The sequence below is a fragment of the Euprymna scolopes genome, chromosome 46 (assembly GCF_053919585.1).
Source record: "Euprymna scolopes isolate OS-2025 chromosome 46, ASM5391958v1, whole genome shotgun sequence".
In the NCBI taxonomy this organism is placed as follows: Eukaryota; Metazoa; Mollusca; class Cephalopoda; order Sepiida; family Sepiolidae; genus Euprymna; species Euprymna scolopes.
Genome location: NC_136527.1, coordinates 143,679,549 through 143,751,637, shown reverse-complemented (window position 1 = coordinate 143,751,637; position 72,089 = coordinate 143,679,549).

The following is a 72,089-nucleotide window of genomic DNA, read 5'->3' as shown; positions in this document are numbered from 1 at the left end:
AATAATAAAATAAATAAATCAATACATAAATAAATGAAAAGTCGATAGATTAATAACTAAATCAAGCAGTAAATAATGAAATAAATAAATCAATACATAAATAAATGAAAAGTCGATAGATTAATAACTAAATCAAGCAGTAAATAATAAAATAAATAAATCAATACATAAATAAAGAAAAAGTCGATGGATTAATAACTAAATAAAGAAGTAAATAATGAAATAAATAAATCAATACATAAATAAATGAAAAGTCGATAGATTAATAACTAAATAAAGCAGTAAATAATAAAATAAATCAATACATAAATAAATGAAAAGTCGATAGATTTAGAACATAATAAAGCAGTAAATAATAAAATAAATCAATACATAAATAAATGAAAAGTTTATAGGTCAGTAACTAAATAAAGCAGTAAATAATAAAATAAATCAATACATAAATAAATGAAAAGTCGATAGAATAATAACTAAATAAAGCAGTAAATAATAAAATAAATAAATCAATAGATAAATAAATGAAAAGTCGATAGATTAATAACTAAATAAAGCAGTAAATAATAAAATAAATAAATCAATACATAAATAAATGAAAAGTCGATAGATTAATAACTAAATAAAGCAGTAAATAATAAAATAAATCAATACATAAATAAATGAAAAGTCGATAGATTAATAACTAAATAAAGCAGTAAATAATAAAATAAATAAATCAATACATAAATAAATGAAAAGTCGATAGATTAATAACTAAATAAAGCAGTAAATAATGAAATAAATAAATCAATACATCAATAAATGAAACGTCGATAGATTAATAACTAAATAAAGCAGTAAATAATGAAATAAATAAATCAATACATAAATAAAGAAAAAGTCGATGGATTAATAACTAAATAAAGAAGTAAATAATGAAATAAATAAATCAATACATAAATAAATGAAAAGTCGATAGATTAATAACTAAATAAAGCAGTAAATAATAAAATAAATCAATACATAAATAAATGAAAAGTCGATAGATTTAGAACTAAATAAAGCAGTAAATAATAAAATAAATCAATACATAAATAAATGAAAAGTTTATAGGTCAGTAACTAAATAAAGCAGTAAATAATAAAATAAATCAATACATAAATAAATGAAAAGTCGATAGATTAATAACTAAATAAAGCAGTAAATAATAAAATAAATAAATCAATACATAAATAAATGAAAAGTCGATAGATTAATAACTAAATAAAGCAGTAAATAATAAAATAAATCAATACATAAATAAATGAAAAGTCGATAGATTAATAACTAAATAAAGCAGTAAATAATAAAAAAAATCAATACATAAATAAATGAAAAGTCGATAGATTAATTACTAAATAAAGCAGTAAATAATAAAATAAATAAATCAATACATAAATAAATGAAAACTCGATAGATTAATAACTAAATAAAGCAGTAAATAATAAAATTAATAAATCAATAGATAAATAAATGAAAAGTCGATAGATTAATAACTAAATAAAGCAGTAAATTGTGAAATACATAAATCAATAGATAAATAAATGAAAAGTCGATAGATTAATAACTAAATAAAGCAGTAAATAATAAAATAAATAAATGATTACATAAATAAATGAAAAGTCGATAGATTAATAACTAAATAAAGCAGTAAATAATGAAATAAATAAATCAATACATAAATAAATGAAAACTCGATAGATTAATAACTAAATAAAGCAGTAAATAATAAAATAAATAAATCAATACATAAATAAATGAAAAGTCGATAGATTAATAACTAAATAAAGCAGTAAATAATAAAATAAATCAATACATAAATAAATGAAAAGTCGATTGAGTAATAACTAAATAAAGCAGTAAATAATGAAATAAATAAATCAATACATAAATAAATGAAAAGGCGATAGATTAATAACTAAATAAAGCAGTAAATAATTAAATAAATTAATCAATAGATAAATAAATGAAAAGTCGATAGATTAATAACTAAATAAAGCAGTAAATAATGAAATAAATAAATCAATAGAAAAATAAATGAAAAGTCGATAGATTAAAAACTAAATAAAGCAGTAAATAATAAAATAAATAAATCAATACATAAATAAATGAAAAGTCGATAGATTAATAACTAAATCAAGCAGTAAATAATAAAATAAATAAATCAATACATAAATAAATGAAAAGGCGATAGATTAATAACTAAATATAGCAGTAAATAATGAAATAAATAAATCAATACATAAATAAATGAAAAGTCGATAGATTAATAACTAAATAAAGCAGTAAATAATTAAATAAATAAATCAATACATAAATAAATGAAAAGTCGATAGATTAATAACTAAATAAAGCAGTAAATAATGAAATAAATAAATCAATACATAAATAAATGAAAAGTCGATAGATTAATAACTAAATAAAGAAGTAAATAATGAAATAAATAAAACAATACATAAATAAATGAAAAGTCGATAGATTAATAACTAAATAAAGCAGTAAATAATAAAATAAATCAATACATAAATAAATGAAAAGTCGATAGATTTAGAACTAAATAAAGCAGTAAATAATAAAATAAATCAATACATAAATAAATGAAAAGTTTATAGGTCAGTAACTAAATAAAGCAGTAAATAATAAAATAAATCAATACATAAATAAATGAAAAGTCGATAGATTAATAACTAAATAAAGCAGTAAATAATAAAATAAATAAATCAATAGATAAATAAATGAAAAGTCGATAGATTAATAACTAAATAAAGCAGTAAATAATAAAATAAATAAATCAATACATAAATAAATGAAAAGTCGATAGATTAATAACTAAATAAAGCAGTTAATAATGAAATAAATCAATACATAAATAAATGAAAAGTCGATAGATTAATAACTAAATAAAGCAGTAAATAATAAAATAAATAAATCAATACATAAATAAATGAAAACTCGATAGATTAATAACTAAATAAAGCAGTAAATAATGAAATAAATAAATCAATACATCAATAAATGAAACGTCGATAGATTAATAACTAAATAAAGCAGTAAATAATGAAATAAATAAATCAATACATAAATAAAGAAAAAGTCGATGGATTAATAACTAAATAAAGAAGTAAATAATGAAATAAATAAATCAATACATAAATAAATGAAAAGTCGATAGATTAATAACTAAATAAAGCAGTAAATAATAAAATAAATCAATACATAAATAAATGAAAAGTCGATAGATTTAGAACTAAATAAAGCAGTAAATAATAAAATAAATCAATACATAAATAAATGAAAAGTTTATAGGTCAGTAACTAAATAAAGCAGTAAATAATAAAATAAATCAATACATAAATAAATGAAAAGTCGATAGATTAATAACTAAATAAAGCAGTAAATAATAAAATAAATAAATCAATAGATAAATAAATGAAAAGTCGATAGATTAATAACTAAATAAAGCAGTAAATAATAAAATAAATAAATCAATACATAAATAAATGAAAAGTCGATAGATTAATAACTAAATAAAGCAGTAAATAATAAAATAAATCAATACATAAATAAATGAAAAGTCGATAGATTAATAACTAAATAAAGCAGTAAATAATAAAATAAATAAATCAATACATAAATAAATGAAAAGTCGATAGATTAATAACTAAATAAAGCAGTAAATAATGAAATAAATAAATCAATACATAAATAAATGAAAAGTCGATAGATTAATAACTAAATAAAGCAGTAAATAATGAAATACATAAATCAATAGATAAATAAATGAAAAGTCGATAGATTAATAACTAAATAAAGCAGTAAATAATAAAATAAATCAATACATAAATAAATGAAAAGTCGATAGATTAATAACTAAATAAAGCAGTAAATAATAAAATAAATCAATACATAAATAAATGAAAAGTCGATAGATTAATTACTAAATAAAGCAGTAAATAATAAAATAAATAAATCAATACATAAATAAATGAAAACTCGATAGATTAATAACTAAATAAAGCAGTAAATAATAAAATTAATAAATCAATAGATAAATAAATGAAAAGTCGATAGATTAATAACAAAATAAAGCAGTAAATTGTGAAATACATAAATCAATAGATAAATAAATGAAAAGTCGATAGATTAATAACTAAATAAAGCAGTAAATAATAAAATAAATAAATGATTACATAAATAAATGAAAAGTCGATAGATTAATAACTAAATAAAGCAGTAAATAATGAAATAAATAAATCAATACATAAATAAATGAAAACTCGATAGATTAATAACTAAATAAAGCAGTAAATAATAAAATAAATAAATCAATACATAAATAAATGAAAAGTCGATAGATTAATAACTAAATAAAGCAGTAAATAATAAAATAAATCAATACATAAATAAATGAAAAGTCGATTGAGTAATAACTAAATAAAGCAGTAAATAATGAAATAAATAAATCAATACATAAATAAATGAAAAGGCGATAGATTAATAACTAAATAAAGCAGTAAATAATTAAATAAATTAATCAATAGATAAATAAATGAAAAGTCGATAGATTAATAACTAAATAAAGCAGTAAATAATGAAATAAATAAATCAATAGAAAAATAAATGAAAAGTCGATAGATTAAAAACTAAATAAAGCAGTAAATAATAAAATAAATAAATCAATACATAAATAAATGAAAAGTCGATAGATTAATAACTAAATCAAGCAGTAAATAATAAAATAAATAAATCAATACATAAATAAATGAAAAGGCGATAGATTAATAACTAAATAAAGCAGTAAATAATGAAATAAATAAATCAATACATAAATAAATGAAAAGTCGATAGATTAATAACTAAATAAAGCAGTAAATAATTAAATAAATAAATCAATACATAAATAAATGAAAAGTCGATAGATTAATAACTAAATAAAGCAGTAAATAATGAAATAAATAAATCAATACATAAATAAATGAAAAGTCGATAGATCAATAACTAAATAAAGAAGTAAATAATGAAATAAATAAAACAATACATAAATAAATGAAAAGTCGATAGATTAATAACTAAATAAAGCAGTAAATAATAAAATAAATCAATACATAAATAAATGAAAAGTCGATAGATTAATAACTAAATAAAGCAGTAAATAATGAAATAAATAAATCAATAGATAAATAAATGAAACGTCGATAGATTAATAACTAAATAAAGCAGTAAATAATGAAATAAATAAATCAATACATAAATAAATGAAAAGTCGATTGATTAATAACTAAATAAAGAAGTAAATAATGAAATAAATAAATCAATACATAAATAAATGAAAAGTCGATAGATTAATAACTAAATAAAGCAGTAAATAATAAAATAAATCAATACATAAATAAATGACAAGTCGATAGATTTATAACTAAATAAAGCAGTAAATAATAAAATAAATCAATACATAAATAAATGAAAAGTCGATAGGTCAGTAACTAAATAAAGCAGTAAATAATAAAATAAATCAATAAATAAATAAATGAAAAGTCGATAGATTAATAACTAAATAAAGCAGTAAATAATGAAATAAATAAATCAATACATAAATAAATGAAAAGTCGATAGATTAATAACTAAATAAAGCAGTAAATAATAAAATAAATAAATCAATACATAAATAAATGAAAAGTCGATAGATTAATAACTAAATAAAGCAGTAAATAATAAAATAAATCAATACATAAATAAATGAAAAGGCGATAGATTAATAACTAAATAAAGCAGTAAAGATTGAAATAAATAAATCAATACATAAATAAATGAAAAGGCGATAGATTAATAACTAAATAAAGCAGTAAATAATAAAATAAATAAATCAATAGATAAATAAATGAAAAGTCGATAGATTAATAACTAAATAAAGCAGTAAATAATGAAATAAATAAATCAATAGATAAATAAATGAAAAGTCGATAGATTAAAAACTAAATAAAGCAGTAAATAATAAAATAAATAAATCAATACATAAATAAATGAAAAGTCGATGGATTAATAACTAAATCAAGCAGTAAATAATGAAATAAATAAATCAATACATAAATAAATGAAAAGTCGATAGATTAATAACTAAATAAAGCAGTAAATAATAAAATAAATAAATCAATACATAAATAAAGAAAAAGTCGATGGATTAATAACTAAATAAAGAAGTAAATAATGAAATAAATAAATCAATACATAAATAAATGAAAAGTCGATAGATTAATAACTAAATAAAGCAGTAAATAATAAAATAAATCAATACATAAATAAATGAAAAGTCTATAGATTTAGAACTAAATAAAGCAGTAAATAATAAAATAAATCAATACATAAATAAATGAAAAGTTTATAGGTCAGTAACTAAATAAAGCAGTAAATAATAAAATAAATCAATACATAAATAAATGAAAAGTCGATAGATTAATAACTAAATAAAGCAGTAAATAATAAAATAAATAAATCAATAGATAAATAAATGAAAAGTCGATAGATTAATAACTAAATAAAGCAGTAAATAATAAAATAAATAAATCAATACATAAATAAATGAAAAGTCGATAGATTAATAACTAAATAAAGCAGTAAATAATAAAATAAATCAATACATAAATAAATGAAAAGTCGATAGATTAATAACTAAATAAAGCAGTAAATAATAAAATAAATAAATCAATACATAAATAAATGAAAAGTCGATAGATTAATAACTAAATAAAGCAGTAAATAATGAATTAAATAAATCAATACATCAATAAATGAAAAGTCGATGGATTAATAACTAAATAAAGCAGTAAATATTGAAATAAATAAATCAATGCATAAATAAATGAAAAGTCGATAGATTAATAACTAAATAAAGAAGTAAATAATAAAATAAATCAATACATAAATAAATGAAAAGGCGATAGATTAATAACTAAATAAAGCAGTAAATAATGAAATACATAAATCAATACATAAATAAATGAAAAGGCGATAGATTAATAACTAAATAAAGCAGTAAATAATGAAATAAGTAAATCAATACATAAATAAATGACAAGTCGATAGATTAATAACTAAATAAAGCAGTAAATAATCAAAAAAATCAATACATAAATAAATGAAAAGGCGATAGATTAATAACTAAATAAAGCAGTAAATAATGAAATAAATAAATCAATACATAAATAAATGAAAAGTCGATAGATTAATAACTAAATAAAGCAGTAAATAATGAAATACATAAATCAATACATCAATAAATGAAAAGTCGATAGATTAATAACTAAATAAAGCAGTAAATAATGAAATAAACAAATCAATACATAAATAAATGAAAAGTCGATAGATTAATTAGTAAATAAAGCAGTAAATAATAAAATAAATAAATCAATAGATAAATAAATGAAAAGTCGATAGAGTAATAACTAAATAAAGCAGTAAATAATTAAATAAATAAATCAATACATAAATAAATGAAAAGTCGATAGATTAATAACTAAATAAAGCAGTAAATAATGAAATAAATAAATCAATACATAAATAAATGAAAAGTCGATAGATTAATAAGTAAATAAAGCAGTAAATAATCAAATAAATCAATACATAAATAAATGAAAAGTCGATAGATTAATAACAAAATAAAGAAGTAAATAATAAAATAAATAAATCAATACATAAATAAATGAAAAGGCGATAGATTAATAACTAAATAAAGCAGTAAATAATGAAATAAATAAATCAATACATAAATAAATGAAAAGTCGATATATTAATAACTAAATAAAGCAGTAAATAATAAAATAAATCAATACATAAATAAACGAAAAGTCGATAGATTAATAACTAAATAAAGCAGTAAATAATGAAATAAATAAATCAATACATAAATAAATGAAAAGTCGATAGATTAATAACTAAATAAAGCAGTAAATAATGAAATAAATAAATCAATACATAAATAAATGAAAAGTCGATAGATTAATAACTAAATAAAGAAGTAAATAATGAAATAAATCAATACATAAATAAATGAAAAGTCGATAGATTAATAGCTAAATAAAGCAGTAACTAATGAAAAAAATCAATACATAAATAAATGAAAAGTCGATAGATTAATTACTAAATAAAGCAGTAAATAATGAAATAAATCAATACATAAATAAATGAAAAGTTGATAGATTAATAACTAAATAAAGCAGTAAATAATGAAATAAATCAATACATAAATAAATGAAAAGTCGATAGATTAATAACTAAATAAAGCAGTAAATAATGAAATAAATCAATACATAAATAAATGAAAAGTCGATAGATTAATAACTAAATAAAGCAGTAAATAATAAAATAAATAAATCAATACATAAATAAATGAAAAGTCGATAGATTAATAACTAAATAAAGCAGTAAATAATGAAATAAATAAATCAATACATAAATAAATGAAAAGTCGATAGATTAATAACTAAATCAGGCAGTAAATAATAAAATAAATAAATCAATACATAAATAAATGAAAAGGCGATAGATTAATAACTAAATAAAGCAGTAAATAATGAAATAAATAAATCAATACATAAATAAATGAAAAGTCGATAGATTAATAACTAAATAAAGAAGTAAATAATGAAATAAATAAAACAATACATAAATAAATGAAAAGTCGATAGATTAATAACTAAATACAGCAGTAAATAATAAAATAAATCAATACATAAATAAATGAAAAGTCGATAGATTAATAACTAAATAAAGCAGTAAATAATGAAATAAATAAATCTATAGATAAATAAATTAAACGTGTATAGATTAATAACTAAATAAAGCAGTAAATAATGAAATAAATAAATCAATACATAAATAAAGAAAAAGTCGATGGATCAATAACTAAATAAAGAAGTAAATAATGATATAAATAAATCAATACATAAATAAATGAAAAGTCGATAGATTAATAACTAAATAAAGCAGTAAATAATAAAATAAATCAATACATAAATAAATGAAAAGTCGATAGATTTAGAACTAAATAAAGCAGTAAATAATAAAATAAATCAATACATAAATAAATGAAAAGTTTATAGGTCAGTAACTAAATAAAGCAGTAAATAATAAAATAAATCAATACATAAATAAATGAAAAGTCGATAGATTAATAACTAAATAAAGCAGTAAATAATAAAATAAATAAATCAATAGATAAATAAATGAAAAGTCGATAGATTAATAACTAAATAAAGCAGTAAATAATAAAATAAATAAATCAATACATAAATAAATGAAAAGTCGATAGATTAATAACTAAATAAAGCAGTAAATAATAAAATAAATCAATACATAAATAAATGAAAAGTCGATAGATTAATAACTAAATAAAGCAGTAAATAATAAAATAAATAAATCAATACATAAATAAATGAAAAGTCGATAGATTAATAACTAAATAAAGCAGTAAATAATAAAATAAATAAATCAATTGATAAATAAATGAAAAGTCGATAGATTAATAACTAAATAAAGCAGTAAATAATGAAATACATAAATCAATAGATAAATAAATGAAAAGTCGATAGATGAATAACTAAATAAAGCAGTAAATAATAAAATAAATCAATACATAAATAAATGAAAAGTCGATAGATTAATAACTAAATAAAGCAGTAAATAATAAAATAAATCAATACATAAATAAATGAAAAGTCGATAGATTAATTACTAAATAATGCAGTAAATAATAAAATAAATAAATCAATACATAAATAAATGAAAACTCGATAGATTAATAACTAAATAAAGCAGTAAATAATAAAATTAATAAATCAATAGATAAATAAATGAAAAGTCGATAGATTAATAACTAAATAAAGCAGTAAATAATGAAATACATAAATCAATAGATAAATAAATGAAAAGTCGATAGATTAATAACTAAATAAAGCAGTAAATAATAAAATAAATAAATGATTACATAAATAAATGAAAACTCGATAGATTAATAACTAAATAAAGCAGTAAATAATGAAATAAATAAATCAATACATAAATAAATGAAAACTCGATAGATTAATAACTAAATAAAGCAGTAAATAATAAAATAAATAAATCAATACATAAATAAATGAAAAGTCGATAGATTAATAACTAAATAAAGCAGTAAATAATAAAATAAATCAATACATAAATAAATGAAAAGTCGATAGAGTAATAACTAAATAAAGCAGTAAATAATGAAATAAATAAATCAATACATAAATAAATGAAAAGGCGATAGATTAATAACTAAATAAAGCAGTAAATAATTAAATAAATTAATCAATAGATAAATAAATGAAAAGTCGATAGATTAATAACTAAATAAAGCAGTAAATAATGAAATACATAAATCAATACATAAATAAATGAAAAGTCGATAGATTAAAAACTAAATAAAGCAGTAAATAATAAAATAAATAAATCAATACATAAATAAATGAAAAGTCGATAGATTAATAACTAAATCAAGCAGTAAATAATAAAATAAATAAATCAATACATAAATAAATGAAAAGGCGATAGATTAATAACTAAATAAAGCAGTAAATAATGAATTAAATAAATCAATACATAAATAAATGAAAAGTCGATAGATTAATAACTAAATAAAGCAGTAAATAATTAAATAAATAAATCAATACATAAATAAATGAAAAGTCGATAGATTAATAACTAAATAAAGCAGTAAATAATGAAATAAATAAATCAATACATAAATAAATGAAAAGTCGATAGATCAATAACTAAATAAAGAAGTAAATAATGAAATAAATAAAACAATACATAAATAAATGAAAAGTCGATAGATTAATAACTAAATAAAGCAGTAAATAATAAAATAAATCAATACATAAATAAATGAAAAGTCGATAGATTAATAACTAAATAAAGCAGTAAATAATGAAATAAATAAATCAATAGATAAATAAATGAAACGTCGATAGATTAATAACTAAATAAAGCAGTAAATAATGAAATAAATAAATCAATACATAAATAAATGAAAAGTCGATTGATTAATAACTAAATAAAGAAGTAAATAATGAAATAAATAAATCAATACATAAATAAATGAAAAGTCGATAGATTAATAACTAAATAAAGCAGTAAATAATAAAATAAATCAATACATAAATAAAGGACAAGTCGATAGATTTATAACTAAATAAAGCAGTAAATAATAAAATAAATCAATACATAAATAAATGAAAAGTCGATAGGTCAGTAACTAAATAAAGCAGTAAATAATAAAAAAAATCCATACATAAATAAATGAAAAGTCGATAGATTAATAACTAAATAAAGCAGTAAATAATGAAATAAATAAATCAATACATAAATAAATGAAAAGTCGATAGATTAATAACTAAATAAAGCAGTAAATAATAAAATAAATAAATCAATACATAAATAAATGAAAAGTCGATAGATTAATAACTAAATAAAGCAGTAAATAATAAAATAAATCAATACATAAATAAATGAAAAGGCGATAGATTAATAACTAAATAAAGCAGTAAAGATTGAAATAAATAAATCAATACATAAATAAATGAAAAGGCGATAGATTAATAACTAAATAAAGCAGTAAATAATTAAATAAATAAATCAATAGATAAATAAATTAAAAGTCGATAGATTAATAACTAAATAAAGCAGTAAATAATGAAATAAATAAATCAATAGAAAAATAAATGAAAAGTCGATAGATTAAAAACTAAATAAAGCAGTAAATAATAAAATAAATAAATCAATACATAAATAAATGAAAAGTCGATAGATTAATAACTAAATCAAGCAGTAAATAATGAAATAAATAAATCAATACATAAATAAATGAAAAGTCGATAGATTAATAACTAAATAAAGCAGTTAATAATAAAATAAATAAATCAATACATAAATAAATGAAAAGTCGATAGATTAATAACTAAATAAAGCAGTAAACAATAAAATAAATCAATACATAAATAAATGAAAAGGCGATAGATTAATAACTAAATAAAGCAGTAAATAATGAAATAAATAAATCAATACATAAATAAATGAAAAGTCGATAGATTAATAACTAAATAAAGCAGTAAATATTGAAATAAATAAATCAATACATAAATAAATGAAAAGGCGATAGATTAATAACAAAATATAGCAGTAAATAATAAAATAAATAAATCAATACAAAAATAAATGAAAAGTCGATAGATTAATAACTAAATAAAGCAGTAAATAATGAAATAAATAAATCAATACATAAATAAATGAAAAGGCGATAGATTAATAACTGAATAAAGCAGTAAATAATGAAATAAATAAATCAATACATAAATAAATGAAAAGTCGATAGATTAATAACTAAACAAAGCAGTAAATAATAAAATAAATCAATACATAAATAAATGAAAAGGCGATAGATGAATAACTAAATAAAGCAGTAAATAATGAAATAAATAAATCAATACATAAATAAATGAAAAGTCGATAGATTAATAACTACATAAAGCAGTAAATAATAAAATAAATCAATACATAAATAAATGAAAAGTCGATAGATTAATAACTAAATAAAGCAGTAAATAATGAAATAAATAAATCAATAGATAAATAAATGAAAAGGCGATAGATTAATAACTAAATAAAGCAGTAAATAATGAAATAAATAAATCAATACATAAATAAATGAAAAGTCGATTGATTAATAACTAAATAAAGAAGTAAATAATGAAATAAATAAATCAATACATAAATAAATGAAAAGTCGATAGATTAATAACTAAATAAAGCAGTAAATAATAAAATAAATCAATACATAAATAAAGGACAAGTCGATAGATTTATAACTAAATAAAGCAGTAAATAATAAAATAAATCAATACATAAATAAATGAAAAGTCGATAGGTCAGTAACTAAATAAAGCAGTAAATAATAAAAAAAATCAATACATAAATAAATGAAAAGTCGATAGATTAATAACTAAATAAAGCAGTAAATAATGAAATAAATAAATCAATACATAAATAAATGAAAAGTCGATAGATTAATAACTAAATAAAGCAGTAAATAATAAAATAAATAAATCAATACATAAATAAATGAAAAGTCGATAGATTAATAACTAAATAAAGCAGTAAATAATAAAATAAATCAATACATAAATAAATGAAAAGGCGATAGATTAATAACTAAATAAAGCAGTAAAGATTGAAATAAATAAATCAATACATAAATAAATGAAAAGGCGATAGATTAATAACTAAATAAAGCAGTAAATAATTAAATAAATAAATCAATAGATAAATAAATTAAAAGTCGATAGATTAATAACTAAATAAAGCAGTAAATAATGAAATAAATAAATCAATAGAAAAATAAATGAAAAGTCGATAGATTAAAAACTAAATAAAGCAGTAAATAATAAAATAAATAAATCAATACATAAATAAATGAAAAGTCGATAGATTAATAACTAAATCAAGCAGTAAATAATGAAATAAATAAATCAATACATAAATAAATGAAAAGTCGATAGATTAATAACTAAATAAAGCAGTTAATAATAAAATAAATAAATCAATACATAAATAAATGAAAAGTCGATAGATTAATAACTAAATAAAGCAGTAAACAATAAAATAAATCAATACATAAATAAATGAAAAGGCGATAGATTAATAACTAAATAAAGCAGTAAATAATGAAATAAATAAATCAATACATAAATAAATGAAAAGGCGATAGATTAATAACTAAATAAAGCAGTAAATAATAAAATAAATAAATCAATACATAAATAAATGAAAAGGCGATAGATTAATAACAAAATATAGCAGTAAATAATAAAATAAATAAATCAATACATAAATAAATGAAAAGTCGATAGATTAATAACTAAATAAAGCAGTAAATAATGAAATAAATAAATCAATACATAAATAAATGAAAAGGCGATAGATTAATAACTGAATAAAGCAGTAAATAATGAAATAAATAAATCAATACATAAATAAATGAAAAGTCGATAGATTAATAACTAAACAAAGCAGTAAATAATAAAATAAATCAATACATAAATAAATGAAAAGGCGATAGATGAATAACTAAATAAAGCAGTAAATAATGAAATAAATAAATCAATACATAAATAAATGAAAAGTCGATAGATTAATAACTACATAAAGCAGTAAATAATAAAATAAATCAATACATAAATAAATGAAAAGTCGATAGATAAATAACTAAATAAAGCAGTAAATAAAAAAATAAATAAATCAATCCATAAATAAATGAAAAGGCGATAGATTAATAACTAAATAAGCAGTAAATAATGAAATAAATAAATCAATACATAAATAAATGAAAAGTCGATAGATTAATAGCTAAATAAAGCAGTAAGTAATAAAATAAATAAATCAATACATAAATACATTAAAAGTCGATAGATTAATAACTAAATCAAGCAGAAATTATGAAATAAATAAATCAATACATAAATAAATGAAAAGTCGATAGATTAATAACTAAATAAAGCAGTACATAATAAAATAAATAAATCAATACATAAATAAATGAAAAGTCGACAGATTAATAACTAAATAAAGCAGTAAATAATAAAATAAATCAATACATAAATAAATGAAAAGGCGATAGATTAAAAACTAAATAAAGCAGTAAAAAATGAAATAAATAAATCAATACATAAATAAATGAAAAGGCGATAGATTAATAACTAAATAAAGCAGTAAATAATAAAATAAATCAATACATAAATAAATGAAAAGGCGATAGATAAATAACTAAATAAAGAAGTAAATAATAAAATAAATAAATCAACACGTAAATAAATGAAAAGGCGATAGATTAATAACTAAATAAAGCAGTAAATAATAAAATAAATCAATACATAAATAAATGAAAAGGCGATAGATTAATAACTAAATAAAGCAGTAAATAATAAAATAAATAAATCAACACATAAATAAATGAAAAGTCGATAGATTAATAACTAAATAAAACAGTAAATAATGAAATAAATAAATCAATACATCAATAAATGAAAAGGCGATAGATTAATAACTAAATAAAGCAGTAAATAATAAAATAAATCAATACATAAATAAATGAAAAGGCGATAGATAAATAACTAAATAAAGCAGTAAATAATAAAATAAATAAATCAATACATAAATAAATGAAAAGGTTATAGATTAATAACTAAATAAAGCAGTAAATAATGAAATAAATAAATCAATACATAAATAAATGAAAAGTCGATATATTAATAACTAAATAAAGCAGTAAATAATAAAATAAATCAATACATAAATAAACGAAAAGTCGATAGATTAATAACTAAATAAAGCAGTAAATAATGAAATAAATAAATCAATACATAAATAAATGAAAAGTCGATAGATTAATAACTAAATAAAGCAGTAAATAATGAAATAAATAAATCAATACATAAATAAATGAAAAGTCGATAGATTAATAGCTAAATAAAGCAGTAAATAATAAAATAAATAAATCAATACATAAATAAATGAAAAGTCGATAGATTAATAACTAAATAAAGCAGTAAATAATGAAATGAATAAATCAATAGACAAATAAATGAAAAGTCGATAGATTTATAACTAAATAAAGCAGTAAATAATGAAATAAATAAATCAATGCATAAATAAATGAAAAGTCGATAGATTAATAACTAAATAAAGCAGTAAATAATAAAATAAATCAATACATAAATAAATTAAAAGGCGATAGATTAATAACTAAATAAAGCAGTAAATAATGAAATAAATAAATCAATACATAAATAAATGAAAAGGCGATAGATTAATAACTAAATAAAGCAGTAAATAATGAAATAAATTAATCAATACATAAATAAATGAAAAGTCGATAGATTAATAACTAAATAAAGCAGTAAATAATGACATAAATAAATCAATACATAAATAAATGAAAAGTCGATGGATTAATAACTAAATAAAGTAGTAAATAATAAAATAAATCAATACATAAATAAATGAAAAGGCGATAGATTAATAACTAAATAAAGCAGTAAATAATGAAATAAATAAATCAATACATAAATAAATGAAAAGTCGATAGATTAATAACTAAATAAAGCAGTAAATAATCAAAAAAATCAATACAGAAATAAATGAAAAGGCGATAGATTAATAACTAAATAAAGCAGTAAATAATGAAATCAATAAATCAATACATAAATAAATGAAAAGTAACTAGATTAATAACTAAATAAAGCAGTAAATAATGAAATAAATAAATCAATACATAAATAAATGAAAAGTCGATAGATTAATAACTAAATAAAGCAGTAAATAATGAAATAAATAAATCAATACATAAATAAATGAAAAGTCGATAGATTAATAACTAAATCAAGCAGTAAATAATAAAATAAATCAATACATAAATAAATGAAAAGTCGATAGATTAATAACAAAATAAAGCAGTAAATAATAAAATAAATAAATCAATACATAAATAAATGAAAAGGCGATAGATTAATAACTAAATAAAGCAGTAAATAATGAAATAAATAAATCAATACATAAATAAATGAAAAGTCGATAGATAAATAACTAAATAAAGCAGTAAATAATAAAATAAATCAATACATAAATAAACGAAAAGTCGATAGATTGATAACTAAATAAAGCAGTAAATAATGAAATAAATAAATCAATACATAAATAAATGAAAAGTCGATAGATTAATAACTAAATAAAGCAGTAAATAATGAAATAAATAAATCAATACATAAATAAATGAAAAGTCGATAGATTAATAACTAAATAAAGCAGTAAATAATAAAATAAATAAATCAATACATAAATAAATGAAAAGTCGATAGATTAATAACTAAATAAAGAAGTAAATAATGAAATAAATCAATACATAAATAAATGAAAAGTCGATAGATTAATAACTAAATAAAGCAGTAAATAATAAAATAAATAAATCAACACGTAAATAAATGAAAAGGCGATAGATTAATAACTAAATAAAGCAGTAAATAATTAAATAAATAAATCAATAGATAAATAAATTAAAAGTCGATAGATTAATAACTAAATAAAGCAGTAAATAATGAAATAAATAAATCAATAGAAAAATAAATGAAAAGTCGATAGATTAAAAACTAAATAAAGCAGTAAATAATAAAATAAATAAATCAATACATAAATAAATGAAAAGTCGATAGATTAATAACTAAATCAAGCAGTAAATAATGAAATAAATAAATCAATACATAAATAAATGAAAAGTCGATAGATTAATAACTAAATAAAGCAGTTAATAATAAAATAAATAAATCAATACATAAATAAATGAAAAGTCGATAGATTAATAACTAAATAAAGCAGTAAACAATAAATTAAATCAATACATAAATAAATGAAAAGGCGATAGATTAATAACTAAATAAAGCAGTAAATAATGAAATAAATAAATCAATACATAAATAAATGAAAAGGCGATAGATTAATAACTAAATAAAGCAGTAAATAATAAAATAAATAAATCAATACATAAATAAATGAAAAGGCGATAGATTAATAACAAAATATAGCAGTAAATAATAAAATAAATAAATCAATACATAAATAAATGAAAAGTCGATAGATTAATAACTAAATAAAGCAGTAAATAATGAAATAAATAAATCAATACATAAATAAATGAAAAGGCGATAGATTAATAACTGAATAAAGCAGTAAATAATGAAATAAATAAATCAATACATAAATAAATGAAAAGTCGATAGATTAATAACTAAACAAAGCAGTAAATAATAAAATAAATCAATACATAAATAAATGAAAAGGCGATAGATGAATAACTAAATAAAGCAGTAAATAATGAAATAAATAAATCAATACATAAATAAATGAAAAGTCGATAGATTAATAACTACATAAAGCAGTAAATAATAAAATAAATCAATACATAAATAAATGAAAAGTCGATAGATAAATAACTAAATAAAGCAGTAAATAAAAAAATAAATAAATCAATCCATAAATAAATGAAAAGGCGATAGATTAATAACTAAATAAGCAGTAAATAATGAAATAAATAAATCAATACATAAATAAATGAAAAGTCGATAGATTAATAGCTAAATAAAGCAGTAAGTAATAAAATAAATAAATCAATACATAAATACATTAAAAGTCGATAGATTAATAACTAAATCAAGCAGAAATTATGAAATAAATAAATCAATACATAAATAAATGAAAAGTCGATAGATTAATAACTAAATAAAGCAGTACATAATAAAATAAATAAATCAATACATAAATAAATGAAAAGTCGACAGATTAATAACTAAATAAAGCAGTAAATAATAAAATAAATCAATACATAAATAAATGAAAAGGCGATAGATTAAACACTAAATAAAGCAGTAAATAATGAAATAAATAAATCAATACATAAATAAATGAAAAGGCGATAGATTAATAACTAAATAAAGCAGTAAATAATAAAATAAATCAATACATAAATAAATGAAAAGGCGATAGATAAATAACTAAATAAAGCAGTAAATAATAAAATAAATAAATCAACACGTAAATAAATGAAAAGGCGATAGATTAATAACTAAATAAAGCAGTAAATAATTAAATAAATAAATACATAAATAAATGAAAAGGCGATAGATTAATAACTAAAAAAAACAGTAAATAATAAAATAAATAAATCAACACATAAATAAATGAAAAGTCGATAGATTAATAACTAAATAAAACAGTAAATAATGAAATAAATAAATCAATACATCAATAAATGAAAAGGCGATAGATTAATAACTAAATAAAGCAGTAAATAATAAAATAAATCAATACATAAATAAATGAAAAGGCGATAGATAAATAACTAAATAAAGCAGTAAATAATAAAATAAATAAATCAATACATAAATAAATGAAAAGGTTATAGATTAATAACTAAATAAAGCAGTAAATAATGAAATAAATAAATCAATACATAAATAAATGAAAAGTCGATAGATTAATAACTAAATAAAGCAGTAAATAATGAAATAAATAAATCAATACATAAATAAATTAAAAGTCGATAGATTAATAACTAAATAAAGCAGTAAATAATGAAATAAATTAATCAATACATAAATAAATGAAAAGTCGATAGATTAATAACTAAATAAAGCAGTAAATAATAAAATAAATCCATACATAAATAAATTAAAAGGCGATAGATGAATAACTAAATAAAGCAGTAGATAATGAAATAAATAAATCAATACATAAATAAATGAAAAGTCGATAGATTAATAACTACATAAAGCAGTAAGTAATAAAATAAATCAATACATAAATAAATGAAAAGTCGATAGATTAATAACTAAATAAAGCAGTAACTAATAAAATAAATAAATCAATACATAAATAAATGAAAAGGCGATAAATTAATAACTAAATAAAGCAGTAAATAATGAAATAAATAAATCAATACATAAATAAATGAAAAGTCGATAGATTAATAGCTAAATAAAGCAGTAAATAATAAAATAAATAAATCAATACATAAATAAATGAAAAGTCGATAGATTAATAACTAAATAAAGCAGTAAATAATGAAATGAATAAATCAATAGACAAATAAATGAAAAGTCGATAGATTAATAACTAAATAAAGCAGTAAATAATGAAATAAATAAATCAATGCATAAATAAATGAAAAGTCGATAGATTAATAACTAAATAAAGCAGTAAATAATAAAATAAATCAATACATTAATAAATTAAAAGGCGATAGATTAATAACTAAATAAAGCAGTAAATAATGAAATAAATAAATCAATACATAAATAAATGAAAAGGCGATAGATTAATAACTAAATAAAGCAGTAAATAATGAAATAAATTAATCAATACATAAATAAATGAAAAGTCGATAGATTAATAACTAAATAAAGCAGTAAATAATGAAATAAATAAATCAATACATAAATAAATGAAAAGTCGATGGATTAATAACTAAATAAAGTAGTAAATAATAAAATAAATCAATACATAAATAAATGAAAAGGCGATAGATTAATAACTAAATAAAGCAGTAAATAATGAAATAAATAAATCAATACATAAATAAATGAAAAGTCGATAGATTAATAACTAAATAAAGCAGTAAATAATCAAAAAAATCAATACATAAATAAATGAAAAGGCGATAGATTAATAACTAAATAAAGCAGTAAATAATGAAATCAATAAATCAATACATAAATAAATGAAAAGTAACTAGATTAATAACTAAATAAAGCAGTAAATAATGAAATAAATAAATCAATACATAAATAAATGAAAAGTCGATAGATTAATAACTAAATAAAGCAGTAAATAATGAAATAAATAAATCAATACATAAATAAATGAAAAGTCGATAGATTAATAACTAAATCAAGCAGTAAATAATAAAATAAATCAATACATAAATAAATGAAAAGTCGATAGATTAATAACAAAATAAAGCAGTAAATAATAAAATAAATAAATCAATACATAAATAAATGAAAAGGCGATAGATTAATAACTAAATAAAGCAGTAAATAATGAAATAAATAAATCAATACATAAATAAATGAAAAGTCGATAGATAAATAACTAAATAAAGCAGTAAATAATAAAATAAATCAATACATAAATAAACGAAAAGTCGATAGATTAATAACTAAATAAAGCAGTAAATAATGAAATAAATAAATCAATACATAAATAAATGAAAAGTCGATAGATTAATAACTAAATAAAGCAGTAAATAATAAAATAAATAAATCAATACATAAATTAATGAAAAGTCGATAGATTAATAACTAAATAAAGAAGTAAATAATGAAATAAATCAATACATAAATAAATGAAAAGTCGATAGATTAATAACTAAATAAAGCAGTAAATAATAAAATAAATAAATCAACACGTAAATAAATGAAAAGGCGATAGATTAATAACTAAATAAAGCAGTAAATAATAAAATAAATCAATACATAAATAAATGAAAAGGCGATAGATTAATAACTAACTAAAGCAGTAAATAATAAAATAAATCAATACATAAATAAATGAAAAGTCGATAGATTAATAACTAAATAAAGCAGTAAATAATAAAATAAATAAATCAACACGTAAATAAATGAAAAGGCGATAGATTAATAACTAAATAAAGCAGTAAATAATAAAATAAATCAATACATAAATAAATGAAAAGGCGATAGATTAATAACTAAATAAAGCAGTAAATAATGAAATAAATAAATCAATACATAAATAAATGAAAAGTCGATATATGAATAACTAAATAAAGCAGTAAATAATAAAATAAATCAATACATAAATAAACGAAAAGTCGATAGATTAATAACTAAATAAAGCAGTAAATAATGAAATAAATAAATCAATACATAAATAAATGAAAAGTCGATAGATTAATAACTAAATAAAGCAGTAAATAATGAAATAAATAAATCAATACATAAATAAATGAAAAGTCGATAGATTAATAACTAAATAAAGCAGTAAATAATAAAATAAATAAATCAATACATAAATAAATGAAAAGTCGATAGATTAATAACTACATAAAGCAGTAAATAATAAAATAAATCAATACATAAATAAATGAAAAGTCGATAGATAAATAACTAAATAAAGCAGTAAATAAAAAAATAAATAAATCAATCCATAAATAAATGAAAAGGCGATAGATTAATAACTAAATAAGCAGTAAATAATGAAATAAATAAATCAATACATAAATAAATGAAAAGTCGATAGATTAATAGCTAAATAAAGCAGTAAGTAATAAAATAAATAAATCAATACATAAATAAATTAAAAGTCGATAGATTAATAACTAAATCAAGCAGAAATTATGAAATAAATAAATCAATACATAAATAAATGAAAAGTCGATAGATTAATAACTAAATAAAGCAGTACATAATAAAATAAATAAATCAATACATAAATAAATGAAAAGTCGACAGATTAATAACTAAATAAAGCAGTAAATAATAAAATAAATCAATACATAAATAAATGAAAAGGCGATAGATTAAAAAATAAATAAAGCAGTAAATAATGAAATAAATAAATCAATACATAAATAAATGAAAAGGCGATAGATTAATAACTAAATAAAGCAGTAAATAATAAAATAAATCAATACATAAATAAATGAAAAGGCGATAGATAAATAACTAAATAAAGCAGTAAATAATAAAATAAATAAATCAACACGTAAATAAATGAAAAGGCGATAGATTAATAACTAAATAAAGCAGTAAATAATAAAATAAATCAATACATAAATAAATGAAAAGGCGATAGATTAATAACTAAATAAAGCAGTAAATAATAAAATAAATAAATCAACACATAAATAAATGAAAAGTCGATAGATTAATAACTAAATAAAACAGTAAATAATGAAATAAATAAATCAATACATCAATAAATGAAAAGGCGATAGATTAATAACTAAATAAAGCAGTAAATAATAAAATAAATCAATACATAAATAAATGAAAAGGCGATAGATAAATAACTAAATAAAGCAGTAAATAATAAAATAAATAAATCAATACATAAATAAATGAAAAGGCGATAGATTAATAACTAAATAAAGCAGTAAATAATGAAATAAATAAATCAATACATAAATAAATGAAAAGTCGATATATTAATAACTAAATAAAGCAGTAAATAATAAAATAAATCAATACATAAATAAACGAAAAGTCGATGGATTAATAACTAAATAAAGCAGTAAATAATGAAATAAATAAATCAATACATAAATAAATGAAAAGTCGATAGATTAATAACTAAATAAAGCAGTAAATAATGAAATAAATAAATCAATACATAAATAAATTAAAAGTCGATAGATTAATAACTAAATAAAGCAGTAAATAATAAAATAAATAAATCAATACATAAATAAATGAAAAGTCGATAGATTAATAACTAAATAAAGCAGTAAATAATAAAATAAATCCATACATAAATAAATTAAAAGGCGATAGATGAATAACTAAATAAAGCAGTAGATAATGAAATAAATAAATCAATACATAAATAAATGAAAAGTCGATAGATTAATAACTACATAAAGCAGTAAGTAATAAAATAAATCAATACATAAATAAATGAAAAGTCGATAGATTAATAACTAAATAAAGCAGTAAATAATAAAATAAATAAATCAATACATAAATAAATGAAAAGGCGATAGATTAATAACTAAATAAAGCAGTAAATAATGAAATAAATAAATCAATACATAAATAAATGAAAAGTCGATAGATTAATAGCTAAATAAAGCAGTAAATAATAAAATAAATAAATCAATACATAAATAAATGAAAAGTCGATAGATTAATAACTAAATAAAGCAGTAAATAATGAAATGAATAAATCAATAGACAAATAAATGAAAAGTCGATAGATTTATAACTAAATAAAGCAGTAAATAATGAAATAAATAAATCAATGCATAAATAAATGAAAAGTCGATAGATTAATAACTAAATAAAGCAGTAAATAATAAAATAAATCAATACATAAATAAATGAAAAGGCGATAGATTAATAACTAAATAAAGCAGTAAATAATGAAATAAATAAATCAATACATAAATAAATGAAAAGGCGATAGATTAATAACTAAATAAAGCAGTAAATAATGAAATAAATTAATCAATACATAAATAAATGAAAAGTCGATAGATTAATAACTAAATAAAGCAGTAAATAATGAAATAAATAAATCAATACATAAATAAATGAAAAGTCGATGGATTAATAACTAAATAAAGTAGTAAATAATAAAATAAATCAATACATAAATAAATGAAAAGGCGATAGATTAATAACTAAATAAAGCAGTAAATAATGAAATAAATAAATCAATACATAAATAAATGAAAAGTCGATAGATTAATAACTAAATAAAGCAGTAAATAATCAAAAAAATCAATACATAAATAAATGAAAAGGCGATAGATTAATAACTAAATAAAGCAGTAAATAATGAAATCAATAAATCAATACATAAATAAATGAAAAGTAACTAGATTAATAACTAAATAAAGCAGTAAATAATGAAATAAATAAATCAATACATAAATAAATGAAAAGTCGATAGATTAATAACTAAATAAAGCAGTAAATAATGAAATAAATAAATCAATACATAAATAAATGAAAAGTCGATAGATTAATAACTAAATCAAGCAGTAAATAATAAAATAAATCAATACATAAATAAATGAAAAGTCGATAGATTAATAACAAAATAAAGCAGTAAATAATAAAATAAATAAATCAATACATAAATAAATGAAAAGGCGATAGATTAATAACTAAATAAAGCAGTAAATAATGAAATAAATAAATCAATACATAAATAAATGAAAAGTCGATAGATAAATAACTAAATAAAGCAGTAAATAATAAAATAAATCAATACATAAATAAACGAAAAGTCGATAGATTAATAACTAAATAAAGCAGTAAATAATGAAATAAATAAATCAATACATAAATAAATGAAAAGTCGATAGATTAATAACTAAATAAAGCAGTAAATAATGAAATAAATAAATCAATACATAAATAAATGAAAAGTCGATAGATTAATAACTAAATAAAGCAGTAAATAATAAAATAAATAAATCAATACATAAATAAATGAAAAGTCGATAGATTAATAACTAAATAAAGAAGTAAATAATGAAATAAATCAATACATAAATAAATGAAAAGTCGATAGATTAATAACTAAATAAAGCAGTAAATAATAAAATAAATAAATCAACACGTAAATAAATGAAAAGGCGATAGATTAATAACTAAATAAAGCAGTAAATAATAACATAAATCAATACATAAATAAATGAAAAGGCGATAGATTAATAACTAAATAAAGCAGTAAATAATAAAATAAATCAATACATAAATAAATGAAAAGTCGATAGATTAATAACTAAATAAAGCAGTAAATAATAAAATAAATAAATCAACACGTAAATAAATGAAAAGGCGATAGATTAATAACTAAATAAAGCAGTAAATAATAAAATAAATCAATACATAAATAAATGAAAAGGCGATAGATTAATAACTAAATAAAGCAGTAAATAATGAAATAAATAAATCAATACATAAATAAATGAAAAGTCGATATATTAATAACTAAATAAAGCAGTAAATAATAAAATAAATCAATACATAAATAAACGAAAAGTCGATAGATTAATAACTAAATAAAGCAGTAAATAATGAAATAAATTAATCAATACATAAATAAATGAAAAGTCGATAGATTAATAACTAAATAAAGCAGTAAATAATGAAATAAATAAATCAATACATAAATAAATGAAAAGTCGATAGATTAATAACTAAATAAAGCAGTAAATAATAAAATAAATAAATCAATACATAAATAAATGAAAAGTCGATAGATTAATAACTAAATCAAGCAGTAAATAATAAAATAAATCCATACATAAATAAATTAAAAGGCGATAGATGAATAACTAAATAAAGCAGTAGATAATGAAATAAATAAATCAATACATAAATAAATGAAAAGTCGATAGATTAATAACTACATAAAGCAGTAAGTAATAAAATAAATCAATACATAAATAAATGAAAAGTCGATAGATTAATAACTAAATAAAGCAGTAAATAATAAAATAAATAAATCAATACATAAATAAATGAAAAGGCGATAAATTAATAACTAAATAAAGCAGTAAATAATGAAATAAATAAATCAATACATAAATAAATGAAAAGTCGATAGATTAATAGCTAAATAAAGCAGTAAATAATAAAATAAATAAATCAATACATAAATAAATGAAAAGTCGATAGATTAATAACTAAATAAAGCAGTAAATAATGAAATGAATAAATCAATAGACAAATAAATGAAAAGTCGATAGATTTATAACTAAATAAAGCAGTAAATAATGAAATAAATAAATCAATGCATAAATAAATGAAAAGTCGATAGATTAATAACTAAATAAAGAAGTAAATAATAAAATAAATCAATACATAAATAAATGAAAAGGCGATAGATTAATAACTAAATAAAGCAGTACATAATGAAATAAATAAATCAATACATAAATAAATGAAAAGGCGATAGATTAATAACTAAATAAAGCAGTAAATAATGAAATAAATTAATCAATACATAAATAAATGAAAAGTCGATGGATTAATAACTAAATAAAGCAGTAAATAATGAAATAAATAAATCAATACATAAATAAATGAAAAGTCGATAGATTAATAACTAAATAAAGTAGTAAATAATAAAATAAATCAATACATAAATAAATGAAAAGGCGATAGATTAATAACTAAATAAAGCAGTAAATAATGAAATAAATAAATCAATACATAAATAAATGAAAAGTCGATAGATTAATAACTAAATAAAGCAGTAAATAATCAAAAAAATCAATACATAAATAAATGAAAAGTCGATAGATTAATAACTAAATAAAGCAGTAAATAATAAAATAAATAAATCAACACGTAAATAAATGAAAAGGCGATAGATTAATAACTAAATAAAGCAGTAAATAATAAAATAAATCAATACATAAATAAATGAAAAGGCGATAGATTAATAACTAAATAAAGCAGTAAATAATGAAATAAATAAATCAATACATAAATAAATGAAAAGTCGATATATTAATAACTAAATAAAGCAGTAAATAATAAAATAAATCAATACATAAATAAACGAAAAGTCGATAGATTAATAACTAAATAAAGCAGTAAATAATGAAATAAATAAATCAATACATAAATAAATTAAAAGTCGATAGATTAATAACTAAATAAAGCAGTAAATAATGAAATAAATATATCAATACATAAATAAATGAAAAGTCGATAGATTAATAACTAAATAAAGCAGTAAATAATAAAATAAATAAATCAATACATAAATAAATGAAAAGTCGATAGATTAATAACTAAATAAAGCAGTAAATAATAAAATAAATCCATACATAAATAAATTAAAAGGCGATAGATGAATAACTAAATAAAGCAGTAGATAATGAAATAAATAAATCAATACATAAATAAATGAAAAGTCGATAGATTAATAACTACATAAAGCAGTAAGTAATAAAATAAATCAATACATAGATAAATGAAAAGTCGATAGATTAATAACTAAATAAAGCAGTAAATAATAAAATAAATAAATCAATACATAAATAAATGAAAAGGCGATAAATTAATAACTAAATAAAGCAGTAAATAATGAAATAAATAAATCAATACATAAATAAATGAAAAGTCGATAGATTAATAGCTAAATAAAGCAGTAAATAATAAAATAAATAAATCAATACATAAATAAATGAAAAGTCGATAGATTAATAACTAAATAAAGCAGTAAATAATGAAATGAATAAATCAATAGACAAATAAATGAAAAGTCGATAGATTTATAACTAAATAAAGCAGTAAATAATGAAATAAATAAATCAATGCATAAATAAATGAAAAGTCGATAGATTAATAACTAAATAAAGAAGTAAATAATAAAATAAATCAATACATAAATAAATGAAAAGGCGATAGATTAATAACTAAATAAAGCAGTAAATAATGAAATAAATAAATCAATACATAAATAAATTAAAAGGCGATAGATTAATAACTAAATAAAGCAGTAAATAATGAAATAAATAAATCAATACATAAATAAATGAAAAGTCGATAGATTAATAACTAAATAAAGCAGTAAATAATAAAATAAATAAATCAATACATAAATAAATGAAAAGTCGATAGATTAATAACTAAATCAAGCAGTAAATAATAAAATAAATCCATACATAAATAAATTAAAAGGCGATAGATGAATAACTAAATAAAGCAGTAGATAATGAAATAAATAAATCAATACATAAATAAATGAAAAGTCGATAGATTAATAACTACATAAAGCAGTAAGTAATAAAATAAATCAATACATAAATAAATGAAAAGTCGATAGATTAATAACTAAATAAAGCAGTAAATAATAAAATAAATAAATCAATACATAAATAAATGAAAAGGCGATAAATTAATAACTAAATAAAGCAGTAAATAATGAAATAAATAAATCAATACATAAATAAATGAAAAGTCGATAGATTAATAGCTAAATAAAGCAGTAAATAATAAAATAAATAAATCAATACATAAATAAATGAAAAGTCGATAGATTAATAACTAAATAAAGCAGTAAATAATGAAATGAATAAATCAATAGACAAATAAATGAAAAGTCGATAGATTTATAACTAAATAAAGCAGTAAATAATGAAATAAATAAATCAATGCATAAATAAATGAAAAGTCGATAGATTAATAACTAAATAAAGAAGTAAATAATAAAATAAATCAATACATAAATAAATGAAAAGGCGATAGATTAATAACTAAATAAAGCAGTAAATAATGAAATAAATAAATCAATACATAAATAAATGAAAAGGCGATAGATTAATAACTAAATAAAGCAGTAAATAATGAAATAAATTAATCAATACATAAATAAATGAAAAGTCGATGGATTAATAACTAAATAAAGCAGTAAATAATGAAATAAATAAATCAATACATAAATAAATGAAAAGTCGATAGATTAATAACTAAATAAAGTAGTAAATAATAAAATAAATCAATACATAAATAAATGAAAAGGCGATAGATTAATAACTAAATAAAGCAGTAAATAATGAAATAAATAAATCAATACATAAATAAATGAAAAGTCGATAGATTAATAACTAAATAAAGCAGTAAATAATCAAAAAAATCAATACATAAATAAATGAAAAGTCGATAGATTAATAACTAAATAAAGCAGTAAATAATAAAATAAATAAATCAACACGTAAATAAATGAAAAGGCGATAGATTAATAACTAAATAAAGCAGTAAATAATAAAATAAATCAATACATAAATAAATGAAAAGGCGATAGATTAATAACTAAATAAAGCAGTAAATAATGAAATAAATAAATCAATACATAAATAAATGAAAAGTCGATATATTAATAACTAAATAAAGCAGTAAATAATAAAATAAATCAATACATAAATAAACGAAAAGTCGATAGATTAATAACTAAATAAAGCAGTAAATAATGAAATAAATAAATCAATACATAAATAAATGAAAAGTCGATAGATTAATAACTAAATAAAGCAGTAAATAATGAAATAAATAAATCAATACATAAATAAATGAAAAGTCGATAGATTAATAACTAAATAAAGCAGTAAATAATAAAATAAATAAATCAATACATAAATAAATGAAAAGTCGATAGATTAATAACTAAATAAAGCAGTAAATAATAAAATAAATCCATACATAAATAAACTAAAAGGCGATAGATGAATAACTAAATAAAGCAGTAGATAATGAAATAAATAAATCAATACATAAATAAATGAAAAGTCGATAGATTAATAACTACATAAAGCAGTAAGTAATAAAATAAATCAATACATAGATAAATGAAAAGTCGATAGATTAATAACTAAATAAAGCAGTAAATAATAAAATAAATAAATCAATACATAAATAAATGAAAAGGCGATAAATTAATAACTAAATAAAGCAGTAAATAATGAAATAAATAAATCAATACATAAATAAATGAAAAGTCGATAGATTAATAGCTAAATAAAGCAGTAAATAATAAAATAAATAAATCAATACATAAATAAATGAAAAGTCGATAGATTAATAACTAAATAAAGCAGTAAATAATGAAATGAATAAATCAATAGACAAATAAATGAAAAGTCGATAGATTTATAACTAAATAAAGCAGTAAATAATGAAATAAATAAATCAATGCATAAATAAATGAAAAGTCGATAGATTAATAACTAAATAAAGAAGTAAATAATAAAATAAATCAATACATAAATAAATGAAAAGGCGATAGATTAATAACTAAATAAAGCAGTAAATAATGAAATAAATAAATCAATACATAAATAAATTAAAAGGCGATAGATTAATAACTAAATAAAGCAGTAAATAATGAAATAAATTAATCAATACATAAATAAATGAAAAGTCGATGGATTAATAACTAAATAAAGCAGTAAATAATGAAATAAATAAATCAATACATAAATAAATGAAAAGTCGATCGATTAATAACTAAATAAAGTAGTAAATAATAAAATAAATCAATACATAAATAAATGAAAAGGCGATAGATTAATAACTAAATAAAGCAGTAAATAATGAAATAAATAAATCAATACATAAATAAATGAAAAGTCGATAGATTAATAACTAAATAAAGCAGTAAATAATCAAAAAAATCAATACATAAATAAATGAAAAGTCGATAGATTAATTAGTAAATAAAGCAGTAAATAATATAATAAATAAATCAATAGATAAATAAATGACAAGTCGATAGAGTAATAACTAAATAAAGCAGTAAATAATGAAATAAATAAATCAATACATAAATAAATGAAAAGTCGATAGATTAATAACTAAATAAAGCAGTAAATAATGAAATAAATAAATCAATACATAAATAAATGAAAAGTCGATAGATTAATAACTAAATCAAGCAGTAAATAATAAAATAAATCAATACATAAATAAATGAAAAGTCGATAGATTAATAACAAAATAAAGCAGTAAATAATAAAATAAATAAATCAATACATAAATAAATGAAAAGTCGATAGATTAATAACTAAATAAAGCAGTAAATAATGAAATAAATAAATCAATACATAAATAAATGAAAAGTCGATAGATTAATAACTAAATAAAGCAGTAAATAATAAAATAAATAAATCAATACATAAATAAATGAAAAGTTGATAGATTAATAACTAAATAAAGCAGTAAATAATGAAATAAATCAATACATAAATAAATGAAAAGTCGATAGATTAATAACTAAATAAAGCAGTAAATAATGAAATAAATCAATACATAAATAAATGAAAAGTCGATAGATTAATAACTAAATAAAGCAGTAAATAATAAAATAAATAAATCAATACATAAATAAATGAAAAGTCGATAGATTAATAACTAAATAAAGCAGTAAATAATGAAATAAATAAATCAATACATAAATAAATGAAAAGTCGATAGATTAATAACTAAATAAAGCAGTAAATAATGAAATAAATAAATCAATACATAAATAAATGAAAAGTCGATAGAATAATAACTAAATACAGCAGTAAATAATAAAATAAATCAATACATAAATAAATGAAAAGTCGATAGATTAATAACTAAATAAAGCAGTAAATAATGAAATAAATAAATCAATACATAAATAAATTAAAAGTCGATAGATTAATAACTAAATCAAGCAGTAAATAATAAAATAAATCAATACATAAATAAATGAAAAGTCGATAGATTAATAACAAAATAAAGCAGTAAATAATAAAATAAATAAATCAATACATAAATAAATGAAAAGGCGATAGATTAATAACTAAATAAAGCAGTAAATAATGAAATAAATAAATCAATACATAAATAAATGAAAAGTCGATAGATAAATAACTAAATAAAGCAGTAAATAATAAAATAAATCAATACATAAATAAACGAAAAGTCGATAGATTAATAACTAAATAAAGCAGTAAATAATGAAATAAATAAATCAATACATAAATAAATGAAAAGTCGATAGATTAATAACTAAATAAAGCAGTAAATAATGAAATAAATAAATCAATACATAAATAAATGAAAAGTCGATAGATTAATAACTAAATAAAGCAGTAAATAATAAAATAAATAAATCAATACATAAATAAATGAAAAGTTGATAGATTAATAACTAAATAAAGCAGTAAATAATGAAATAAATCAATACATAAATAAATGAAAAGTCGATAGATTAATAACTAAATAAAGCAGTAAATAATGAAATAAATCAATACATAAATAAATGAAAAGTCGATAGATTAATAACTAAATAAAGCAGTAAATACTAAAATAAATAAATCAATACATAAATAAATGAAAAGTCGATAGATTAATAACTAAATAAAGCAGTAAATAATGAAATAAATCAATACATAAATAAATGAAAAGTCGATAGATTAATAACTAAATAAAGCAGTAAATAATGAAATAAATAAATCAATACATAAATAAATGAAAAGTCGATAGAATAATAACTAAATACAGCAGTAAATAATAAAATAAATCAATACATAAATAAATGAAAAGTCGATAGATTAATAACTAAATAAAGCAGTAAATAATGAAATAAATCAATACATAAATAAATGAAAAGTCGGTAGATTAATAACTAAATAAAGCAGTAAATAATAAAATAAATAAATCAATACATAAATAAATGAAAAGTCGATAGATTAATAACTAAATAAAGCAGTAAATAATGAAATCAATAAATCAATACATAAATAAATGAAAAGTCGATAGATTAATAACTAAATAAAGCAGTAAATAATGAAATAAATAAATCAATACATAAATAAATGAAAAGTCGATAGAATAATAACTAAATACAGCAGTAAATAATAAAATAAATCAATACATAAATAAATGAAAAGTCGATAGATTAATAACTAAATAAAGCAGTAAATAATAAAATAAATCAATACATAAATAAATGAAAAGTCGATAGATTAATAACTAAATAAAGCAGTAAATAATAAAATAAATCAATACATAAATAAATGAAAAGTCGATAGATTAATAACTAAATAAAGCAGTAAATAATGAAATACATAAATCAATACATAAATAAATGAAAAGTCGATAGATTAATAACTAAATAAAGCAGTAAATAATAAAATAAATAAATCAATAGATAAATAAATGAAAAGTCGATAGATTAATAACTAAACAAAGCAGTAAATAATAAAATAAATCAATACATAAATAAATGAAAAGGCGATAGATGAATAACTAAATAAAGCAGTAAATAATGAAATGAATAAATCAATACATAAATAAATGAAATGTCGATAGATTAATAACTAAATAAAGCAGTAAATAATAAAATAAATAAATCAATACATAAATAAATGAAAAGGCGATAAATTAATAACTAAATAAAGCAGTAAATAATAAAATAAATCAATACATAAATAAATGAAAAGTCGATAGATTAATAACTAAATAAAGCAGTAAATAATGAAATGAATAAATCAATAGACAAATAAATGAAAAGTCGATAGATTAATAACTAAATAAAGCAGTAAATAATGAAATAAATAAATCAATGCATGAATAAATGAAAAGTCGATAGATTAATAACTAAATAAAGAAGTAAATAATAAAATAAATCAATCCATAAATAAATGAAAAGGCGATAGATTAATAACTAAATAAGCAGTAAATAATGAAATAAATAAATCAATACATAAATAAATGAAAAGTCGATAGATTAATAGCTAAATAAAGCAGTAAGTAATAAAATAAATAAATCAATACATAAATAAATTAAAAGTCGATGGATTAATAACTAAATCAAGCAGAAATTATGAAATAAATAAATCAATACATAAATAAATGAAAAGTCGATAGATTAATAACTAAATAAAGCAGTACATAATAAAATAAATAAATCAATACATAAATAAATGAAAAGTCGACAGATTAATAACTAAATAAAGCAGTAAATAATAAAATAAATCAATACATAAATAAATGAAAAGGCGATAGATTAAAAACTAAATAAAGCAGTAAATAATGAAATAAATAAATCAATACATAAATAAATGAAAAGGCGATAGATTAATAACTAAATAAAGCAGTAAATAATAAAATAAATCAATACATAAATAAATGAAAAGGCGATAGATAAATAACTAAATAAAGCAGTAAATAATAAAATAAATAAATCAACACGTAAATAAATGAAAAGGCGATAGATTAATAACTAAATAAAGCAGTAAATAATAAAATAAATCAATACATAAATAAATGAAAAGGCGATAGATTAATAACTAAATAAAGCAGTAAATAATAAAATAAATAAATCAACACATAAATAAATGAAAAGTCGATAGATTAATAACTAAATAAAACAGTAAATAATGAAATAAATAAATCAATACATCAATAAATGAAAAGGCGATAGATTAATAACTAAATAAAGCAGTAAATAATGAAATAAATAAATCAATACATAAATAAATGAAAAGTCGATAGATTAATAACTAAATCAAGCAGTAAATAATGAAATATATAAATCAATACATAAATAAATGAAAAGTCGATAGATTAATAACTAAATAAAGCAGTAAATAATAAAATAAATCCATACATAAATAAATTAAAAGACGATAGATGAATAACTAAATAAAGCAGTAGATAATGAAATAAATAAATCAATACATAAATAAATGAAAAGTCTATAGATTAATAACTACATAAAGCAGTAAATAATAAAATAAATCAATACATAAATAAATGAAAAGTCGATAGATTAATAACTAAATAAAGCAGTAAATAATAAAATAAATAAATCAATACATAAATAAATGAAAAGGCGATAGATTAATAACTAAATAAAGCAGTAAATAATGAAATAAATAAATCAATACATAAATAAATGAAAAGTCGATAGATTAATAGCTAAATAAAGCAGTAAATAATAAAATAAATAAATCAATACATAAATAAATGAAAAGTCGATAGATTAATAACTAAATAAAGCAGTAAATAATGAAATGAATAAATCAATAGACAAATAAATGAAAAGTCGATAGATTTATAACTAAATAAAGCAGTAAATAATGAAATAAATAAATCAATGCATAAATAAATGAAAAGTCGATAGATTAATAACTAAATAAAGAAGTAAATAATAAAATAAATCAATACATAAATAAATGAAAAGGCGATAGATTAATAACTAAATAAAGCAGTAAATAATGAAATAAATAAATCAATACATAAATAAATGAAAAGGCGATAGATTAATAACTAAATAAAGCAGTAAATAATGAAATAAATTAATCAATACATAAATAAATGAAAAGTCGATAGATTAATAACTAAATAAAGCAGTAAATAATGAAATAAATAAATCAATACATAAATAAATGAAAAGTCGATAGATTAATAACTAAATAAAGTAGTAAATAATAAAATAAATCAATACATAAATAAATGAAAAGGCGATAGATTAATAACTAAATAAAGCAGTAAATAATGAAATAAATAAATCAATACATAAATAAATGAAAAGTCGATAGATTAATAACTAAATAAAGCAGTAAATAATAAAAAAAATCAATACATAAATAAATGAAAAGGCGATAGATTAATAACTAAATAAAGCAGTAAATAATGAAATCAATAAATCAATACATAAATAAATGAAAAGTCGATAGATTAATAACTAAATAAAGCAGTAAATAATGAAATAAATAAATCAATACATCAATAAATGAAAAGTCGATAGATTAATAACTAAAGAAAGCAGTAAATAATGAAATAAATAAATCAATACATAAATAAATGAAAAGTCGATAGATTAATTAGTAAATAAAGCAGTAAATAATAAAATAAATAAATCAATAGATAAATAAATGAAAAGTCGATAGAGTAATAACTAAATAAAGCAGTAAATAATGAAATAAATAAATCAATACATAAATAAATGAAAAGTCGATAGATTAATAACTAAATAAAGCAGTAAATAATGAAATAAATAACTCAATACATAAATAAATGAAAAGTCGATAGATTAATAAGTAAATAAAGCAGTAAATAATAAAATAAATCAATACATAAATAAATGAAAAGTCGATAGATTAATAACAAAATAAAGCAGTATATAATAAAATAAATAAATCAATACATAAATAAATGAAAAGGCGATAGATTAATAACTAAATAAAGCAGTAAATAATGAAATAAATAAATCAATACATAAATAAATGAAAAGTCGATATATTAATAACTTAATAAAGCAGTAAATAATAAAATAAATCAATACATAAATAAACGAAAAGTCGATAGATTAATAACTAAATAAAGCAGTAAATAATGAAATAAATAAATCAATACATAAATAAATGAAAACTCGATAGATTAATAACTAAATAAAGCAGTAAATAATGAAATAAATAAATCAATACATAAATAAATGAAAAGTCGATAGATTAATAACTAAATAAAGCAGTAAATAATAAAATAAATAAATCAATACATAAATAAATGAAAATTCGATAGATTAATAACTAAATTAAGCAGTAAATAATAAAATAAATCCATACATAAATAAATCAAAAGGCGATAGATGAATAACTAAATAAAGCAGTAGATAATGAAATAAATAAATCAATACATAAATAAATGAAAAGTCGATAGATTAATAACTACATAAAGCAGTAAGTAATAAAATAAATCAATACATAAATAAATGAAAAGTCGATAGATTAATAACTAAATAAAGCAGTAAATAATAAAATAAATAAATCAATACATAAATAAATGAAAAGGCGATAGATTAATAACTAAATAAAGCAGTAAATAATGAAATAAATAAATCAATACATAAATAAATGAAAAGTCGATAGATTAATAGCTAAATAAAGCAGTAAATAATAAAATAAATAAATCAATACATAAATAAATGGAAAGTCGATAGATTAATAACTAAATAAAGCAGTAAATAATGAAATGAATAAATCAATAGACAAATAAATGAAAAGTCGATAGATTTATAACTAAATAAAGCAGTAAATAATGAAATAAATAAATCAATGCATAAATAAATGAAAAGTCGATAGATTAATAACTAAATAAAGAAGTAAATAATAAAATAAATCAATACATAAATAAATGAAAAGGCGATAGATGAATAACTAAATAAAGCAGTAAATAATGAAATAAATAAATCAATACATAAATAAATGAAAAGGCGATAGATTAATAACTAAATAAAGCAGTAAATAATGAAATAAATTAATCAATACATAAATAAATGAAAAGTCGATAGATTAATAACTAAATAAAGCAGTAAATAATGAAATAAATAAATCAATACATAAATAAATGAAAAGTCGATAGATTAATAACTAAATAAAGTAGTAAATAATAAAATAAATCAATACATAAATAAATGAAAAGGCGATAGATTAATAACTAAATAAAGCAGTAAATAATGAAATAAATAAATCAATACATAAATAAATGAAAAGTCGATAGATTAATAACTAAATACAGCAGTAAATAATCAAAAAAATCAATACATAAATAAATGAAAAGGCGATAGATTAATAACTAAATAAAGCAGTAAATAATGAAATCAATAAATCAATACATAAATAAATGAAAAGTCGATAGATTAATTAGTAAATAAAGCAGTAAATAATGAAATAAATAAATCAATACATAAATAAATGAAACGTCGATAGATTAATAACTAAATAAAGCAGTAAATAATGAAATAAATCAATACATAAATAAATGAAAAGGCGATAGATTAATAACTAAATAAAGCAGTAAATAATGAAATAAATAAATCAATACATCAATAAATGAAAAGTCGATAGATTAATAACTAAATAAAGCAGTAAATAATGAAATAAATAAATCAATACATAAATAAATGAAAAGTCGATAGATTAATTAGTAAATAAAGCAGTAAATAATAAAATAAATAAATCAATAGATAAATAAATGCAAAGTCGATAGAGTAATAACTAAATAAAGCAGTAAATAATGAAATAAATAAATCAATACATAAATAAATGAAAAGTCGATAGATTAATAACTAAATAAAGCAGTAAATAATGAAATAAATAACTCAATACATAAATAAATGAAAAGTCGATGGATTAATAACTAAATCAAGCAGTAAATAATAAAATAAATCAATACATAAATAAATGAAAAGTCGATAGATTAATAACTAAATAAAGCAGTAAATAATAAAATAAATAAATCAATACATAAATAAATGAAAAGGCGATAGATTAATAACTAAATAAAGCAGTAAATAATGAAATAAATAAATCAATACATAAATAAATGAAAAGTCGATAGATAAATAACTAAATAAAGCAGTAAATAATAAAATAAATCAATACATAAATAAACGAAAAGTCGATAGATTAATAACTAAATAAAGCAGTAAATAATGAAATAAATAAATCAATACATAAATAAATGAAAAGTCGATAGATTAATAACTAAATAAAGCAGTAAATAATGAAATAAATAAATCAATACATAAATAAATGAAAGGTCGATAGATTAATAACTAAATAAAGCAGTAAATAATAAAATAAATAAATCAATACATAAATAAATGAAAAGTCGATAGATTAATAACTAAATAAAGAAGTAAATAATGAAATAAATCAATACATAAATAAATGAAAAGTCGATAGATTAATAACTAAATAAAGCAGTAACTAATGAAATAAATCAATACATAAATAAATGAAAAGTCGATAGATTAATAACTAAATAAAGCAGTAAATAATGAAATAAATCAATACATAAATAAATGAAAAGTTGATAGATTAATAACTAAATAAAGCAGTAAATAATGAAATAAATCAATACATAAATAAATGAAAAGTCGATAGATTAATAACTAAATAAAGCAGTAACTAATGAAATAAATCAATACATAAATAAATGAAAAGTCGATAGATTAATAACTAAATAAAGCAGTAAATAATGAAATAAATAAATCAATACATAAATAAATGAAAAGGCGATAGATTAATAACTAAATAAAGCAGTAAATAATGAAATAAATAAATCAATACATAAATAAATGAAAAGTCGATAGATAAATAACTAAATAAAGCAGTAAATAATAAAATAAATCAATACATAAATAAACGAAAAGTCGATAGATTAATAACTAAATAAAGCAGTAAATAATGAAATAAATAAATCAATACATAAATAAATGAAAAGTCGATAGATTAATAACTAAATAAAGCAGTAAATAATGAAATAAATAAATCAATACATAAATAAATGAAAAGTCGATAGATTAATAACTAAATAAAGCAGTAAATAATAAAATAAATAAATCAATACATAAATAAATGAAAAGTCGATAGATTAATAACTAAATAAAGAAGTAAATAATGAAATAAATCAATACATAAATAAATGAAAAGTCGATAGATTAATAACTAAATAAAGCAGTAACTAATGAAATAAATCAATACATAAATAAATGAAAAGTCGATAGATTAATAACTACATAAAGCAGTAAATAATGAAATAAATCAATACATAAATAAATGAAAAGTTGATAGATTAATAACTAAATAAAGCAGTAAATAATGAAATAAATCAATACATAAATAAATGAAAAGTCGATAGATTAATAACTAAATAAAGCAGTAAATAATGAAATAAATCAATACATAAATAAATGAAAAGTCGATAGATTAATAACTAAATAAAGCAGTAAATAATAAAATAAATAAATCAATACATAAATAAATGAAAAGTCGATAGATTAATAACTAAATAAAGCAGTAAATAATGAAATAAATAAATCAATACATAAATAAATGAAAAGTCGATAGATTAATAACTAAATAAAGCAGTAAATAATGAAATAAATAAATCAATACATAAATAAATGAAAAGTCGATAGAATAATAACTAAATACAGCAGTAAATAATAAAATAAATCAATACATAAATAAATGAAAAGTCGATAGATTAATAACTAAATAAAGCAGTAAATAATGAAATAAATCAATACATAAATAAATGAAAAGTCGATAGATTTATAACTAAATAAAGCAGTAAATAATAAAATAAATAAATCAATACATAAATAAATGAAAAGTCGATAGATTAATAACTAAATAAAGCAGTAAATAATGAAATAAATAAATCAATACATAAATAAATGAAAAGTCGATAGATTAATAACTAAATAAAGCAGTAAATAATGAAATAAATAAATCAATACATAAATAAATGAAAAGTCGATAGAATAATAACTAAATACAGCAGTAAATAATAAAATAAATCAATACATAAATAAATGAAAAGTCGATAGATTAATAACTAAATAAAGCAGTAAATAATCAAAAAAATCAATACATAAATAAATGAAAAGGCGATAGATTAATAACTAAATAAAGCAGTAAATAATGAAATCAATAAATCAATACATAAATAAATGAAAAGTCGATAGATTAATTAGTAAATAAAGCAGTAAATAATGAAATAAATAAATCAATACATAAATAAATGAAAAGTCGATAGATTAATAACTAAATAAAGCAGTAAATAATGAAATAAATCAATACATAAATAAATGAAAAGGCGATAGATTAATAACTAAATAAAGCAGTAAATAATGAAATAAATAAATCAATACATCAATAAATGAAAAGTCGATAGATTAATAACTAAATAAAGCAGTAAATAATGAAATAAATAAATCAATACATAAATAAATGAAAAGTCGATAGATTAATTAGTAAATAAAGCAGTAAATAATAAAATAAATAAATCAATAGATAAATAAATGCAAAGTCGATAGAGTAATAACTAAATAAAGCAGTAAATAATGAAATAAATAAATCAATACATAAATAAATGAAAAGTCGATAGATTAATAACTAAATAAAGCAGTAAATAATGAAATAAATAACTCAATACATAAATAAATGAAAAGTCGATGGATTAATAACTAAATCAAGCAGTAAATAATAAAATAAATCAATACATAAATAAATGAAAAGTCGATAGATTAATAACTAAATAAAGCAGTAAATAATAAAATAAATAAATCAATACATAAATAAATGAAAAGGCGATAGATTAATAACTAAATAAAGCAGTAAATAATGAAATAAATAAATCAATACATAAATAAATGAAAAGTCGATAGATAAATAACTAAATAAAGCAGTAAATAATAAAATAAATCAATACATAAATAAACGAAAAGTCGATAGATTAATAACTAAATAAAGCAGTAAATAATGAAATAAATAAATCAATACATAAATAAATGAAAAGTCGATAGATAAATAACTAAATAAAGCAGTAAATAATGAAATAAATAAATCAATACATAAATAAATGAAAGGTCGATAGATTAATAACTAAATAAAGCAGTAAATAATAAAATAAATAAATCAATACATAAATAAATGAAAAGTCGATAGATTAATAACTAAATAAAGAAGTAAATAATGAAATAAATCAATACATAAATAAATGAAAAGTCGATAGATTAATAACTAAATAAAGCAGTAACTAATGAAATAAATCAATACATAAATAAATGAAAAGTCGATAGATTAATAACTAAATAAAGCAGTAAATAATGAAATAAATCAATACATAAATAAATGAAAAGTTGATAGATTAATAACTAAATAAAGCAGTAAATAATGAAATAAATCAATACATAAATAAATGAAAAGTCGATAGATTAATAACTAAATAAAGCAGTAAATAATGAAATAAATCAATACATAAATAAATGAAAAGTCGATAGATTAATAACTAAATAAAGCAGTAAATAATAAAATAAATAAATCAATACATAAATAAATGAAAAGGCGATAGATTAATAACTAAATAAAGCAGTAAATAATGAAATAAATAAATCAATACATAAATAAATGAAAAGTCGATAGATAAATAACTAAATAAAGCAGTAAATAATAAAATAAATCAATACATAAATAAACGAAAAGTCGATAGATTAATAACTAAATAAAGCAGTAAATAATGAAATAAATAAATCAATACATAAATAAATGAAAAGTCGATAGATTAATAACTTAATAAAGCAGTAAATAATGAAATAAATAAATCAATACATAAATAAATGAAAAGTCGATAGATTAATAACTAAATAAAGCAGTAAATAATAAAATAAATAAATCAATACATAAATAAATGAAAAGTCGATAGATTAATAACTAAATAAAGAAGTAAATAATGAAATAAATCAATACATAAATAAATGAAAAGTCGATAGATTAATAACTAAATAAAGCAGTAACTAATGAAATAAATCAATACATAAATAAATGAAAAGTCGATAGATTAATAACTACATAAAGCAGTAAATAATGAAATAAATCAATACATAAATAAATGAAAAGTTGATAGATTAATAACTAAATAAAGCAGTAAATAATGAAATAAATCAATACATAAATAAATGAAAAGTCGATAGATTAATAACTAAATAAAGCAGTAAATAATGAAATAAATCAATACATAAATAAATGAAAAGTCGATAGATTAATAACTAAATAAAGCAGTAAATAATAAAATAAATAAATCAATACATAAATAAATGAAAAGTCGATAGATTAATAACTAAATAAAGCAGTAAATAATGAAATAAATAAATCAATACATAAATAAATGAAAAGTCGATAGATTAATAACTAAATAAAGCAGTAAATAATGAAATAAATAAATCAATACATAAATAAATGAAAAGTCGATAGAATAATAACTAAATACAGCAGTAAATAATAAAATAAATCAATACATAAATAAATGAAAAGTCGATAGATTAATAACTAAATAAAGCAGTAAATAATGAAATAAATCAATACATAAATAAATGAAAAGTCGATAGATTAATAACTAAATAAAGCAGTAAATAATAAAATAAATAAATCAATACATAAATAAATGAAAAGTCGATAGATTAATAACTAAATAAAGCAGTAAATAATGAAATAAATAAATCAATACATAAATAAATGAAAAGTCGATAGATTAATAACTAAATAAAGCAGTAAATAATGAAATAAATAAATCAATACATAAATAAATGAAAAGTCGATAGAATAATAACTAAATACAGCAGTAAATAATAAAATAAATCAATACATAAATAAATGAAAAGTCGATAGATTAATAACTAAATAAAGCAGTAAATAATAAAATAAATCAATACATAAATAAATGAAAAGTCGATAGATTAATAACTAAATAAAGCAGTAAATAATGAAATAAATAAATCAATACATAAATAAATGAAAAGTCGATAGATTAATAACTAAATAAAGCAGTAAATAATAAAATAAATAAATCAATAGATAAATAAATGAAAAGTCGATAGATTAATAACTAAACAAAGCAGTAAATAATAAAATAAATCAATACATAAATAAATGAAAAGGCGATAGATGAATAACTAAATAAAGCAGTAAATAATGAAATAAATCAATACATAAATAAATGAAAAGTCGATAGATTAATAACTAAATAAAGCAGTAAATAATAAAATAAATAAATCAATACATAAATAAATGAAAAGTCGATAGATTAATAACTAAATAAAGCAGTAAATAATGAAATAAATAAATCAATACATAAATAAATGAAAAGTCGATAGATTAATAACTAAATAAAGCAGTAAATAATGAAATAAATAAATCAATACATAAATAAATGAAAAGTCGATAAAATAATAACTAAATACAGCAGTAAATAATAAAATAAATCAATACATAAATAAATGAAAAGTCGATAGATTAATAACTAAATAAAGCAGTAAATAATAAAATAAATCAATACATAAATAAATGAAAAGTCGATAGATTAATAACTAAATAAAGCAGTAAATAATGAAATACATAAATCAATACATAAATAAATGAAAAGTCGATGGATTAATAACTAAATAAAGCAGTAAATAATAAAATAAATAAATCAATAGATAAATAAATGAAAAGTCGATAGATTAATAACTAAACAAAGCAGTAAATAATAAAATAAATCAATACATAAATAAATGAAAAGGCGATAGATGAATAACTAAATAAAGCAGTAAATAATGAAATGAATAAATCAATACATAAATAAATGAAAAGGCGATAGATTAATAACTAAATAAAGCAGTAAATAATAAAATAAATACATCAATACATAAATAAATGAAAAGTCGATAAATTAATAACTAAATAAAGCAGTAAATAATAAAATAAATCAATACATAAATAAATGAAAAGTCGATAGATTAATAACTAAATAAAGCAGTAAATAATAAAATAAATAAATCAATACATAAATAAATGAAAAGTCGATAGATTAATAACTAAATAAAGCAGTAAATAATAAAATAAATCAATACATAAATAAATGAAAAGTCGATAGATTAATAACTAAATAAAGCAGTAAATAATAAAATAAATCAATACATAAATAAATGAAAAGGCGATAGATTAATAACTAAATAAAGCAGTAAATAATGAAATAAATAAATCAATACATAAATAAATGAAAAGTCGATAGATTAAAAACTAAATAAAGCAGTAAATAATAAAATAAATAAATCAATACATAAATAAATGAAAAGTCGATAGCTTAATAACTAAACCAAGCAGTAAATAATGAAATAAATAAATCAATACATAAATAAATGAAAAGTCGATAGATTAATAACTAAATAAAGCAGTACATAATAAACTAAATAAATCAATACATAAATAAATGAAAAGTCGATAGATTAATAACTAAATAAAGCAGTAAATAATAAAATAAATCAATACATAAATAAATGAAAAGGCGATAGATTAATAACTAAATAAAGCAGTAAATAATGAAATAAATAAATCAATACATAAATAAATGAAAAGGCGATAGATTAATAACTAAATAAAGCAGTAAATAATAAAATAAATCAATACATAAATAAATTAAAAGGCGATAGAATAATAACTAAATAAAGCAGTAAATAATGAAATAAATAAATCAATACATAAATAAATGAAAAGTCGATAGATTAATAACTAAATAAAGCAGTAAATAATAAAATAAATCAATACATAAATAAATGAAAAGGCGATAGATTAATAACTAAATAAAGCAGTAAATAATGAAATAAATAAATCAATACATAAATAAATGAAAAGGCGATAGATTAATAACTAAATAAAGCAGTAAATAATGAAATAAATAAATCAATACATAAATAAATGAAAAGTCGATAGATAAATAACTAAATAAAGTAGTAAATAATAAAATAAATCAATACATAAATAAATGAAAAGGCGATAGATTAATAACTAAATAAAGCAGTAAATAATGAAATAAATAAATCAATACATAAATAAATGAAAAGTCGATAGATTAATAACTAAATAAAGCAGTAAATAATCAAAAAAATCAATACATAAATAAATGAAAAGGCGATAGATTAATAACTAAATAAAGCAGTAAATAATGAAATAAATAAATCAATACATAAATAAATGAAAAGTCGATAGATTAATAGCTAAATAAAGCAGTAAATAATGAAATAAATAAATCAATACATAAATAAATGAAAAGTCGATAGATTAATAACTAAATCAAGCAGTAAATAATGAAATAAATACATCAATACATAAATAAATGAAAAGTCGATAGATTAATAACTAAATAAAGCAGTACATAATAAAATAAATTAATCAATACATAAATAAATGAAAATTCGATGGATTAATAACTAAATAAAGCAGTAAATAATAAAATAAATCAATACATAAATAAATGAAAAGGCGATAGATTAATAACTAAATAAAGCAGTAAATAATGAAATAAATAAATCAATACATAAATAAATCAAAAGGCGATAGATTAATAACTAAATAAAGCAGTAAATAATAAAATAAATCAATACATAAATAAATGAAAAGTCGATAGATTAATAACTAAATAAAGCAGTAAATAATAAAATAAATAAATCAACACATAAATAAATGAAAAGTCGATAGATTAATAACTAAATAAAACAGTAAATAATGAAACAAATAAATCAATACATAAATAAATGAAAAGGCGATAGATTAATAACTAAATAAAGCAGTAAATAATGAAATAAATAAATCAATACATAAATAAATGAAAAGTCGATAGATTAATAACTAAATAAAGCAGTAAATAATGAAATACATAAATCAATACATAAATAAATGAAAAGTCGATAGATTAATAACTAAATAAAGCAGTAAATAATAAAATAAATCAATACATAAATAAATTAAAAGGCGATAGATGAATAACTAAATAAAGAAGTAAATAATGAAATAAATAAATCAACACATAAATAAATGAAAAGTCGATAGATTAATAACTAAATAAAACAGTAAATAATGAAACAAATAAATCAATACATAAATAAATGAAAAGGCGATAGATTAATAACTAAATAAAGCAGTAAATAATGAAATAAAAAAATCAATACATAAATAAATGAAAAGTCGATCGATTAATAACTAAATAAAGCAGTAAATAATAAAAAAATCAATACATAAATAAATGAAAAGGCGATAGATTAATAACTAAATAAAGCAGTAAATAATGAAATAAATAAATCAATACATAAATAAATGAAAAGTCGATAGATTAATAACTTAATAAAGCAGTAAATAATGAAATAAATAAATCAATACATCAATAAATGAAAAGTCGATAGATTAATAACTAAATAAAGCAGTAAATAATAAAATAAATAAATCAATATATAAATAATTGAAAAGTCGATAGATTAATAACTAAATAAAGCAGTAAATAATGAAATAAATAAATCAATAGATAAATAAATGAAAAGTCGATAGAGTAATAACTAAATAAAGCAGTAAATAATGAAATAAATAAATCAATACATAAATAAATGAAAAGTCGATAGATTAATAACTAAATAAAGCAGTAAATAATGAAATAAATAAATCAATACATCAATAAATGAAAAGTCGATAGATTAATAACTAAATAAAGCAGTAAATAATAAAATAAATAAATCAATAGATAAATAAATGAAAAGTCGATAAATTAATAACTAAATAAAGCAGTAAATAATGAAATAAATAAATCAATAGATAAATAAATGAAAAGTCGATAGAGTAATAACTAAATAAAGCAGTAAATAATGAAATAAATAAATCAATACATAAATAAATGAAAAGTCGATAGATTAATAACTAAATAAAGCAGTAAATAATGAAATAAATAAATCAATAGATAAATAAATGAAAAGTCGATAGATTAATAACTAAATAAAGCAGTAAATAATAAAATAAATCAATACATAAATAAATGAAAAGTCGATAGATTAATAACTAAATAAAGCAGTAAATAATAAAATAAATAAATCAATACATAAATAAATGAAAAGGCGATAGATTAATAACTAAATAAAGCAGTAAATAATGAAATAAATAAATCAATACATAAATAAATGAAAAGTCGATAGATTAATAACTAAATAAAGCAGTAAATAATAAAATAAATCAATACATAAATAAACGAAAAGTCGATAGATTAATAACTAAATAAAGCAGTAAATAATGAAATAAATAAATCAATACATAAATAAATGAAAAGTCGATAGATTAATAACTAAATAAAGCAGTAAATAATGAAATAAATAAATCAATACATAAATAAATGAAAAGTCGATAGATTAATAACTAAATAAAGCAGTAAATAATAAAATAAATAAATCAATACATAAATAAATGAAAAGTCGATAGATTAATAACTAAATAAAGAAGTAAATAATGAAATAAATAAAACAATACATAAATAAATGAAAAGTCCATAGATTAATAACTAAATAAAGCAGTAAATAATGAAATAAATCAATACATAAATAAATGAAAAGTCGATAGATTAATAACTAAATAAAGCAGTAAATAATAAAATAAATCAATACATAAATAAATGAAAAGTCGATAGATTAATAACTAAATAAAGCAGTAAATAATAAAATAAATCAATACATAAATAAATGAAAAGTCGATAGATTAATAACTAAATAAAGCAGTAAATAATGAAATAAATCAATACATAAATAAATGAAAAGTCGATAGATTAATAACTAAATAAAGAAGTAAATAATGAAATAAATAAAACAATACATAAATAAATGAAAAGTCGATAGATTAATAACTAAATAAAGCAGTAAATAATGAAATAAAACAATACATAAATAAATGAAAAGTCGATAGATTAATAACTAAATAAAGCAGTAAATAATAAAATAAATCAATACATAAATAAATGAAAAGTCGATAGATTAATAACTAAATAAAGCAGTAAATAATAAAATAAATCAATACATAAATAAATGAAAAGTCGATAGATTAATAACTAAATAAAGCAGTAAATAATAAAATAAATCAATACATAAATAAATGAAAAGTCGATAGATTAATAACTAAATAAAGCAGTAAATAATAAAATAAATCAATACATAAATAAATGAAAAGTCGATAGATTAATAACTAAATAAAGCAGTAAATAATGAAATAAATCAATACATAAATAAATGAAAAGTCGATAGATTAATAACTAAATAAAGCGGTAAATAATAAAATAAATCAATACATAAATAAATGAAAAGTCGATAGATTAATAACTAAATAAAGCAGTAAATAATGAAATAAATAAATCAATACATAAATAAATGAAAAGTCGATAGATTAATAACTAAATAAAGCAGTAAATAATAAAATAAATAAATCAATACATAAATAAATGAAAAGTCGATAGATTAATAACTAAATAAAGCAGTAAATAATAAAATAAATAAATACATAAATAAATGAAAAGGCGATAGATTAATAACTAAATAAAGCAGTAAATAATGAAATAAATAAATCAATACATAAATAAATGAAAAGGCGATAGATTAATAACTAAATAAAGCAGTAAATAATAAAATAAATAAATCAATACATAAATAAATGAAAAGTCGATAGATTAATAACTAAATAAAGCAGTAAATAATAAAATAAATAAATACATAAATAAATGAAAAGGCGATAGATTAATAACTAAATAAAGCAGTAAATAATGAAATAAATAAATCAATACATAAATAAATGAAAAGGCGATAGATTAATAACTAAATAAAGCAGTAAATAATGAAATAAATAAATCAATACATAAATAAATGAAAAGTCGATAGATTGATAACTAAATAAAGCAGTAAATAATAAAATAAATCAATACATAAATAAATGAAAAGGCGATAGATTAATAACTAAATAAAGCAGTAAATAATGAAATAACAAAATCAATACATAAATAAATGAAAAGTCGATAGATTAATAACTTAATAAAGCAGTAAATAATGAAATAAATAAATCAATAGATAAATAAATGAAAAGTCGATAGATTAATAACTAAATAAAGCAGTAAATAATGAAATAAATCAATCAATAGATAAATAAATGAAAAGTCGATAGATTAAAAACTAAATAAAGCAGTAAATAATAAAATAAATAAGTCAATACATAAATAAATGAAAAGTCGATAGATTAATAGCTAAATAAAGCAGTGAATAATAAAATAAATAAATCAATACATAAATAAATGAAAAGTCGATAAATAAAGCAGTAAATAATAAAATAAATCAATACATAAATAAATGAAAAGTCGATAGATTAATAACTAAATAAAGCAGTAAATAATAAAATAAATCAATACATAAATAAATCAAAAGTCGATAGATTAATAACTAAATAAAGCAGTAAATAATGAAATAAATCAATACATAAATAAATGAAAAGGCGATAGATTAATAACTAAATAAAGCAGTAAATAATGAAATAAATCAATACTTAAATAAATGAAAAGTCGATAGATTAATAACTAAATAAAGCAGTAAATAATAAAATAAATCAATACATAAATAAATTAAAAGTCGATAGATTAATAACTAAATAAAGCAGTAAATAATAAAATAAATCAATACATAAATAAATGAAAAGTCGATAGATTAATAACTAAATAAAGCAGTAAATAATAAAATAAATAAATCAATACATAAATAAATAAAAAGTCGATAGATTAATAACTAAATAAAGCAGTAAATAATAAAATAAATAAATCAATACATAAATAAATAAAAAGTCGATTGATTAATAACTAAATAAAGCAGTAAATAATGAAATAAATAAATCAATACATAAATAAATGAAAAGTCGATAGATTAATAACTAAATAAAGCAGTAAATAAAATAAATCAATAGATAAATAAATGAAAAGTCGATAGATTAATAACTAAATAAAGCAGTAAATAATAAAATAAATAAATCAATACATAAATAAATGAAAAGTCGATGGATTAATAACTAAATAAAGCAGTAAATAATAAAATAAATCAATACATAAATAAATGAAAAGTCGATAGATTAATAACTAAATAAAGCAGTAAATAATGAAATAAATAAATCAATAGATAAATAAATGAAAAGTCGATAGATTAATAACTAAATAAAGCAGTAAATAATAAAATAAATAAATCAATACATAAATAAATGAAAAGTCGATAGATTAATAACTAAATAAAGCAGTAAATAATAAAATAAATCAATACATAAATAAATGAAAAGTCGATAGATTAATAACTACATAAAGCAGTAAATAATAAAATAAATTAATACATAAATAAATGAAAAGTCGATAGATTAATAACTAAATAAAGCAGTAAATAATAAAATAAATCAATATATAAATAAATGAAAAGTCGATAGATTAATAACTAAATAAAGCAGTAAATAATGAAATAAATAAATCAATACATAAATAAATGAAAAGGCGATAGATTAATAACTAAATAAAGCAGTAAATAATAAAATAAATAAATCAATACATAAATAAATGAAAAGTCGATAGATTAATAACTAAATAAAGCAGTAAATAATAAAATAAATCAATACATAAATAAATGAAAAGTCGATAGATTAATAACTAAATAAAGCAGTAAATAATGAAATAAATAAATCAATACATAAATAAATGAAAAGTCGATAGATTAATAACTAAATAAAGCAGTAAATAATAAAATAAATAAATCAATACATAAATAAATGAAAATTCGATAGATTAATAACTAAATAAAGCAGTAAATAATAAAATAAATAAATCAATACATAAATAAATGAAAAGTCGATAGATTAATAACTAAATAAAGCAGTAAATAATAAAATAAATCAATACATAAATAAATGAAAAGTCGATAGATTAATAACTTAATAAAGCAGTAAATAATAAAATAAATAAATCAATACATAAATAAATGAAAAGTCGATAGATTAATAACTAAATAAAGCAGTAAATAATGAAATGAATAAATCAATACATAAATAAATGAAAAGTCGATAGATTAATAACTAAATAAAGCAGTAAATAATAAAATAAATCCATGCATAAATAAATGAAAACTCGATAGATTAATAACTAAATAAAGCAGTAAATAATAAAATAAATAAATCAATACATAAATAAATGAAAAGTCGATAGATTAATAACTAAATAAAGCAGTAAATAATAAAATAAATAAATACATAAATAAATGAAAAGTCGATAGATTAATAACTAAATAAAGCAGTAAATAATGAAATAAATAAATCAATACATAAGAAAATGAAAAGTCGATAGATTAATAACTAAATAAAGCAGTAAATAATGAAATAAATAAATCAATAGATAAATAAATGAAAAGTCGATAGATTAATAACTAAATAAAGCAGTAAATAATAAAATAAATAAATCAATACATAAATAAATGAAAAGTCGATAGATTAATAACTAAATAAAGCAGTAAATAATAAAATAAATAAATCAATAGATAAATAAATGAAAAGTCGATAGATTAATAACTAAATAAAGCAGTAAATAATAAAATAAATCAATACATTAATAAATGAAAAGTCGATAGATTAATAACTAAATAAAGCAGTAAATAATGAAATAAATAAATCAATATATAAATAAATGAAAAGTCGATAGATTAATAACTAAATAAAGCAGTAAATAATAAAATAAATAAATCAATACATAAATAAATGAAAAGTCGATAGATTAATAACTAAATAAAGCAGTAAATAAGAAAATAAATAAATCAATACATAAATAAATGAAAAGTCGATAGATTAATAACTAAATAAAGCAGTAAATAATGAAATAAATAAATGAAAAGTCGATAGATTAATAACTAAATAAAGCAGTAAATAATGAAATAAATAAATCAATACATAAATAAAGATGTAAAATATAAAGGAAAATAATTTATATGAATACACATATAAATATAAGTATGAAAAAAGTCATAATTGTTGATTAATTGAATATTTTGGGAGTCCATATGAGATTGAACAGATGGAAGAATATGTAAGTTTGAGGACTATGTGGTTAAGAGTTAAAAGTCATAATAGTCCAGGTAAATTTTATGATAAAAAATGAATTGGGGGTCAAGGGTTGTGCGTTGAGAGGTAAATTCCTGAATTACTATTTGAGGGTCAAATGTACTAGATTCACTTGGGTTACAAGTGAACATATTTTAATATAGGCACACAATCACTAGGGAACATATACATATTTACACACATACATATGAAAAAATATAAGCACATATATACATACCCATATATACATATACATACAAATACAAATGTATACAGCCACATACATAAAAATATACCAAGTATATACACATATATACTTATACATTTAGCAGACATGCATATGTATATGTGCACAGATATAACAACATCCGTAAATATATATATTTCTGTAGAAAAATATTTTCTTATAATAGATACCACTCCTTATTTAACAACGTCCGCAAATACAGACACACACACATACATATTTACGAATTTAAAAAAAAAGATTTATTGCAAGTTGGAATCATTATCAAACAGTTAAAACAAAAAAACACATTTTTATTTCCATTTTTTTAACAGTTTAAAACTTTTTAAATTCATTTTTTTTTATCCTAAAATTTGAGACGTTAAAGACAAAATGTGTGTTGGTGTGTGCACATTTTGCGGCAAAGGTTTTTTTTGGGGGGGGCTTGTGGGTGATCACTGTTTGTTAGAACGTTTTATATACTCCCTAGATTGTAATATCTCCGATTCACAAAACAAGGTCGCATGTATCTTTAATTTTGACGACTTTTACACGCTATTTTTGCAATCTTTTTTTTAAATCGCTGCGTGTTTGGCTTTTCTATATATAAGCGACACTGAATCCGTAGAAAAGGCAGTGCCCTGGCACTTGTGCCAGTGACGTCCAAAAAGCAATGAGGTTTGATCAATGGCGGGAAAACCCGTCATATCAGACAATTGCTAATAATTTTGGACACTCCCCTTTTTTTATGGGGTGCTGGTTTTAATGGGAATTTTATCATGACATCCAATGAAGGTTATCCCATTGTACAACAAGAAGGAAAAAACAGAAGAATACCACGATAAACAAGAATTTCTTTTAATACATAAATAAGGAAAGAAAGATATAGTCAGTTTTATGTTCACCAATAACAGTGTCTGCCAAATTAGTCCCAGTTCTCAAAGAATTCCATTAACAATATTGTAAGGGATAGTAGTGCTAAGAATATAGGTGTAATCAGGGCTTACTGCGTGTCAAAGAACTTAAATAAAACACATCAACACTTAATCTTTTTAAAAGAGGGTGTATGTAAATTACCTCCCTTGCGCCATTAACTTAAATTTCAAGCCTTTTGGTTCTGTAATCCAAGAAAATAATCCAAATCTTCTGTGGTGCAATGTATTTTTATAGAAGATTTCTTGGTTCCTTTTCATTTGTGAATTCTAACGCCTCACTGGAGTTAGTGTTCTTTTTATTTTACAAGACCAATTCTAGACCTTAAAATAGTTTCTTCTTCCTCAGTGAAGAGGTTGTTGCAATTTCGTTTCCAACTCTGTTTTTTTTTTAAACAGTCTTTTCATACTAATTTTGTGTCGTCTTCCTTGCTGAATCTTGATTATAGAAAAAGAAACCAAACCGTTGGTTTCTCTTGTTTAAACTTGCGATTTTAACGTCTTTTCTTTTAATGCAGAATAGTAAGCCGACTTCTCTTTCTCTTGTTCAAACTTGGAACAAAATGGTGCACACATCTCCTTTGCCCAATCAAAAGGCACACATTCAACACGTGATATAACAAGCAGTAGCAGTACAAGATACACCAAGAGGGGGGGGGGGGTAAAGAAGGGGAGGGAGAGAGAAGGAAAGACAGAAGGTGGAAAATAAAATTTCTAGTTTTCCCTAACATCTTGGAGGAAACTGGCTCGCAACCAAAGTTTCCCTTATTGCGTGATGTTTGACCTCATTAAATTCATGCACATGTCACTTAACTTTTTAATCGTTAAATTAAAATGCTTTTCAGTTCCTGTCCTGTCGTGACTGAGCGATAAGATGTCAGGTTTTTTTCACACTTTCTTTTCCACCTTCGGCTCAACGCTTCGGATTCGAGCCTACCTGCCTACAAAAACTTTTTTTCTTTTACATCGACAAACACCCGGGCAACGCTGGGCACCCATACTAGTCTATAATATATAGGGTAAAAATCTGTTTAAATGTATGTATATATGTATGTTTGTATGTCTGCCTAAAATTTTAGACAGAGGCGACGGATTTTCACAAGATTGGTATCATTATCATATTTGTCTGGATGACAAATATCAAAAATTAATTTATTATTCCCATCTTTTATTACTTGTTGTTTCACAACGTTTCAGCCAACTATTCCTCTGGCCTTCGCCAGGTGGTAATGGATAGGAACTCCGAATCTCCTAACAGTTTTCTCAGCAATCACTGCCTTCCCTAGTTGTTGTTGTCTCACGTTTTGGCCAAGTAAGCCTCTTGCCGGCTTTGGGTAGGATTGAAACCGCTATCTTCAGACAATGCTCACCTGGAACCGTAGATGTATAACTTAAAACATTGCATCATTAAGAACTTTTAAAAATGCAACATTATCAATTCTTAATACTGCAATATTATATATGTACAGATGTCAGCACATATTAACAGCAAATCATCCTAAACCTTATTTAGACAAAAAGAAATTGATTCAAAAACGTTTTTAAAAAATATGTTTTATTCAGCAAGACAAAAATGGCATTGAATGGTGCTTTTATTTTTGAAAATTTTAAATTTAAAAATTCTAATAAAATAGTAAAAAAGTTTTATTGTCTTTCATATTTCATAAAATTCAGGCTGAAAAAAAAGTTGCTCAAGAATAATGGATTTTAATAGGTTTTTATTTGTTGGAAGCGTGAAAAATGTTTTTGCTTGACAAAATTTGCTTTTGTTGTTAAAAATAGTCAATAATCTCTGAGAACAGTTACATAATTCATGTGTATTTGCATGTGTATATATATGTGTGTGTGTGTGTATTTATATACATGTATATATATATGTGTGTATTTATATATGTGTATTTATATACATGTATGTATGTATATATATATATATATGTGTGTGTGTGTGTGTGTGTGTGTGTATTTATATACATATATATATACATATATATATATATATATATATATATATGTATTTATTTATTTACCAGTGGTGAAAAAAAAACCGGACTAAAGTGCTCAATGTGTAGTCAGAGCAGTATATAGGAAATTTATTACTGTGAGTCCAGAATGAGTTTACAAATTGTTTCAACTAGAGGAAAATCCTCAAAGAGAGGAAAAATCCAACTAGCATCATCAGAATTCATAGATGGACTTAGTTATAAAGTCAAATAAAAATGGAAAGATCGTAGATAAAGGGGAATTAGAAAAGAAGGGGGAGTGGTGGGGAGAGGACGTTGGAGTTTAAAGTAGTAGGAGTGTATTAAAAAAAGAGAGGGGTTTATAATTAAATATTAATTATGTGTAAATTCTTATATACGTGTTTTTTAACGGTTTAAACTTAAAAGACGCTACTTTTGTTGATAACGGCATAAGTAACAGTTAATTTAAAGGATCACCATGGCAACAGGTTGGAGAGTTAATGTTAGTGAAGGAACGGGTTGAAAATGGGGGTTAAAGTAATTTAGCCGGGCGGGGAGAGATTGAAAGATATTTATTGTTTATAAAATGGAAAGAAAAAGAAAAGGAAAAATAAGTTAATGAATTATACTTTACAGGTTTATTTTGATAGTGTAATGATATATATAATTAAATATAATATATATATATAAATAAATTAGCCGGGCAGGTAGAAATTATACGTTACAGGTTTATTTTAATGAAATAAAATAAAATAGGTGAAAGCTTAAGTAAGTAACTTAAATAATAGAAAAAACATTTTTAATAAGTAACACACAAATATAAGCACACGCATAAATATGTACAGCAAATGCACATACGTAAATGGGGGAAAAGGACATGCGTGATCACACATACATATATATATATATATATATATATATATACATATACATATATACACAAACATACATATACAAACACATATATATATATATGTACACATACACAGATACGTAAAAATACACGCATATATACATATATAAACATATATGCAAATACACATACATCCAGATGCAAACACTTACACATACATATATATATACATATACATACATATATATATATAAATATAAATTAGCTGGGAGGGGGGGGGAATTGAAAAATATTTTATAAATAATTTTTAAATTTTCAGGCGTTGTAGTTGAAGGAAAGAGAGAAAGAGAAAAATATAAATTAATGAATTATAAGTTACAAGTTTATTTTACTAATATAGAAATAGGTAAGAATATCAGTAAGTTAATCAAATAATAAAATTCATAAAATTATTAGGGAGATATTTATAATAAGTGAATAAAACACATACACACAGAAAAACACACACACAAATATACATGTAGAATATACGTAACCAAATACAAATATATATAAACTACTACTTATGAGAAGTTGCTTAAGAGGTGGGATTTATAATGTTTACAATTAAGTGAGGTTTCAGTTTTTTTATTTAGAAGTTTATCTCTATCTCTAAAATTAGTAATCAGTAATTTTTCAGTTAAGCATAAATAACATGGGGAGTTTAGTGATTTACAGGTACTAGCTCTATTAAGAATTTCCCAGCTAATAATTGGGGTGAGGTTGTTTCGGGTAAGTCGTAGATAGTGGTTAGTTAATGAGGTACTATTTGGGTGGTTGGGGTTATTTAGGGAGATTCAGCAATACAATTATAAACATGGAAAATTTATCGTGATCCAAACTCAAACTAGATATTTTGGATTTGAAAAACAGTTTAGAAAATTTGCAAAGAAAAGATTCAGCAATACAGCCAGACAATTATAAACATGGAAAATTTATCATGATCCAAACTCAAACAAGATATTTTGGATTTTAGAACAGTTTGAAAAATTGCAATGAAATCACTCAGCAATACAGCCAGACAATTATAAACATGGAAAATTTATCGTGATCCAAACTCAAACAAGATATTTTGGATTTGAAACATAGTTTAGAAAATTTGCAATGAAAAGATTCAGCAATACAGCGAGACAATAATAAACATGGAAAATTTATCGTGATCCAAACTCAAACAAGATATTTTGGATTTGAAAAACAGTTTAGAAAATTTGCAATAGAAAGATTCAGCAATACAGCCAGACAATTATAAACATGGAAAATTTATCGTGATCCAAACTCAAACTAGATATTTTGGATTTGAAAAACAGTTTAGAAAATTTGCAAAGAAAAGATTCAGCAATACAGCCAGACAATTATAAACATGGAAAATTTATCATGATCCAAACTCAAACAAGATATTTTGGATTTTAGAACAGTTTGAAAAATTGCAATGAAATCACTCAGCAATACAGCCAGACAATTATAAACATGGAAAATTTATCGTGATCCAAACTCAAACAAGATATTTTGGATTTGAAACATAGTTTAGAAAATTTGCAATGAAAAGATTCAGCAATACAGCGAGACAATAATAAACATGGAAAATTTATCGTGATCCAAACTCAAACAAGATATTTTGGATTTGAAAAACAGTTTAGAAAATTTGCAATAGAAAGATTCAGCAATACAGCCAGACAATTATAAACATGGAAAATTTATCGTGATCCAAACTCAAACTAGATATTTTGGATTTGAAAAACAGTTTAGAAAATTTGCAAAGAAAAGATTCAGCAATACAGCCAGACAATTATAAACATGGAAAATTTATCATGATCCAAACTCAAACAAGATATTTTGGATTTTAGAACAGTTTGAAAAATTGCAATGAAATCACTCAGCAATACAGCCAGACAATTATAAACATGGAAAATTTATCGTGATCCAAACTCAAACAAGATATTTTGGATTTGAAACATAGTTTAGAAAATTTGCAATGAAAAGATTCAGCAATACAGCGAGACAATAATAAACATGGAAAATTTATCGTGATCCAAACTCAAACAAGATATTTTGGATTTGAAAAACAGTTTAGAAAATTTGCAATAGAAAGATTCAGCAATACAGCCAGACAATTATAAACATGGAAAATTTATCGTGATCCAAACTCAAACTAGATATTTTGGATTTGAAAAACAGTTTAGAAAATTTGCAAAGAAAAGATTCAGCAATACAGCCAGACAATTATAAACATGGAAAATTTATCATGATCCAAACTCAAACAAGATATTTTGGATTTTAGAACAGTTTGAAAAATTGCAATGAAATCACTCAGCAATACAGCCAGACAATTATAAACATGGAAAATTTATCGTGATCCAAACTCAAACAAGATATTTTGGATTTGAAACATAGTTTAGAAAATTTGCAATGAAAAGATTCAGCAATACAGCGAGACAATAATAAACATGGAAAATTTATCGTGATCCAAACTCAAACAAGATATTTTGGATTTGAAAAACAGTTTAGAAAATTTGCAATAGAAAGATTCAGCAATACAGCCAGACAATTATAAACATGGAAAATTTATCGTGATCCAAACTCAAACTAGATATTTTGGATTTGAAAAACAGTTTAGAAAATTTGCAAAGAAAAGATTCAGCAATACAGCCAGACAATTATAAACATGGAAAATTTATCATGATCCAAACTCAAACAAGATATTTTGGATTTTAGAACAGTTTGAAAAATTGCAATGAAATCACTCAGCAATACAGCCAGACAATTATAAACATGGAAAATTTATCGTGATCCAAACTCAAACAAGATATTTTGGATTTGAAACATAGTTTAGAAAATTTGCAATGAAAAGATTCAGCAATACAGCGAGACAATAATAAACATGGAAAATTTATCGTGATCCAAACTCAAACAAGATATTTTGGATTTGAAAAACAGTTTAGAAAATTTGCAATAGAAAGATTCAGCAATACAGCCAGACAATTATAAACATGGAAAATTTATCGTGATCCAAACTCAAACTAGATATTTTGGATTTGAAAAACAGTTTAGAAAATTTGCAAAGAAAAGATTCAGCAATACAGCCAGACAATTATAAACATGGAAAATTTATCATGATCCAAACTCAAACAAGATATTTTGGATTTTAGAACAGTTTGAAAAATTGCAATGAAATCACTCAGCAATACAGCCAGACAATTATAAACATGGAAAATTTATCGTGATCCAAACTCAAACAAGATATTTTGGATTTGAAACATAGTTTAGAAAATTTGCAATGAAAAGATTCAGCAATACAGCGAGACAATAATAAACATGGAAAATTTATCGTGATCCAAACTCAAACAAGATATTTTGGATTTGAAAAACAGTTTAGAAAATTTGCAATAGAAAGATTCAGCAATACAGCCAGACAATTATAAACATGGAAAATTTATCGTGATCCAAACTCCAACAAGATATTTTGGATTTGAAAAATAGTTTAGACTATTTGCAATTAAAAGATTCAGCAATACAGCGAGACAATTATAAACATGGAAAATTTATCGTGATCCAAACTCCACCAAGATATTTTGGATATGAAAAATAGTTTGAAACATGGCAATGAAAACATTCAGCAATACAGCTAGAAAATTATAAACATGGAAAATTTATCGTGATCCACACTCAAACAAGATATTTTGGATTTGAAAAATAGTTTGAAAAATTGCAATGAAAAGATTCAGCAATACAGCAAGAAACTTACAAACATGGAAAATTTATCGTGATCCAAACTCCAACAAGATATTTTGGATTTGAAAAACAGTTTAGAAAATTTGCAATGAAAAGATTCAGCAATACAGCCAGACAATTATAAACATGGAAAATTTATCGTGATCCCAACTCAAACAAGATATTTTGGATTTGAAAAACAGTTTAGAAAATTTGCAAACATTCAGCAATACAGCCAGGAAATTATAAACATGGAAAATTTATCGTGATCCAAACTCAAACAAGATATTTTGGATTTGAAAAACAGTTTAGAGTATTTGCAATGAAAAGATTCAGCAATACAGCCAGACAATTATAAACATGGAAAATTTATCGTGATCCAAACTCAAACAAGATATTTTGGATTTGAAAAACAGTTTAGAAAATTTGCAATGAAAAGATTCAGCAATACAGCCAGACAATTATAAACATGGAAAATTTATCGTGATCCAAACTCAAAAAAGATATTTTGGATTTGAAAAACAGTTTAGAGTATTTGCAATGAAAAGATTCAGCAATACAGCCAGACAATTATAAACATGGAAAATTTATCGTGATCCAAACTCAAACAAGATATTTTGGATTTGAAAAACAGTTTAGAAAATTTGCAATGAAAAGATTCAGCAATACAGCCAGACAATTATAAACATGGAAAATTTATCATGATCCAAACTCAAACAAGATATTTTGGATTTTAGAACAGTTTGAAAAATTGCAATGAAATCACTCAGCAATACAGCCAGACAATTATAAACATGGAAAATTTATCGTGATCCAAACTCAAACAAGATATTTTGGATTTGAAACATAGTTTAGAAAATTTGCAATGAAAAGATTCAGCAATACAGCGAGACAATAATAAACATGGAAAATTTATCGTGATCCAAACTCCAACAAGATATTTTGGATTTGAAAAACAGTTTAGAAAATTTGCAATGAAAAGATTCAGCAATACAGCCAGACAATTATAAACATGGAAAATTTATCGTGATCCAAACTCAAAAAAGATATTTTGGATTTGAAAAACAGTTTAGAGTATTTGCAATGAAAAGATTCAGCAATACAGCCAGACAATTATAAACATGGAAAATTTATCGTGATCCAAACTCAAACAAGATATTTTGGATTTGAAAAACAGTTTAGAAAATTTGCAATGAAAAGATTCAGCAATACAGCCAGACAATTATAAACATGGAAAATTTATCGTGATCCAAACTCAAACAAGATATTTTGGATTTGAAAAACAGTTTAGAAAATTTGCAAACATTCAGCAATACAGCCAGGAAATTATAAACATGGAAAATTTATCGTGATCCAAACTCAAACAAGATATTTTGGATTTGAAAAACAGTTTAGAGTATTTGCAATGAAAAGATTCAGCAATACAGCCAGACAATTATAAACATGGAAAATTTATCGTGATCCAAACTCAAACAAGATATTTTGGATTTGAAAAACAGTTTAGAGTATTTGCAATGAAAAGATTCAGCAATACAGCCAGACAATTATAAACATGGAAAATTTATCGTGATCCAAACTCAAACAAGATATTTTGGATTTGAAAAACAGTTTAGAAAATTTGCAATGAAAAGATTCAGCAATACAGCAATACAATTATAAACATGGAAAATTTATCGTGATTCAAACTCCAACAAGATATTTTGGATTTGAAAAACAGTTTAGAAAATTTGCAATGAAAAGATTCAGCAATACAGCCAGACAATTATAAACATGGAAAATTTATCGTGATCCAAACTCCAACAAGATATTTTGGATTTGAAAAACAGTTTAGAGTATTTGCAATGAAAAGATTCAGCAATACAGCCAGACAATTATAAACATGGAAAATTTATCGTGATCCAAACTCCAACAAGATATTTTGGATTTGAAAAACAGTTTAGAAAATTTGCAATGAAAAGATTCAGCAATATAGCCAGACAATTATAAACATGGAAAATTTATCGTGATCCAAACTCCAACAAGATATTTTGGATTTGAAAAACAGTTTAGAGTATTTGCAATGAAAAGATTCAGCAATACAGCCAGACAATTATAAACATGGAAAATTTATCGTGATCCAAACTCAAACAAGATATTTTGGATTTGAAAAACAGTTTAGAAAATTTGCAATGAAGAGATTCAGCAATACGGCCAGACCATTATAATCATGGAAAATTTATCGTGATCCAAACTCAAATAAGATATTTTGGATTTGAAAAACAGTTTAGAAAATTTGCAATGAAAAGATTCAGCAATACAGCCAGACAATTATAAACATGGAAAATTTATCGTGATCCAAACTCAAACAAGATATTTTGGATTTGAAAAACAGTTTAGAGTATTTGCAATGAAAAGATTAAGCAATACAGCCAGACAATTATAAACATGGAAAATTTATCGTGATCCAAACTCCAACAAGATATTTTGGATTTGAAAAACAGTTTAGAAAATTTGCAATGAAAAGATTCAGCAATACAGCCAGACAATTATAAACATGGAAAATTTATCGTGATCCAAACTCAAACAAGATATTTTGGATTTGAAAAATAGTTTGAAAAATGGCAATGAAAACATTCACCAATACAGCCAGAAATTTATAAACATGGAAAATTTATCGTGATCAAAACTCAAACAAGATATTTAGGATTTGAAAAATAGTTTAGAAAATTGGCACTGAAAAGATTCAGCAATACAGCCAGACAATTATAAACATGGAAAATTTATCGTGATCCAAACTCAAACAAGATATTTTGGATTTGAAAAACAGTTTAGAAAATTTGCAATGAAAAGATGCAGCAATACAGCCAGACAATTATAAACATGGAAAATTTATCGTGATCCAAACTCAAACAAGATATTTTAGATTTGAAAAACAGTATAGAAAATTTGCAAACATTCAGCAATACAGCCAGACAATTATAAACATGGAAAATTTATCGTGATCCAAACTCAAACAAGATATTTTGGATTTGAAAAATAGTTTAGAAAATTTGCAATGAAAAGATTCAGCAATACAGCAAGAAAATTATAAACATGGAAAATTTATCGTGATCCAAACTCAAACAAGATATTTTGGATTTGAAAAATTGTTTAGATAATTTGCAATGAAAAGATTCAGCAATACAGCCAGACAATTATAAACATGGAAAATTTATCGTGATCCAAACTCAAACAAGATATTTTGGATTTGAAAAACAGTTTAGAAAATTTGCAATGAAAAGATTCAGCAATACAGCCAGACAATTATAAACATGGAAAATTTATCGTGATCCAAACTCAAACAAGATATTTTGGATTTGAAAAACAGTTTAGAGTATTTGCAATGAAAAGATTAAGCAATACAGCCAGACAATTATAAACATGGAAAATTTATCGTGATCCAAACTCCAACAAGATATTTTGGATTTGAAAAACAGTTTAGAAAATTTGCAATGAAAAGATTCAGCAATACAGCCAGACAATTATAAACATGGAAAATTTATCGTGATCCAAACTCAAACAAGATATTTTGGATTTGAAAAATAGTTTGAAAAATGGCAATGAAAACATTCACCAATACAGCCAGAAATTTATAAACATGGAAAATTTATCGTGATCAAAACTCAAACAAGATATTTAGGATTTGAAAAATAGTTTAGAAAATTGGCACTGAAAAGATTCAGCAATACAGCCAGACAATTATAAACATGGAAAATTTATCGTGATCCAAACTCAAACAAGATATTTTGGATTTGAAAAACAGTTTAGAAAATTTGCAATGAAAAGATGCAGCAATACAGCCAGACAATTATAAACATGGAAAATTTATCGTGATCCAAACTCAAACAAGATATTTTAGATTTGAAAAACAGTATAGAAAATTTGCAAACATTCAGCAATACAGCCAGACAATTATAAACATGGAAAATTTATCGTGATCCAAACTCAAACAAGATATTTTGGATTTGAAAAATAGTTTAGAAAATTTGCAATGAAAAGATTCAGCAATACAGCAAGAAAATTATAAACATGGAAAATTTATCGTGATCCAAACTCAAACAAGATATTTTGGATTTGAAAAATTGTTTAGATAATTTGCAATGAAAAGATTCAGCAATACAGCCAGACAATTATAAACATGGAAAATTTATCGTGATCCAAACTCAAACAAGATATTTTGGATTTGAAAAACAGTTTAGAAAATTTGCAATGAAAAGATTCAGCAATGCAGCGAGACAATTATAAACATGGAAAATTTATCCTGATCCAAACTCAAACAAGATATTTTGGATTTGAAAAACAGTTTAGAAAATTTGCAAACATTCAGGAATACAGCCAGAAAATTATAAACATGGAAAATTTATCGTGATCCAAACTCAAACAAGATATTTTGGATTTGAAAAACAGTTTAGAAAATTTGCAATGAAAAGATTCAGCAATACAGCAAGACAATTATAAATATGGAAAATTTATTGTGATCCAAACTCAAACAAGATATTTTGTATTTGAAAAACAGTTTAGATAATTTGCAATGAAAAGATTCAGCAATACAGCCAGACAATTATAAACATGGAAAATTAATCGTGATCCAAACTCAAACAAGATATTTTGGATTTGAAAAACAGTTTAGAAAATTTGCAATGAAAAGATTCAGCAATACAGCCAGACAATTATAAACATGGAAAATTTATCATGTTCCAAACTCAAACAAGATATTTTCGATTTTAAAAATAGTTGGAAAAATTGCAATGAAAAGATTCAGCAATACAGCCAGACAATTATAAACATGGAAAATTTATCGTGATCCAAACTCAAACAAGATATTTTGGATTTGAAAAACAGTTTGAAAAATTGCAATGACAACACTCAGCAATACAGCCAGAAAATTATAAACATGGAAAATTTATCGTGATCCAAACTCAAACAAGATATTTTGGATTTGAAAAATAGTTTGGCAAATTGCAATGAAAAGATTCAGCAATACAGCCAGACAATTATAAACATGGAAAATTTATCGTGATCCAAACTCAAACAAGATATTTTGGATTTGAAAAACAGTTTAGAAAATTTGCAATGAAAAGATTCAGCAATACAGCCAGACAATTATAAACATGGAAAATTTATCGTGTTCCAAACTCCAACAAGATATTTTCGATTTTAAAAATAGTTGGAAAAATTGCAATGAAAAGATTCAGCAATACAGCCAGACAATTATAAACATGGAAAATTTATCGTGATCCAAACTCAAACAAGATATTTTGGATTTGAAAAACAGTTTGAAAAATTGCAATGACAACACTCAGCAATACAGCCAGAAAATTATAAACATGGAAAATTTATCGTGATCCAAACTCAAACAAGATATTTTGGATTTGAAAAATAGTTTGGCAAATTGCAATGAAAAGATTCAGCAATACAGCCAGACAATTATAAACATGGAAAATTTATCGTGATCCACACTCCAATATATTTTGGATTTTAAAAACCGTTTAGAAAATTTGCAATGAAAAGATTCAGCAATACAGCCAGACAATTATAAACATGGAAAATTTATCGTGATCCAAACTCAAACAAGATATTTTAGATTTGAAAAATAGTTTGAAAAATGGCAATGAAAACATTCAGCAATACAGCCAGACAATTATAAACATGGAAAATTTATCGTGATCCAAACTCCAACAAGATATTTTGGATTTGAAAAACAGTTTAGAGTATTTGCAATGAAAAGATTCAGCAATACAGCCAGACAATTATAAACATGGAAAATTTATCGTGATCCAAACTCAAACAAGATATTTTGGATTTGAAAAACAGTTTAGAAAATTTGCAATGAAAAGATTCAGCAATACAGCAATACAATTATAAACATGGAAAATTTATCGTGATCCAAACTCCAACAAGATATTTTGGATTTGAAAAACAGTTTAGAAAATTTGCAATGAAAAGATTCAGCAATACAGCCAGACAATTATAAACATGGAAAATTTATCGTGATCCAAACTCAAACAAGATATTTTGGATTTGAAAAACAGTTTAGAGTATTTGCAATGAAAAGATTCAGCAATACAGCCAGACAATTATAAACATGGAAAATTTATCGTGATCCAAACTCCAACAAGATATTTTGGATTTGAAAAACAGTTTAGAAAATTTGCAATGAAAAGATTCAGCAATACAGCCAGACCATTATAATCATGGAAAATTTATCGTGATCCAAACTCAAACAAGATATTTTGGATTTGAAAAACAGTTTAGAAAATTTGCAATGAAAAGATTCAGCAATACAGCCAGACAATTATAAACATGGAAAATTTATCGTGATCCAAACTCCAACAAGATATTTTGGATTTGAAAAACAGTTTAGAGTATTTGCAATGAAAAGATTCAGCAATACAGGCAGACAATTATAAACATGGAAAATTTATCGTGATCCAAACTCAAACAAGATATTTTGGATTTGAAAAACAGTTTAGAAAATTTGCAATGAAAAGATTCAGCAATACAGCCAGACCATTATAATCATGGAAAATTTATCGTGATCCAAACTCAAACAAGATATTTTGGATTTGAAAAACAGTTTAGAAAATTTGCAATGAAAAGATTCAGCAATACAGCCAGACAATTATAAACATGGAAAATTTATCGTGATCCAAACTCAAACAAGATATTTTGGATTTGAAAAATAGTTTAGAAAATTTGCAATGAAAAGATTCAGTAATACAGCAAGAAAATTATAAACATGGAAAATTTATCGTGATCCAAACTCAAACAAGATATTTTGGATTTGAAAAATTGTTTAGATAATTTGCAATGAAAAGATTCAGCAATACAGCCAGACAATTATAAACATGGAAAATTTATCGTGATCCAAACTCAAACAAGATATTTTGGATTTGAAAAACAGTTTAGAAAATTTGCAAACATTCAGGAATACAGCCAGAAAATTATAAACATGGAAAATTTATCGTGATCCAAACTCAAACAAGATATTTTGGATTTGAAAAACAGTTTAGAAAATTTGCAATGAAAAGATTCAGCAATACAGCAAGACAATTATAAATATGGAAAATTTATTGTGATCCAAACTCAAACAAGATATTTTGGATTTGAAAAACAGTTTAGATAATTTGCAATGAAAAGATTCAGCAATACAGCCAGACAATTATAAACATGGAAAATTTATCGTGATCCAAACTCAAACAAGATATTTTGGATTTGAAAAACAGTTTAGAAAATTTGCAATGAAAAGATTCAGCAATACAGCCAGACAATTATAAACATGGAAAATTTATCGTGTTCCAAACTCCAACAAGATATTTTCGATTTTAAAAATAGTTGGAAAAATTGCAATGAAAAGATTCAGCAATACAGCCAGACAATTATAAACATGGAAAATTTATCGTGATCCAAACTCAAACAAGATATTTTGGATTTGAAAAACAGTTTGAAAAATTGCAATGACAACACTCAGCAATACAGCCAGAAAATTATAAACATGGAAAATTTATCGTGATCCAAACTCAAACAAGATATTTTGGATTTGAAAAATAGTTTGACAAATTGCAATGAAAAGATTCAGCAATACAGCCAGACAATTATAAACATGGAAAATTTATCGTGATCCACACTCCAATATATTTTGGATTTGAAAAACCGTTTAGAAAATTTGCAATGAAAAGATTCAGCAATACAGCCAGACAATTATAAACATGGAAAATTTATCGTGATCCAAACTCAAACAAGATATTTTAGATTTGAAAAATAGTTTGAAAAATGGCAATGAAAACATTCAGCAATACAGCCAGACAATTATAAACATGGAAAATTTATCGTGATCCAAACTCCAACAAGATATTTTGGATTTAAAAAACAGTTTAGAGTATTTGCAATGAAAAGATTCAGCAATACAGCCAGACAATTATAAACATGGAAAATTTATCGTGATCCAAACTCAAACAAGATATTTTGGATTTGAAAAACAGTTTGAAAATTTGCAATGAAAAGATTCAGCAATACAGCAATAAAATTATAAACATGGAAAATTTATCGTGATCCAAACTCCAACAAGATATTTTGGATTTGAAAAACAGTTTAGAAAATTTGCAATGAAAAGATTCAGCAATACAGCCAGACAATTATAAACATGGAAAATTTATCGTGATCCAAACTCAAACAAGATATTTTGGATTTGAAAAACAGTTTAGAGTATTTGCAATGAAAAGATTCAGCAATACAGCCAGACAATTATAAACATGGAAAATTTATCGTGATCCAAACTCCAACAAGATATTTTGGATTTGAAAAACAGTTTAGAAAATTTGCAATGAAAAGATTCAGCAATACAGCCAGACCATTATAATCATGGAACATTTATCGTGATGCAAACTAAAACAAGATATTTTGGATTTGAAAAACAGTTTAGAAAATTTGCAATGAAAAGATTCAGCAATACAGCCAGACAATTATAAACATGGAAAATTTATCGTGATCCAAACTCCAACAAGATATTTTGGATTTGAAAAACAGTTTAGAGTGTTTGCAATGAAAAGATTCAGCAATACAGGCAGACAATTATAAACATGGAAAATTTATCGTGATCCAAACTCAAACAAGATATTTTGGATTTGAAAAACAGTTTAGAAAATTTGCAATGAAAAGATTCAGCAATACAGCCAGACCATTATAATCATGGAAAATTTATCGTGATCCAAACTCAAACAAGATATTTTGGATTTGAAAAACAGTTTAGAAAATTTGCAATGAAAAGATTCAGCAATACAGCCAGACAATTATAAACATGGAAAATTTATCGTGATCCAAACTCAAACAAGATATTTTGGATTTGAAAAACAGTTTAGAGTATTTGCAATGAAAAGATTACAATACAGCCAGACAATTATAAACATGGAAAATTTATCGTGATCCAAACTCAAACAAGATATTTTGGATTTGAAAAACAGTTTAGAAAATTTGCAATGAAAAGATTCAGCAATACAGCAATACAATTATAAACATGGAAAATTTATCGTGATCCAAACTCCAACAAGATATTTTGGATTTGAAAAACAGTTTAGAAAATTTGCAATGAAAAGATTCAACAATAAAGCCAGACAATTATAAACATGGAAAATTTATCGTGATCACAACTCCAACAAGATATTTTGGATTTGAAAAACAGTTTAGAGTATTTGCAATGAAATGATTTAGCAATACAGCCAGACAATTATAAACATGGAAAATTTATCGTGATCAAAACTCAAACAAGATATTTTGGATTTGAAAAACAGTTTAGAAAATTTGCAAACATTCAGCAATACAGCCAGACAATTATAAACATAGAAAATTTATCGTGATCCAAACTCCAACAAGATATTGTGGATTTGAAAAACAGTTTAGAAAATTGGCAATGAAAACATTCAGCAATACAGCAAGAAATCAGAAACATGGAAAATTTATCGTGATCCAAACTCAAACAAGATATTTTGGATTTGAAAAATAGTTTGAAAAATTGCAATGAAAAGATTCAGCAATACAGCGAGACAATTATAAATATGGATAGTTTATCGTGATCAAAACTCCACCAAGATATTTTGGATTTGAAAAACAGTTTAGAAAATTTGCAATGAAAACATTCAGCAATACAGCCAGACAATTATAAACATGGAAAATTTATCGTGATCCAAACTCAAACAAGATATTTTGGATTTGAAAAATAGTTTCAAAAATTGCAATGACAAGATTCAGCAATACAGCCAGACAATTATAAACATAGAAAATTTATTGTGATCCAAACTCAAACAAGATATTTTGGATTTGAAAAACAGTTTAGAAAATTTGCAATGAAAAGATTCAGCAATACAGCCAGACAATTATAAACATGGAAAATTTATCGTGATCCAAACTCAAACAAGATATTTTCGATTTTAAAAACAGTTTAGAAAATTTGCAATGAAAAGATTAAGAAATATAGCCAGACAATTATAAACATGGAAAATTTATCGTGATCCAAACTCAAACAAGATATTTTGGATTTGAAAAATAGTTTGAAAAATGGCAATGAAAACATTCACCAATACAGCCAGAAATTTATAAACATGGAAAATTTATCGTGATCCAAACTCAAACAAGATATTTAGGATTTGAAAAATAGTTTAGAAAATTGGCACTGAAAAGATTCAGTAATACAGCCAGACAATTATAAACATGGAAAATTTATCGTGATCCAAACTCAAACAAGATATTTTGGATTTGAAAAACAGTTTAGAAAATTTGCAATGAAAAGATGCAGAAATACAGCCAGACAATTATAAACATGGAAAATTTATCGTGATCCAAACTCAAACAAGATATTTTGGATTTGAAAAATAGTTTAGAAAATTTGCAATGAAAAGATTCAGTAATACAGCAAGAAAATTATAAACATGGAAAATTTATCGTGATCCAAACTCAAACAAGATATTTTGGATTTGAAAAATTGTTTAGATAATTTGCAATGAAAAGATTCAGCAATACAGCCAGACAATTATAAACATGGAAAATTTATCGTGATCCAAACTCAAACAAGATATTTTGGATTTGAAAAACAGTTTAGAAAATTTGCAATGAAAAGATTCAGCAATGCAGCGAGACAATTATAAACATGGAAAATTTATCCTGATCCAAACTCAAACAAGATATTTTGGATTTGAAAAACAGTTTAGAAAATTTGCAAACATTCAGGAATACAGCCAGAAAATTATAAACATGGAAAATTTATCGTGATCCAAACTCAAACAAGATATTTTGGATTTGAAAAACAGTTTAGAAAATTTGCAATGAAAAGATTCAGCAATACAGCAAGACAATTATAAATATGGAAAATTTATTGTGATCCAAACTCAAACAAGATATTTTGTATTTGAAAAACAGTTTAGATAATTTGCAATGAAAAGATTCAGCAATACAGCCAGACAATTATAAACATGGAAAATTTATCGTGATCCAAACTCAAACAAGATATTTTGGATTTGAAACACAGTTTAGAAAATTTGCAATGAAAAGATTCAGCAATACAGCCAGACAATTATAAACATGGAAAATTTATCGTGTTCCAAACTCCAACAAGATATTTTCGATTTTAAAAATAGTTGGAAAAATTGCAATGAAAACATTCAGCAATACAGCCAGACAATTATAAACATGGAAAATTTATCGTGATCCAAACTCAAACAAGATATTTTGGATTTGAAAAACAGTTTGAAAAATTGCAATGACAACACTCAGCAATACAGCCAGAATATTATAAACATGGAAAATTTATCGTGATCCAAACTCAAACAAGATATTTTGGATTTGAAAAATAGTTTGACAAATTGCAATGAAAAGATTCAGCAATACAGCCAGACAATTATAAACATGGAAAATTTATCGTGATCCACACTCCAATATATTTTGGATTTGAAAAACAGTTTGAAAAATGGCAATGAAAACATTCAGCAATAAAGCCAGACAATTATAAACATGGAAAATTTATCGTGATCCAAACTCAAACAAGATATTTTGGATTTGAAAAACAGTTTGAAAAATTGCAATGAAAACACTCACCAATACAGCCAGACAATTACAAACACGCAAAATTTATCATGATCCAAACCCCAACAAGATATTTTGGATTTGAAAAATAGTTTGAAAAATTGCAATGAAAAGATTAAGCAATACAGCGAGACAATTATAAATATGGAAAATTTATCGTGATCAAAACTCCACCAAGATATTTTGGATTTGAAAAACAGTTTAGAAAATTTGCAATGAAAACATTCAGCAATGCAGCGAGACAATTATAAACATGGAAAATTTATCGTGATCCAAACTCCAACAAGATATTTTGGATTTGAAAAACAGTTTAGAAAATTTGCAATGAAAAGATTAAGAAATATAGCCAGACAATTATAAACATGGAAAATTTATCGTGTTCCAAACTCCAACAAGATATTTTGGATTTGAAAAATAGTTTGAAAAATTGCAATGAAAAGATTAAGCAATACAGCGAGACAAT